The 54,371-nt window shown below is 39.2% G+C and overlaps 1 protein-coding gene across 3 annotated transcripts; it reads right to left on the bottom strand.

Moving 5' to 3' along the window:
• Positions 1-1,422: 1,422 nt before the first annotated feature.
• On the bottom strand, positions 1,423-52,696 carry LOC109036065 (Tudor domain containing 3). 3 transcript variants are annotated; one of them, XM_072296362.1, is made up of 8 exons: positions 52,540-52,696; positions 51,183-51,255; positions 39,308-39,364; positions 33,307-33,467; positions 32,140-32,287; positions 25,249-25,344; positions 19,380-20,879; positions 1,423-4,000 (listed from the first exon to the last, which is right to left on the bottom strand). In XM_072296362.1, the coding sequence occupies exons 1-8, from the start codon at positions 52,557-52,559 to the stop codon at positions 3,851-3,853; spliced, it is 2,205 nt and encodes a 734-aa protein (XP_072152463.1). In that variant the 5' UTR covers positions 52,560-52,696; the 3' UTR covers positions 1,423-3,850. The 3 variants fall into 3 exon arrangements, with proteins under 3 accessions (XP_072152463.1, XP_072152464.1, XP_072152465.1); XM_072296363.1 differs by having other exon boundaries at positions 33,307-33,443; XM_072296364.1 differs by lacking the exons at positions 51,183-51,255; positions 52,540-52,696 and adding an exon at positions 48,764-48,845.
• Between the last annotated feature and the right edge of the window lie 1,675 nt (positions 52,697-54,371).

Here is a 54,371-nt window from a genome sequence, read left to right as displayed (position 1 = left end):
TTCAAATACAAAATTGTGCTCTTTCAGTTTAGTGTGTTTAAAAGAAATTGCTTTTCCTCAAAAACTGAAAAAAAGCACGTAAGTTAAGTTAAAAATGTAGTTTTGGGATTTTGACCTTCAGAATCTTAAAGTATGCAATTTTAGACGATTTTTCGTCCAAAGCGGGCCTCAATATCTTGTTTCGTTTGAAAGATATTGAGGTTCACATGTTTTGACTTCCACCCCCCCCCCCCCAGCGCCCCCTCAAAATTTTTTGGGGGTCTGAAAATTTGGATATAGGAACGCTCCAGTATTAGTAACTGATAGACGAAGTTTGAATAAGTTTTAGTGGGGGGGGGGGGGGGGGGGAGGAAAATGTCGTTTTTGCATACGGCTCTTTGCGGTTATTTGAGCCTCCGGCTTCAAAAACGATCCTACGGCACAGGTGAACATTTTGTTAGAGGAGCCTTTTCATCGTCGGCAACATTCATCATGGCCGGCGCCAATTCTCCAAATTCGCCAATTCGCCAGAACACGTGTGATGGGACGAGATAACACATGAACAGGATTAGACTAGATAACAATCGGCGTGTTTACGTTCATATTTTCCTCGCCCGCCTTGATTGACCTTGATCTCTCCTCGAATTACGCGCGGAACTGCGGGAGCGTCGGCCATGATGAATATTGCCGACGATGGAGCGACTCTTCTAACAAAATGTTCACCTCTGCCGTAATTTAGTTTTTGAAGCGGGAAACTCAAAAAAACGCAAACTTCTTACGCAGATTGTGAAGTTGAGAGTGCATTACAGACTTTGCCGATGCGCCTATCGTGATTTTTGAGGCATTCTCTGTTGGGAACAACTTGTATTTTTACCCCAGCAAAAGTTTGTAACAGGCGCATTTAAAAAACTGATTTTGGTTTAATTAAAAAATTGAGATTTTTATGTGTCTTTTGTTTAAAAGAAATTTTCTAGACTCAAAAACTCTAAGATTAAGCACATTCGTTTACGTGTAAATGTGATTTCGGGATTTTGACCTTTGGAATCTTAAAGCATGCAATTTTAGCCGATTCTTTGTCCAAATCGAGCATCGATGTCTCTCTTCGCTCGAGAGACATCGAGGTTCACAGGTTTTGACTTCCACCCCCCCTCCCCAGCGCCCCCAAAATGGGGGCGTCTAATTGGGTCTGATAAGAAGGTCGGAAAAGAAGCGTTCAAGTATGAGTAATCAATAGACAAAGTTTGGGGAAGTTCCAGGGGTGAGGGGGGGGGGGCGAAAAGAGCCGTTTATGCAGCAAGCTACATGGTTGTTTTTTATCTAAAGTGGGAATGAAAGAGAGGAAAGCTGCTGGGTTTACTTCTATAAAAACGAATATTCGAACCCAACAAACAAGAGCGTATATAATTTGAGAGAAAATGAGGGAATCGGAATTGGAATAGAAAGTTCTTCTTGAGAGAAGGTGAGTTTATTAAAAACGTGAAATGCAAAAACATGTACCACAAATATTTAATTCAATAGTCTATGAATCTTTCATGCACCTCGGGCATCAAATATAGATCACAACTGTGAGAAGGAATAAAAAAGAAAGAAAAAGAAGAGACACTTTGACAGCAAACGGAAAAATGGATTTAATTCTGAGTCTATCTTCCTGATTTAAAGAGAGTGAATGTTAGGCCTTAATTAATTTTCATCATTCTAGAGGAGAAACTCGGAACCCACATGCTTATAAATTTCAGTAAAATATTTCCGGAAAATATTCTTGGCGATATTTAAAAGTTTCACAATGCCAATTTTCTTTACATTAAAAAAAGTGTCATAACGCTGTATTTTGCTGCAAAATAATTAACCACTGGATAATGGATTCAATTCTATGCATATAAGCGCTATGTTTCGGTGTCTTAATATCATGATGAGAAATCATTTAATGAATTATAAATATGATGATGCGTCAAAATACACAAATAGGTATTTGGACAGGATTTGAGTGAGAGTGTCAATTAAATGTTAATTATTACACTAAGACAATTAGACTTATCGATTCTTATCTCCGAAATTACCTGACCAATTTACCTCAGAATTTTTGAAGAGCGTTCTTGAATTGTAGATGAGCCTTTGGACTTAGATTTTTCGATTTTCACATTTGTCGTTACACATCTCGCAGCTCAAATCAATACATTTTCGACTCTGCTGCTCAACATTATTGTCCATCTTCAAACTTGGAAACTAGATGATGGACTTACTTCACATTTGTCATATAGGAAAATTTTGATCTTTATAGGTGTTCTCAGCCTACAGTTTTTGATTGTTTGGAATTAAAGTTGCGCAATTTCTTTTAAATTGATCGAATTTGTTTTAAAATCTATAACTTGAGCTGATTGTCCACTTCTACTCTTAAAAATTAGCCAACTGATTCACTTGAGGGTTATTTTAAAAGAAAGCCCCTAATCTGCGAATGTGCCCAAATTTTTTTTTTTTGTTTTTTTTTTTTTACATTTTGCTACGAATGTTGTAAAATTTTCCTCTTTTTGTACTATGGTATATTCGACTAAACGGCTTGAGATGCTTGTTCTCTTTGGATCTCTCGAGTTTCTCGACCAATTTACTTCAAGCCTACTTTTTGATCCCTAGAAAAGCCAGCACCTTTTGGTTTCCAATATTTTGACAAACATTCCAAAATTTCTCTGATCAAGGATACCAAACCTTAAGCGCCAGATACACCTGCAGGCTAGACGCGCGTATTGCCGCGAAACGTAGGGTTCCATCCTTCTTTGAGCGAGTTACTGGCGGCGAGTTGCAATCTGATTGGTTACGAAGATTGCCAAACACGACCGAAGGCCTACTCGCCGCTCAAGACTAGCTTCTAGCTCGTAGGTGTATCTGGCGCTTTAGAAGTCGCTATGTCAAAGGAAATTGGGAGAAATAACACAACACTGGCTGAAAAAATTGAAGAGAACAAAACTGCAAAAACATACGCAGCTTTCATTAAAACAAGTCCAATGGAAGTGGGAACAGTAGTTTTTAAGATCCCTATCAAACAAGCATCTTAAACTATGGTTTTTAAAACACAATGAATTTGATTCAAAGAGATTTTGGAAAGTTAGTTACAATCAAGAAAAAACCAAAACTGGAAGCACATGAGTAGAAATCAGACAAGAAAGTCAAGCATGAAAGTCAAAATTGCAACGTTCAGCCGCTCGCATGCCTATATCATCGACAGTTTTTGAAATTTAAAATTTAGAGACAAAATTAAGATTAAATTAATGGAAATGAGTGGAATGCTAGAAAATATATTTTAAAGCAAGTAGGTAGGTACATGAAAACTTTAGAAAACTAAAATCAAGGACTTTTCCCAAAGTTGTAGCTAGTGGTAAAATCAAGGACCTTTAGAACTTTTGAGGCCTTCCAGATATTCTTCATTTTTAAGACCTGTTCGAATGCATTAAAAATTAATCCTTCCTCTTCTTAGGCGGAAGCCTTAATTTTCTGCCAGCTATACAACATTTTGGAAGTCGATACCCCAGAAAAAAGAGTCCCTAGTTTCGAACAGCAGTAAATAAAATAACTAAGTTAAGTATGTAGAATACAAGGGCTTTCAACCAAGGATACTGGGGGGGGGGGGGGGCAATCAGGTTTAGTGTAGGACTTGCTAAAGGCTTTACAAATCCCAGCAAGAAACTGATAATTCTGGGCAATCTCCTTGATGACAAAAAAATAACAAAATTTAGGTTTTACTTGCGAATATTCTTGAGAACCCTTTCATGGTTAAATTAAGAAAACATAAGGATGGAGGAATGATTTCAGTCAAAAATTTGAGCAATTAACTCCGACTTGAGAAGAAAGGATGCTCCATGGAGAGCTCGTGTTGGGCAAGTTACCCTGTATTTATGTGAAGTTTAGTATCGAAATACTCAGACAGAACACCAGGCTGTGAAGTAGGACTGGAAAACCGAGGCTGACGGGGATGCGAGAATCCTCGACCGCGGGCTCCTCGCATATTCGGGGCTCTTGGTTGCTGATTTGGCTGAAATCATAAAAATAGGAAAGTAATATTTACAGTAGTAGTATAATAGCAAGCAAAGCTAGTGATAGAAATACATCTCCCCCCCTCCAGCATCTAGTCGAAATTTTTCGGGGTTAGAAGATTTGGGAAAATAAGAGCTTGAGTATGAGTAATCAAAGATGGAAGGAAATCCACGATTAGATTAAAACATGGCCTCTTTGCATCGGAAAAGTAACACAGGGAATCCCTTCAGCCTGATAGTTGAATTTTTGTACTTGTCGGGACGACATAGATTAAATGGCAGAGTGTGATTGGTCGGCTATGTCTTATCGCTGCTTTGTCGTGCCTAAGTCGGGTTGAACTCACGACAAGCTAACTGCACCTCTTAAGTTTCCGACAGTATGTCGTTCGTTCCACCTGACAAAGGCACGACAAAGCAGCGATAAGACGTAGCTGACCAATCACGCTCCGCCTTATAACCTATGTCATCAATGTCGTCCCGCCAAACAAGAAATTTCAACAATCAGGCTGCAGGTGTCTAGGAGGTAAGTAGATTGATTTTCTCAGAGAAAACAGTTACAATGCTTGGGCTTTAACCACTAGCATTAAAAAATGGCGTCCTTGCATCAGAAAGGAAACACAAGAAATCCCTGATGTCCAGGAGGCAAGTAGATTGATTTTTTCTGAGAAGACAGTCGCAATTCTTGGACTTCAACTACTAGCTACTAACAACAAAGGCCAATATATTTTAGAGATCCTGCACTGATCACGCCACTTATTGCTAAGTGGTGATTCATGAGCGATGTTACATTCAATGCCTTAGGCTGTCCAAAAGTTGGTCTGCTCAGCCCAAGAAATTCATAGTTTTTCGAAGACTGAGGAATGTACCTTACTCTCTATCATGCTACAATTTTTCGTCTAAAATGATTGTACCCAAAGCAAGAAACCGGTTTATGAAAGCCGTTGCGGACTTTACAAAAAGCACCTCATTTTTGAGGACCTTCCTTTGACTGCAATTTTTATAGAAAGTATATACTTCATTTGTATTGTGGTTCGCCCTGGTAACGTCTCATTGAGTCGACATTTTAATAAATTATCCATCTCAAATATAGTTTATGAGATTTTATTGAGATAATGACATTTTTATAGTGTTGCGGACTTTACACCCTTAGACCTTTGTACCTAAAATAGGCTGTAACTTTAGTACCTAGTTTATGAAGTAATTGAATTAAAAAGTAAAAGCACTAAGTAGGAAAGCAAACTGTCACAAGTTCACAACGGTACATGAATTTCACCTTAAATTCAATACAAATAGCTGTGAGGAATTTTTCCGCAGTAAGTATCTGAGGTGTGATGGTAGGGCCGAGTTTCTATCTTTAAAATACGACTTAAAAATATATTTCGGCACAAATTATTCGTGAAAATGAACAGAACGGCAGAAGTAAGAGATGTTACATTTATCATGAGTATAAAAATGCACCTTTTTAGAACAATACAGGGTGTCCCGTACCACCCGTATACGACTATTTTTCTGGTTTTAGGTCGAACGATGTCGAAGATGGCAAAAATGAAAGGGGAATGGACCGCCACGGAATATGAATTTCATCCTCCCAAAGCTCCTCCTGCCACCATTATTGAAGTAGGGGTGCCAGTGTCCGTCAAAATCATTTGATGGAAATCATTCCATCTAACTCAGGGGGTACACAAAATTTTAACCTAGACCATCACCAAGAGATCCAAAATTGGCCAAGTGTGCTGCCCAGAAAAGGACCCCGCACACCTTATAGGCAGCTGCACCATGACCGAGTGCCAATTTATTTATGTCATTCGATTCTCCTCAAGATGCTGATTAAAAGTTATAATTGCGCCAACTTTCTACGATGCACCGTTTTCGCAAAAACCAAAGAGAAGATTCAATTATTCGGCGACTATGAATAAAAAAGAACAAAGCATTTGAGAACAGGCCCGATGTGAATGAGGAAAAAACGTAGCGCGTGTCCGTCTTTTTATCTGTACCTGCCGACTCAGGGGCTATCTCCCTCCCGCACTCGCCCGGTAGACGTTCAGACTTTCCTGTTCTTATGCTCCTCAAGAATCTGATTTGGATGGTGGTCGAGCAAAACGGCGTGCGGAATCCGAGATAAGACTACCTCTAGGTGTGGGAGTTCCCATGATTTCCTTGTTGACTCACAGCCGCTTGTCAATCGAGTACTGAAATGAGGAATCTTTCTGGCTTTTTATCGCCGAATAATTGAATCTTCTTGGCGTTTTTTTTGCGAAAACGGTGCATCGTAGAACGTTGGCGCCATTGTAACTTTTGATCAGCATCTTGAGGAGAATCGAATGACATAAATAAATTAGCATTCGGTCATGGTGCAGCTTCCCATAAGAGGTGTGTGGGGTCCTTTTCTCTGAGTTTTTCACTGCACACGAAAATATTTCATGTTACCATGTTGAAAAAATCTCGAGAAAGTGATTTTCGCGGGGATCAACAGACAACAGGAATGTGCGGCATTTCCAATATAGGCCCCTGCATGAGCACTGTAGGGCCGCTGTTACAGCAGGAGCCACAGGATAGTCACAATGACCATGCTGTCTAACACGAGGAGACGTTAAAAGTATAGACTTTTAATAATTAAATTGCATTTAAATGTACATCGCCAGGACTTTATCAAATATTTAAGAAAACAATTAAAAACATTATACCAAAATTAAATTTAAAATTGGACACACTTCGTATGTATATGTAAAAACAAAGTGAAACATAATAGGGCTGCTACAGTGTTGACTTGTCTAGATCTATATAGTGCATCGACCTTAATGATTATGTAGCTTGCCCTCCTGTATGTGCATCTTCAAAATCGTTTTTGTCAGTTGTGTTGATAACCGCCCCAACGGTGGGCCGCTCCTACGTGCGAATAAACGAGTTCGTATATCTATCTTCGGTCGTAATTTGTCTCTTCTTTTTCATCATTATCTAACATGGTAGCAGAGCGTGGTTCTAAAAGTTGGATAGCTAAGTGCTTAACGTGGAAATTTATTTTCGTAATATGTGCGTAACGTGGAAATTCATACACCGCCAAAAACGTGCGTGACGTGAAAATGTATTAATTGTGAAATACAGGGTGTTTCAGACCACCCGTACCAGGCCTTTTTCTCGGTTGTTTCAGGTCGTACGAAGTCGGGGACCGCGGGAATGAATAGAGAATTGACCCCAAGAAATCCGAATTTCGTGGTCCCGAAACCCCCCCCCCCCCATCCCCCCTTGAGAGCTTAAGGGGGGTCACGATGCTAAAAGTCACGGTTCTCGACCGAATTGCGGATAAATCGCATCAGAATTGAAAAGCTCCGAAAATTTCACGTGAAATTGACCCCTAAAAATCCAAAATCGGCCCATCCAAGGCCCGAAAATGACCTCCTAAAGAAGGCGACAGTACCCCCCTCCATAAATTCTCTTTGGTCTCAAAATTGACGTAGATTCTACAGAAAAAGATGGTTTCCCAGGTAATCGACCCCCAGAAATCCAAATTTCATGGTCCCGAAGCTCCTCTAGTCTCCCTTGGGGGGTAAACGGGGGGCCTAATTTTAAAAATCGGGGCTCCTTTCCGAATCGCAAATTGATTGCATCCAAATTGAGGAGCAGAACACATTTACATCTTAAGTGACCTCCAGAAGTTCTAATTGACCCCCCCGAACGGCAGAAAGTAACCCCCTGAGGAGGGGAGCTTCGCCCCCTCCAAAAATTCCTCAAGATTCATCTTTGGTCGCAAAATTGACGTCGATTCTTCAGAAAAAGACGGTTTTCCAGGTAATCGACCCCGAGGACTCTGAATTTCATGGTCCCTGAGCTCCGCTTTCCGCCCTTTTGGGATTACCTGCAGGGAAATCGTCTTTTCTGGAGAATCGACGTCAATTTTGCGACCAAAGAGGAATCTTGAGAAACTTTTGGAGGGGGGCGAAGCCCCTCTCCTCAGGGGGTTACTTTCTGCCGTTCAGGGGGATCAATTAAAACTCTTGGGGGTCACTTAAGATGTAATAGTGTTCTGCTCCTCAATTTGGATGCAATCAATTTGCGATTCGGAAAGGAGCCCCGATTTTTAAAATTAGGCCCCCCGTTTACCCCCCAAGGGGGCCTAGAGGAGCTTCGGGACCATGAAATTTGGATTTCTGGGGGTCGATTACCTGGGAAACCGTCTTTTTCTGTAGAATCTACGTCAATTTTGAGACCAAAGAGAATTTATGGAGGGGGGTACTGTCTCCTTCTTTAGGAGGTCATTTTCGGGCCTTGGATGGGCCGATTTTGGATTTTTAGGGGTCAATTTCACGTGAAATTTTCGGAGCTTTTCAATTCTGATGCGATTTATCCGCAATTCGGTCGAGAACCGTGACTTTTAGCATCGTGACCCCCCCTTAAGCTCTCAAGGGGGGATGGGGGGGGGGTTTCGGGACCACGAAATTCGGATTTCTTGGGGTCAATTCTCTATTCATTCCCGCGGTCCCCGACTTCGTACGACCTGAAACAACCGAGAAAAAGGCCTGGTACGGGTGGTCTGAAACACCCTGTATTTCACAATTAATACATTTTCACGTCACGCACGTTTTTGGCGGTGTATGAATTTCCACGTTACGCACATATTACGAAAATAAATTTCCACGTTAAGCACTTAGCTATCCAACTTTTAGAACCACGCTCTGCTATAGTGTGCGGGTGTTTCAGACACCCTGTATGTGCTGAATTTGAACTCTTTCTAACTGACACAATAAGGCAAATAAAAGTACAAAAATCAAAGTGCCCGTATTTAATGGGAACAATTTTCCAACATGGAAATTTCGCAAGTCATTTTTGCTGGAAATGAACAATCGCAACAAATGTACTTTAAGTGATAAAAAACCGGATGGAATAACGGATCAAAACTGGGCCAGCATGAGACGCAGCGGGGGTCAATGTTGAAAATCAGCAACATTTCCGCAAATTTGTTACTCGAAAACCGAGACGTTTTGAAAAACGCGGTTTAAACGAGCATTCCCAGCGTGACGAGAGCTTTCAGAAAACTTATACCGTCATGGGGTTTAGTCGACTTCAGCTCGACTTATAGCCTCCGAAGCGCCGGAACGTTAAAAGAGGACCTCATTTTTTTTCACGTCTGCGCCGATTTAAAAAAAAGCCAGTTTTTTAAGTTAATGAAAAACTGATATATTGTTCCAGACTCTCTGTAGTCCCTCTAGCTTTTTATCGCATGCTGGGGAAATGTTTTGGTCGCGAGTTATAAGAGCGGAAAGGAGCGAAGGTTGGGAGAATCGGCTGTTTTAAACTGTGCACGCGGCGTTGATCGGAAGGAAAACGTCCTCTCCCACTCAGTTCTGCAAATCACACTCTTTGGCCAAACTCGTATTGTTGCCATGTGTCGACGTGTCGTCTGGTCCGTCGCCGCGCGCAGTTTAAAATAGCCGATTTTCCCGACCTTCGCTCCTTTCCGCTCTTCTAACTCGCGACCAAAACATTTCCTCAGGATACGCTATGAAGCTAGAGGGGTTACAGAGAGTCAGGAACAACATATCAGTTTTATAAAAAAAAATGGCTTTTTTTGAAATCGGCGCGGACGTGAAAAAAAATGGGGTCTTCTTTTAGCGTTCCGCCGCTTTGGGGACGATAACTCGAGCTGAAGTCGACTAAACCCTATGATGTTTTAAATTTTCTGAAAGCTCTCGTCACGCTGGAAACGCTCGTTTAAACCGCGTTCTTCAAAACTTCTCGGTTTTCGAGCAACAAATTCGCGAAAATGTTGCTGATTTTTAACTTTGACCCCCCGCCGCGTCTCCCCAAAATTTTTAGGGGGCTTGAAACTTTGGGAAAAGATGGGGCATTGTCTGGTGAATGAATAGGGCAAGTCGCAAAGGTATCCGCCCCGAGCCCCAAATGGCCCGTTTTGCACGTACCCGAGTGAATTCTAATAAGCGTCTAATCTGGTGTCCCGAGCTGTTTTAATCGTCATAATCTGAGAAACATGGGCAGATCTTTGTTTCTCATTTTCCACACTATTGCTGACTATTACATGCTACTTTCCACTTTATTTGGACTGAAATAAAAATTTAGGAGAACTTAGAATGTGCAAATTGCCTACATTTGTCCCAAATTTGCGTGTCCCCCGTGCCTGGTTCTTGACTTTTAATCAATGTTGCAGCATAACTAGAGTGATTACTTGAGAAAACCTTATCGGAGATGATAGGTAATGCTTTTGAATTTGAGAAAAAAAAAATAGGTCAATTTCTTTTTTGCTCCATCAATAACTTTTTCATGCGGTAGAATCATTGTCCCGAGCAACAGTCAGCAACAGTCAGAAGCCCTAAATGATTGCCGTAACGTTGAGGTTTTTCCAAAAACGACTTTTTTTGTTTAGATTGAATAGTTCACAAATCGCAGATAGCAAAAATTCTGAAATTCGCAAATTTTTGTGGAAGATTAACGCCATTAATGACGCCAAACAAAATGCCATACACGATAACTAACACGGCGTTTAGCATACACACACACACAGACACTAATATCAGCTTGTAAAATACTTTCCAAGTATGCGTTAGGGAAAATTTTTTCTCATTCCGATACTCTAGTATGTGCTACTAAATATTCCGTGAAAAAAACACCAAAATGTCTTTACTGTTAGAGATAAGCTTAAAAAACAGCTTATTTCAATCCTGTCCCGTTCCATTCGGTCCCATATATTTCCATCCTGTCCCAATGTCCCAGTTTAGTAGGACAGAATGGAAAACTGTTACAACTGAGACTTGCTTGTTTAAGCCCTCTAGGCGCTCTTTTCTACCGATTTAAGTGAGCCAGGTATTTTTCAATGGAGAATTCGAATTTTTAGGCGAATTTTCAAAATTCGAAAATCCAAGATGGCGGACGTGGCCTAAAATGCTATCTCAGCACCTAATAAATCGATTTACGTGAAACTCGGTATCTAGGGGTATTATTCAATGGGGAACTCGAATTTTCGATTGAATTTTCAAAATTCGAAAATCCAAGATTGCGGACATCGCCTAAAATGCTGTCTCAGCGCCTAATCAATCGATTTACGTGAAATTCGGTATCCGAAGGTATTTTTCAATGTGGAACTCGAATTTTCAAAATTCGAAAGGCCAAGATGGCGAACGTGGCCTAAAAGATATCTCAGCACCTAATCAATCGATTAAAGTGAAACTTGGTACCCATAGATATTCTTTGACGGGAAACTGAAAATTTTAGTCAAATTTCCAAGATTCGAAAATCTAAGATGGCGGCCGTGGCTTAAAACACTATCTCGGTGACTAATTAATTGATTTTAATGAAACTGGACTGGAAAACCTTGGCATTAGGGAAAGGAAGAAAATTTTAATAGGGGTGCGACAATACATGGTTTCTTATGTATCTTAGGCTTCGAAATCGAAAAGTTCCTAGGTTTTTTCCATCGTGCACAGATTCTCCCGGAAAATTGACTCTGCTGCAAAAGCTAGATTTTTAAGGAAAATTCCGATCTATCCGGAAAAATTCCGAACTTTCCTGGGATAAGTCGCACTGATACAGGTAAATGGAGGTGATCTTCAGAATCAGCGCCGAAAATCTTCACCGAAACCGCTGGCAAATCTTCGGAAAATCAAAAATTAAAAAAAACGTTGACCAGTGTAATTGATATGTTAATGCAATTCCTCAAACTTTTCCTGGCTTTATCTCTACTTCAGTGAGTGCACCCCCACTCCCAATTTTAAAATTTGGTGTTTTTGATCCATTTTGTATTGTAATATTCCAAGAAATAAAAGCTTCTTCTCGTGTTAAAGGAAGACAGTGCGCATTTTTATAAACAGATGGAACTGTCTAAAAGACAAGCAGAATAAGCTTCAGATATCTTTCATGACGGATTAATTTTTTCTCAATTTTTTTAGTTCTGCAAGATATGAAAGAGTTACATGTTTTCAATTATGCTTTAATTTATAGTCTGTTCGAGATGGGAAGAACCGTGGAAAGCCGGAATAATTAGCACTATTTTGCAGGGTGGGGGTGTCTCGACCCTTGTCAACTGTCACTTTTCGATGTTGCGCGCACGCTGCAGCCACCGCACAGGAGGCTATGGGCCTCAGAGCGGCGGTTTTCCCCGGGATACGAACTAGGAGCCGCAAATTCCTGTGCTAAGCGCCGAGCGGCAAGCGAATCATGAGGAGCCAGCCCTCTGTGCGGTACGCCACGGTCCAGGGTTGGTTCGGTGCTTCATCACGGACAATGGCTCGAACACTACCCTTGCTTCTACATAGTGCAATTAATTCCGACTTTCCACGGTTCTTCCCATCTCGAACAGACTATAGTGCTCGACGATGCTTTTATGAAAATTGTGTTCAATTTTCAATTAAAAGTATTAAATGTCACCTCTGAGATGAAAATTTGGGAAATCAGGCAAAATTAGAGCAAATTTTGCACAGTGGGTTTTATTTAAATCTAATTAAGAAAATGAAAGTCCCCATATCTGAAAGCGGAAAAGTACAGCGAAACACATCAGGAATACATCCCCGCTGAAAAGAAAATCATTCGCTGGGCCGTTTTTTTTTGCCCCCCCCCCCCCCCCCAAGCCAAAATGGCGGCCGATATGCGCCGCCGCGGGGTGTAAATGTTACAACTCCCTCACAATGTCAAGTGACACATCGATTCCTATGTAAAGTTGGTCGTAGAATCCGAATATGAGGTCAGAAATCCCTCACGACTAAAAGGAATCGCGCAAGTTCAAGATGGCGGCCAAAAATAGGCCCCGGAGTAAAAATTCTCAATTTCAGCTTTTGGTGACGAGTGAGATGTCTTTTTTTTTGTTTTTTGGGTCATAGGATCCAAATTTGAGGTCAAAAATTCCCTTCTGGTCGACAGGGATCCCTCAAATCCAAAATGGAAGCCATTTTGGGGCTGACATATTATTGCCGAAAGACGCGTATAGTCGAGTGAGGCGTCTTTTTACATGTTTTATTAACGTACAATTTACTAAACATTTAACGTACGTTGGCAGAAAAAAAAAAAAAAAAAAAACATTCCAACATACCACGACCCGTGCGTCCACCGCAATCAGTTTGTGTAAAAAAACATGTTTGCCAAAATTTGGGCCAATTTCAACCATTTTAAATGGTGCCAAAGGTCGGTTTTGTGATAAAATTATGATATTTTGGTTTAGACCTCGATTTCGTACAAAAAACTCGATTTTACGCTGAAATCGTGCGTTTACGAGAAAAATGTCAAAAAACTCGACTTGAAGAGGATGAAATTTTACACTAAGAGGACGTCTTTGTAATCGATAAAAATCAAATTGAACTAGAAAAACTCGCCTCGGTACTTATTTTTTTGGTCCTCAGAATTTCCGAGGTCTTACAAAGTAGAGGTTTAAAAGACTCATTTTTTACGAAAATAAGTCGAAAGAGGGTATAAATGAACTGTAGGCAAGTGTTGAGGATGCAAATGTCATCAGAACTTCCTCAGTTTCAAAAAAAGTTCCAACTATTTTGCACAATCCTCCAAAAAGTGTACGGCTCGAGAAGCAGGATCGTGCTATAATAGTAAGGGGACAGCGCGGTTTGACCGGGAAAAATTGCGTAGGTAACAAACTTTCCCTATGTAATCGTCATCAGTAGGTCCCCCTGAACAACTTCCTAAAAGTTAAAAATGGCCCGACCCCGGAATACTCCTCAAAAAAGTTAAAATTGATAATGGCGGCCGTAATAAGAGGGTCCGGGAAATCGGTATTTTAAAATGCTCATTCTGTCTCATCATGTGAGGTATCATTTCCTATGTAATTTTGGTCGTAAATTTCAAAAATGAATTCCGCAAGGCCCTCCGGCCAATGATGGCGCTCCAAATCAAAGATGGCGGCCAAATGTGAAGGGCAGGAGGTTGCATTTTTTTAAATATTTACCGAAGGAACAAGGAAAGTGAAGTGTCTTTATTTTCATGTATGTATGGCCAAGAAACTTAAATTTGATGTTATAAATGTATTTAATAAAGGAAATTAAAGGAAACATACGACTACCGAGAGAAACGTAAGCTCAGAAGAGGCCTTGAGGAATTCTTTTATGAAATCTACGACCAAAATTACATAGGAAATGATACCTCACATGATGAGACAGAATGAGCATTTTAAAATACCGATTTCCCGGACCCTCTTATTACGGCCGCCATTATCAATTTTAACTTTTTTGAGGAGTATTCCGGGGTCGGGCCATTTTTAACTTTTAGGAAGTTGTTCAGGGGGACCTACTGATGACGATTACATAGGGAAAGTTTGTTACCTACGCAATTTTTCCCGGTCAAACCGCGCTGTCCCCTTACTATTATAGCACGATCCTGCTTCTCGAGCCGTACACTTTTTGGAGGATTGTGCAAAATAGTTGGAACTTTTTTTGAAACTGAGGAAGTTCTGATGACATTTGCATCCTCAACACTTGCCTACAGTTCATTTATACCCTCTTTCGACTTATTTTCGTAAAAAATGAGTCTTTTAAACCTCTACTTTGTAAGACCTCGGAAATTCTGAGGACCAAAAAAATAAGTACCGAGGCGAGTTTTTCTAGTTCAATTTGATTTTTATCGATTACAAAGACGTCTTCTTAGTGTAAAATTTCATCCTCTTCAAGTCGAGTTTTTTGACATTTTTCTCGTAAACGCACGATTTCAGCGTAAAATCGAGTTTTTTGTACGAAATCGAGGTCTAAACCAAAATATCATAATTTTATCACAAAACCGACCTTTGGCACCATTTAAAATGGTTGAAATTGGCCCAAATTTTGGCAAACACGTTTTTTTACCAAACGTCATCGATTGCCGCCTGGGGAGCGGAACATTTCAGACTTTCATTTTTTTTGACGCACCCTACTGCTACCGCTATGCGCGGGAGGATGCGCAGTGGTCGAAGAGGTTGCGCAGTGGATGTGTAGCCTGTGCATCAGCTCTATACTTATCTACACAAGATTCGCACCCCCTCCCTTAAGACGAGCGGTGGCCGAGTCGGCTAAGACGTCGAATGCGTCCACTTTGACTACGATGTGGGTTCGATTCCGGACTTTTGATATATTTAATTATTACCTGATTATCATTGTTCGTTGTTTTACTGCAATACTTCATCAAGCAGTCATTCTAAAACGCTTTCTTTTGACTTCAAAAAATTATTTTTTTCTTTATTCATCAAAACCAAAAATTATTTCATTCTACAAGTAAAGTATACATCATATCGTAATTTTTTAGGGGGAAAATAAACCTAACACTGATAGGAGGGTAAAAATAGGGCCGCGAAGCGGCCCATTGATGGCGCGGAGCGCCTTCAGGGGGTTGGGCCGCGTAGCCCCTGCTAGGCAAAAAGGTCAAACATTATTCGTAAGAATAGGGCATTCTTGGTGTGGTTGGCGCCGTTCTAACAGTGAAATTCTGAGTTTTTATTTAAATAGTTGATAAAAACGTTACAATCAAGGTGCTAAGGGACAAATCTTACCTTCCGGCCCACAGGGACACAGTTTGGATCCCAGTTTCTGATCATGTGGTCCAAAAAACATGTAAAAAGACACCTCACTCGACTATACGCGTCTTTCGGCAATAATATGTCAGCCCCAAAATGGAAGCCATTATGGATTTGAGGGATCCCTGTCGGCCAGAAGGCAATTTTTGACCTCAAATTTGGATCCTATGACCCAAAAAACATAAAAAAAAAACATCTCACTCGTCACCAGAAGCTGGAATGTACCACTAGACAAGGTACGAATTTAAGCCATCTAATACATTTTCTTAACCAGAATTTCACGAAAAACACGATTCACACAACGAATATTACTGAAACCAACTCTTAACAAAGATAGTACCGTTTTTATTACACATTGGTTACGAGGAATTTGAACTACCCGCTCGCAAGAAACTCGAAGCTCTACGTGAGTCGAATCGCGCACTACAACGGTATCGCGGCCCCAGCCAGAGAGAGAAACTCGGAGGACCAGGCCAATCTACCAAAGGGATTGTGGGCGCTCTCAGAGTCGCGATGACGTCATAAGACAGTCGGTGCGGGTTTCATCAGCGAGCGCCCGGGAGAAAAGAGAGAGAGCAAAAAGGGAGTACCTGGCGTACTCAAACGTGCAAGAGAGAGAAAAGAGCATCCACATTTGGCGTGCTCAACAAGAGAGAGAAAGAAAAGAGAGCATCCACATTTGGCGTGCTCGAAAAGAGAGAGAAAGGAAAGGGAGCATCCACATTTGGCGTGCTCAAAAAGAGAGAGAAAGAAAAGGGAGCATCCACATTTGGCGTGCTCAAAAAGAGAGAGAACGAGAGGAGAGCATCCACATTTGGCGTGCTCTAGAGTGAGAGAGAACGAGAGGAGAGCATCCACATTTGGCGTGCTCTAGAGTGAGTCAGAGAGAGAGATGAACATCCACAATTGGCGTGTTCGAGAGAGAGAGAGTGAGAGAGATGAGCATCCAATCAGGCGTGCTCGAGAGAGAGAGAGTGAGAGAGATGAGCATCCAATCAGGCGTGCTCGAGAGAGAGAGAGAGTGTAGCAAAACTGCAGAGAGACAGTAAGTGCTAGCGTGAAGTCTATGAGACAGAGCGTGGCAGAGTGCCGTGTAGTCCAAGGGACTGAGAGTGGCAGAGTGGCGATGACCAACTGATGTGGCCGAGTATATATAAGAGTGGTTGCATAACCGCTGAGATGATGGAAAATTCCATTACATAACGCACTTATGTAACGAAGGTGGCCGACACGTGGAGGCGCACGTGCCGAGAATCGATGGAAAGTTCCGTTGCATAACCGCTTATGCAACTTTCGTGGACCGCACGTGGCCCAACACGTGCCGCATGCGCCGTCCTTGACGCGGTGCGAGAAAAAAATCACACAAGAAAAAATGCTATGAAAACGATACGAAAAATCAGGGTTTTTCAAACCCAAAAGAACTAACTGCTAGTTCACAGAACGAAAAAGGGGCCTCGCCCCGACAAACGGTTTCAGAAAGCTTCTCAGTCCAGCGATGTTCATTTCCCACCATGTATTGTTCAAACTATAAGCAATTTGCTGTAGCTGAACCAAAGCGTTAAAATTGAGGTTGCCAGATTTTTAAATCGCAGATACTGTCATGATAACGTTTAGCGCGCGATGTGAATCACATGGAGCATTGAGTTTTCATGAGCGGATGGTTTGAATTCATGCATCAAGAATCATTGAATATCTTCGTAAGGAGTTGATTTCGGTAATTTTCGTTGTAGGCATCGTGTTCTACGTGAAATTTTGGTTAAGAAACATGTATCAGAATGCTGAAATTCGTACCTTGTCGAGTGGTTCATTGAGAATTTTTACTCCGGGGCCTATTTTTGGCCGCCATCTTGAATTTGCGCAATCCCATTTAGTCGTGAGGGATTTCTGACCTCATATTCGGATTCTACGACCAAAATTACATAGGAATCGATGTGTCACTTGACATTGTGAGGGAGATGTAACATTTGCACCCCGCGGCGGCGCATATCGGCCGCCATTTTGGCTTAGGGGGGCACTAAAAAAAACGGCCCAGCGAATGATTTTCTTTTCAGCGGGGATGTATTCCTGATGTGTTTCGCTGTACTTTTCCGCTTTCAGATATGGGGACTTTCATTTTCTTAATTAGATTTAGTTAAAACCCACTGTGTTTGGGAAGTGATACACTTGACGGTGAAAATTCAGGTTTAAGCCCAACTATTAAGCTCAACGAGCTGTATTTCCTAATTCTACACCTAATGATAGTTAAAATAAAGTTTGATTTGTCCAAAAATTCACAAAAAAAAAAATTTTGAGAGGAAATACGACCTGGAATTGGACCCTTATTTGAATCACTAAATACAAAAAAGGCACGTGTCCAGAAAACCAAATTGTTCAGGAGATACAAAAAACTGTTTATTTCGTGGTAGATATTTTTTGGAAAGTCGTTATGTTTAAAAAAACCGGCGCGGGGCAAAGCAGAGCGATGTTTAAAAAAATATCTACCACAAAATAAACAGTTTTTTGTGTCTCCCGAACAATTTGGTTTTCTGGACATGTGCCCTTTTCGTATTTAGTGATTCATTTTAATTCACCCATCCCTTTGCAAGTCAAAGTAAAATTCTATTTTCTTTTTAATTCACTTATATTAGTAATTTTAGCAAATTTGTATATGCTCGAGAATCTCTCTTTCCTAATTATAATTTGCTGCAGATTTATGATATGATATGCTTGTAAACCTGGCGCCAGGGAGGGTAGTGTAGATAGGTAGCATATAACTAGCATAAATTCATGTAGGATGTACTTTAAATATTTTGTAATGAAATAATTATCTGATTTCTTAGTTCCTAAAAATCAGGGAGGCATGTTGACTCATCTAAATTCATATAGTGCATCGACCTGAATTAATTTGTAACTTGTTTTCCTGTTTGTGAATCTTCAAAGTCGTTTTTGTCAGTTGCGTTGATAACCGCCCCAGTAGTGGTGGGCCGCTCCTATCCCCGAACAAACGAGTTCGTCTATCTATCTTTAGTCGTAATTTGTCTCTTCTTTTTCCCTATTATCTAACATACAGAGTACCTGCATTTATAATAGGAGCCTATCAAACTAGTTAAATGTGAGATTATTTCTTACTAGAGCTGTGTAACGTCCTCTGCATTGCAGACATTACACTTTTTCGACGTTGTGTAACATGAAAACTGAAGTATCTAAATACGTTCTGATACTGCTTGAGTATCGATGAAGAATACGTCCTATCGTTCACCAGGCATGAACTTCTAAACTGGCTCCTGCGTTAAATGGCATCAAGTTTGATAGCTTTTCTGTTGTAGACGTTACATTTTCACAAGATGAGGAAAAATATTGCATGTAATTGAACTTTCCTGCACTTTGAGGGCTGTTACTGATATTTTTGAGGAACTTAACTGTAACTCCATTAGGCTGTAAATCTTTAAGATGCAATGTTTAGTGAATAAAAATCACTCCAAACATAACCTTGAAAATCACTGGTCTGAACATGCCTTCTATGAAAAGTGAACTCATTTCATAAAATTGAAGATTTTTCCTATTTGGTGCACAAAAGTTTATTGTAACGAGTAAAGTTGATTTTTTAACCTCAAAGGTCCCTTTTGGAAACAATTCTCCTTGAGCAGAAAATGGAATAAAATTCGCCTAAAGATGACTGATAAAACGTCGCAGTGAGCACTTAAAACGCACGTGTTTGCTGTTAAAGCAAGGACTGCTAAATCAATCGCTTCCTCAATCATTATTAAATGAATCTGAGCGTTGACTTCCGAAAGTAATTTATACACTATAGGGAAGATAGGTAGCAGTGGAGGGGCTCTAAAATATTTTGTCTCTGTTAGAGCACTTGATAAAAATATGGGAAAGTACAAACATCAATAGAAATTGCTCACCTTGGATAGAGGTCTGATATATTGCCTCTGAGATCCTCTGTGGGCTTCATCATTGTTCTTACGATGAAACGCTCCCTCAGAAAAATGACTTCCTCTGTTGTAGGTGTATGGCTGAGGAACAGTATTATCATCAAATTTTCGAGCTCGATACTGCAACGATTCGTTGCTGTTATTAGTATTAATTTGGTATGAAGGTGCACATTCATTCTGACGTTTCTGTGAATCATTATTTGTACCACAGAAGTTACTCCTGCCATAGACCTGAGTCTGGTTATCATATTCCAACTGAACCGGAGGACTTTGACTGGGTACCACATTATAATTTGTTTTCATATACAGGTACGGCTGGATTTCATTTTCAGTCTCAACATGTGGAATCCAGTTTTGTAAAGATCCATCTACTGTATTGCTTCTATACGTATGAGAATTGAAGGTATTAGGGGGTGGTTCACTGAACTGAGTTCTTCCATATGGTCCTTTCATAGGATTATACGAGCTTGGTATATATCGCGGGATGGAATTCTGCGTCCGTCCATCAGAGAATGAACTGCTGGAGAAGACTAGAGCCTGTGATGGTATGCAATTTTCAGCAAAGTCATTTTTCTTTAAAGTTGGTAAGGGCGGCTGTAAGGATGGCTCAAAGTAGCTGGGGTTTCCATAGTTTTGGATGTGATTTACATCTGAGGCGTACTGACTATTAGGAAATGGTACGACAGATTGACTTGACAAAGGTAAGCTTGTATAGTCAAACTCATTTTTTGCACTTAATGAGACAGAATTCTGAATGTAATAGTCATTTTGATTGAATGACTGATTTGATAAGTTATTAGAAAAACTACTAGCAGTAAATGACTGGCTTGGAATGGGAAAAGTGGCAGAGTCTGTCACAGCATCAAGAGATGTTGTTATATTTGATTGATTCTTTGGATAGCTACTTTTGGAAAATCCTTTTGGATTGGACTGCACAGTTTCCTGATGACAATTGGTGAAATTCGGTGGTGGCTGTAAAAACTGTTCATGAAAACTAGATATAGGAGGCGAAGACTCATGAAAACTAGATTTCATCTGTGCAACCTCTTCCATAGGATCATGCTTGGGTTGCACTGGCTGTTCTTTCTGAGCAATTTTTATTGGTTCTTTGGGTGCGCTATGTTTCGGAGAAATCTTTCGATATTGATAACTGTTATTATTATTACTTTGAGACCGGGAGGGGCAATCATTAGGATCTTTATCAGATGACCTACTATTGACAGTTGTGTGTTTGGATGGGGCAGATTTTCGACCCAGTTGACTAAGTGATCCAGTTTCAGCCTTATTATGATTTTGTCTCTGAAACTGATCTCTGTAGTTTTTTCCGTTCTTTTCTGATTTCATCTTTTCTTCAACATTGGTTTTTTTGGGATGAGACGAGCGTGTTGCGGTTAGAATTGCATCTTTTCGCTGTAAATCAAAGGTGGGGTTCTTCTTTTCATCTTTCACAGGAGCACTTGCTTTAGTTACCTACATAAAAACAATGAAAAAATATTTGCAAATAATATATTACGTATTAGGAAAGGAAAAAAAACTTAGGTTCATGGAGGGAGTGAGAGATTTTACAAGGACATGACATGAAGCCAATATATGTGTTTGATTCAAATACATCCACTACAGATCATGAAATTGGTGTGAGAATACAGGGTGTCCCAAAATTCCGTAACCCCCCCCCCCCCCTGGTAACTTTTGAATGGTTAGAGTTAGAAAAACAGACTTCGGGAATGTTTCTATCTCAAAGGAGACCATCTGCAAGGCAAGTCAAAATTGTTGCCCCTCTCCCAAGGGGAGGGGGGCGGGGGAATTAGAAGATCGGAAAGAACATTAAAAACTAAGAATTTTGGCGCAAAATGCAGATCAATATCTTAATTTTTGACCAAGTTATAATAGGTCAAAGGTCAAATTTGACCTATTTTCAAAAAATCAAAGCTCCGGTTCAAATTGACGTAGAGAAAATAATAAAACGAGAAAATTTAGCAAATTGTAAGCACTTTTAAGTAAAAATCACCTCAAACTAATTTTAAGGGAGGATTCGGACCCCCAAATTCGTCAGTTCAAAGATCAAACGATTCTCCCGCAAAATGAGCAAATTTTCCCTAACTTTGCCTCAACATTATCTCAGCGAGTTCAAAATTAGTTCAACATTACATTTTCAAGGCCTCAAATTTCGAGCAGAAGTTAAAAAAAAAAAAAAAAAAAAAAAAAAAAAAAAAAAAAATTTAGACAGTCAAAGGAGGGGTATCGATAAAGGCCTTTTTTGGCCCCCTCCTAGAATCTGGAAATTTAAACGGATTTTCAAGTTGACTCATTGTGGTTTACGGAAATAATCATGATTTAGCCCACAGGCCACTGGATCCATGTTAAACGGTTGCCAAAACATAGGTCTGCAGGCGTATTTTAGCGAAAATTCGTGTTTTTCTATCACTCCGAGGCTTTTTTGACACTGAGCACATCGTCTAACTAAAACGAGTTTTTCATATGTTATCAAGGAGGCTTTGGGACACATTTTAACCCTGGTTTGGTTAAAATTAGATGATGCGCTCATAGTTAAAAAATTTTTTACAACAATCGACGTTTAAGGGACATTCGCAAAAATCTTAGGAAAGTACGTGGTAAGGGTTTTTTTGGCTACACTTAAAGAAAATCTCCTTTTAAGGGTTTTACAAGGCTCAATAAGTGCCCTCGATAATATACGTAGCGTGCATACAGTTGGAGAGACGTGTTCCCTCAGATTTTTGCGGATGTCCCTTAAACGTCGATTTTTGTAAAAAAATTTTTTAACTATGAGCGCATCATCTAAATAAAACCAAACCAGGGTTAAAATGTGTTCTAAAGCCCCCTTGATAACATATCAAAAGCTCGTTTTAGTTAGACAATGCGCTCGGTGTCAAAAAAGCCTCGGAGTGATAGAAAAACACGAATTTTCGCTAAAATACGCCTGCAGACCTAGGATTAGGCAACCGTTTAACATGGATCCAGTGGCTTATGGGCTAAATCATGATTATTTCCGTAAACTACATTGAGTCAAATTGGAAAACCCGTATAAATTTCCAGATTCTAGGAGGGGGCCAAAAATGGCCCTTATCGATACCCCTCCTTTACTCATCTTCATTATCGTTTTTTTTTTAACTTCCCCTCGAAATTAGGGGCCTTGAAAACGCAATGTTGAACTAATTTTGAACTTACCGAGATACGTTAAGGCAAAGTTGGGGAAAATCGGCTTATTCCGCGAAAAAATCGTCCGACATTTGAACTGACGTATTTGAGGGTCCAAATCCCCCCATAAAATTTGTTTAAGGTGATTTTTATGATTTTCACTTAAAAGTGCTTACAATTAGCTAAATTTTCCCGTTTTATTTTTTTCTCTACGATAATTTCAACCAGAACTACGATATTTTGAAAATAGGTCAAAGTTGACCCTGGACCTATTATAACTCGGTCAAAAATTAAGATATTGATCTGCGGTTTGTGTCAAAATTCTCAGTTTTTAACGTTCTTTCTAATGATGTAAGATAGGGTTTACCTTTTAAATAAAAAAAGTTGGGGACTCCCAGCCGCCCCGCCCCCCTCTGAGGGAGGGGTAAAAATTTTGACCCGCCTTGAAGATGGTCTCCTTGGAGATAGAAACATTCCCTAAGTTTCGTTTTTCTGTCTCTAACCGTTCAAAAGTTACCGGGGGGGGGGGGGGGGGGGGGGTTACAGACTTTTAGGCCACTCTCTATATATTGAAACAAAAAGTACCTACAGTTTCATCAGGAGGCGTGGAGACTTTTTTGAGGGAGGGGGGAGGGGCAGTGTTACATTAATAGGCAGATATGATTAGCATTAAATTTCTAATTTGAAGGTGGTCTGGAAATTCAATTGAGTTAACCAGAAAATATTTTTGTCGAAATGTGAGGATGTCTTATTACAGGTATTTTTATGACCAGTGGACTTCGTTTTAAGGTGGAACCCTACATAAGGCTCTCAAAAAAAATTCTAGGAGATGACACCACAGTCGCTGATCTCAAATCATGCCATTTTTTGTCACTTTTCATTAATTTGTGAAGTCAGGATTTAATATATTAAAATTGTCTTAATGTCACTACAAAGTACATATCCTCAGGATTATGCAGCTGCAATCGATGTTAACCTTAAATGAAAATTAGTACCCGAAAATGTGCACGCCGTAATGAGAAGCTTCTTTTTTGGGCTTATTCAAACGGCCCGCGCGCGCGGACGTGCCACAAATCAAACAAAGATCACAATACTCCATTGAGAAAAGCGGATTTAGACACCGATCGTGACGCATAGTTTCTCCGCAAATGATGATCGCAGAAAGAAACTGATTGTTTATGACTACTGAGCATACTATAATCCTTGTAATAACGTTAAGAAAATTTCGCAAGTCTGGCTTGTGTCTGAACAAATCGCCCAGATGCATCGAAAAACATGGAAAAAACGACAGATTTCGGCGAAGCGCCACGTAATGGCGATTTTCTGAACTACAGTAGTAGGGTTCTACCTTAAAGATTCAAAAATACAAATTGAAACTGTTGCCCACATTGTCTAATTTTCTGAAAATTTAAGGTTTTTGCTAGGTTTGGTCATGGGCAGAGCTAGGAGCTTTTCGTGGAGGAGGGGGGCCTAGAGGGAACCTCATCAAAGGGGGTCGGGGGAGGCACAAAAGGACTCCATGAAGGATTTAGGGGATTTCCCTCGCATCTAAAGGGGGTCTAAGGGTTTCCCCTACAAAAATTTGGAAAAATTGAGGCGTCTCAGGAGCAATTATGATCTGCTCCCACCGAAAAAATGATCCAATTGCAATTTCAAAGATGAAAGATATGTAAAGCACTCACTTAGCAAAATCCCTCACATTTCTTTGGAGGGGCCAAGTAGATTTCTGAGGGACAGTCCCTGTATTTAACTTAGGTGATGAGAGTGAAAGCACTAAGTTTCACTAAAATCTAAAGGGGTCAGGTGAAACTCTTGGCCTGATTGGGCATGGAATGACCATTAAATTGAGAGATAAGCTGGAAAAGTGACTGCAATTCTTTCCGTTCTCAGGAGGTCCGGATTACATCATAAAAATCTTGCCTGTTTATAAACCCAATTTTATGTTTCAGATGGGTTAATCAGTTAGATTTGGGATGATGGATTTAACTCTTGAATAAGTTCTTTGATTAATTGAAATATACTCTAAGACATCTCATTGAGGTCAATTTTTTTACTTTTATCAGTTAGTTTGAAGCTATTGCCAGTAACTGTTTCTATTCTAACTACACGGTGGCAGATATAGTGTTGCGACCAATGAATTTTTTTTAAAAAGTTGCATTAATCGATTCACTTTTTATGCAGATATCTTAAAGCCAACATCTCGTTAGCACATAGTATATATGGAAACTATAACTATTATATTTCTTTGTAAATAAGTGTTTAGGAATTATGTGCTTTAGAACTCGATTAAAATCATTCTTTACTCTCATGATCTTTAGCGCTGTGAGAATTGCTCAAACGATTATAATAGAACGGATACTGTGTCACTACATCTTAATGACTTGGTGAAGTTACATTCATGATCTTCTCACACTAAAGTAAGGGAGCTTTTAGGACTTACTATCTAAGACTCAACCCCTTCCTAGTTGACGTGCAATAACTGGGAGGAACAGACGTTGGTACCTACTTAGAGAATTCCATTTTGAGAGCTCATCTAGCTCAGAGAGCTGTGTGGAACACAGCATCAAATAGTAATAAAATTTAGCTGGCGCCAAAGGTATTCCCAGCATAGTCCTTTCATAACATAATGAGACTGCTACCAAAGGTAAGAGGAAGAGAGAAGGTGAAGAAAAATTAGATATACCTTCAAAGAATCTTTATTTATTTTTTCCCCAAAAGGTGCCCAAGCAGGAGGTCCTCCTTCTCTTGAGGTGTTATCACGGCATCGATTTTCTAAGGACTGAAAAACAAAAAAGTGTTCAAATCCGAAACTATACGACTCCATCATCAATGTTATAATCACAATAAACAGTTAAATTCATTCAAATCTTTATCAGGATGTATAACCTCTATATATATTTTTTTTTTTCACTCATGAGGGGCTAGGGTGATCTAGCCCCTCAAGCAGTTTAAAAAAAAAACGCTTTCCAGCCACAGTCGACAAATCGTTTCTATGAAAACAGTTGCGCCCAATAAGCCTGACTGGTCCAAAATCGCCCCCCTTAAACTTGAGATTTTCAGGATAAAGGGCGGTTTTAGAGGGTAGGTGAATATAGGTTGTTTTGAAGGTCACGACGAAACGAGTGTTTTGAGGTACCACCAACTAAGATCAGACGAGTTCGAAAATTCATCCCCCTTTGGACTTGAGATTTTCTGGATAAGGGGTGGTTTTAGAGGGTAGGTGAATATAGGTTGTATGGAAGGCCACGACGAGACGATTTTTTTGAGGTATAATCGACTAAGATCGGACGAGTTTGAAAAATCATCCCCCAGTGACCTTGAAGTTACCAAGTTACTGAACTAGGGGATGGGCCGATTTTCACCAAAAATGAAACTTGACATAGACCTCATAGCAGTGAAGAACCATGCTTAGTTATATATATATAACAAGGTGGAGAAATGGTGCTGGGTCCACACCATTTCGTGGGGAAATCAAAGCCAAGGAGTTCCAAAAATTAAAATGAGCTTGTTCAGCAATTCGTAATTCTTGCATTTTTGGAAACTAGAGAGTGCACAGAGTTCACAGGAATTTTCCCCGATTTTTTTGAGCAATATTAACCCACGAAATACGAGTCCAAAAGTCCGTATTTTGGGCTCCCATTTAAACGCGCGCCGCTTGGCCCATCTCAAAATGGCGCCCATTATCTCCGTCCGGCGGTGGCCACACTTTTGACCCGGCGTGCCAGCGAGGTACCTCTGCATGCCTCTGCCGTGTGTGGGTCGTGTAAACAAACGAAGATTGATAACACAAATGATCCAAACAACTCGAAATCTCTTAATTTTAATTAATTTAAATCCATTTTCGACTTCAACCAAGCATTTGGCAATAATATTCATCGTATTTTACAACCAGGAGCCACGGCCTATCGGCTCATTTTAACGTGCATTCTGAAAATCAGTCTTACAAGTCCAGTGTCCAAATCCAGACTTTCTTCTTTTACTTTTTTTTGACCATTCTCTTTTCATTTTCGCCTCAAATCAAATGTTTTGCAGTTTCTTTGTCTTAAGTATGTGGTCCTGAATTCATTCAAGAGCTAGAAGTTCACCATTTATTTAGTATTATAAGCCTTTTGACCTCTCAAGCTTTACCGATATGATCTCATGTAGTTCAAGGTTTCTTTGGCCCAAACCAAGTGATTACACATCTGATGTGTGTCTTATGGCTCTTCAAATTCGCAGTTTAGAACTAAATCAGAGACTACAGTTACTTAATCCAGTTCTGCTCTCTTGTTCAATGTTTTTCATAAGTGTTTGTTCGTGTCTGTTCTTTATAAGTGACCACTGTAGTGCATATACACAGTTATGATATCGGTACAGGTATTATTTCTTGTTTTCTTCAGTCAGGACTTTCTCTTAAGCGCAATAATTTACCAAAGAAATTCACCTAGTTGCGTAAATAATTTGGTGTATAGATATTCTGTTACTTAATGTCTCCTTGCGGTGATGCAAAGTTTCTGAGATCTGTCACAAGTGGATTTTGCATTTAGACGGTCACTCTTGCCTGATAAAATTACTGCTCTAGCAGCTTCAAATTTATACTTTGATCTCTGATTCATCACTAAATGACACTCTTGCGGTGTCATTTATCTTTAATCAGTTCAAAGCTATTTCGACAATGAATCATCAAAGGTCCGATCGACGAAGGAATTTTCTGGTGAGTGCTGCGGCTCAACCGACATCACAACTCAACTTTCAATAGCATCAACTTATAAAAATTTATCAGGAAGTGGTAATGGTAAGTGGAAATCATGGTAGTGCTCGCTTCTTTCATAAGCAAATTGTGCGCTTAAAATTTCAAAATCTACTAACCTGCATGTATATTTGAAGAGGAATACGACATGATATATAGCAGGCTACACTTCATCTATTAATAATACGTAAATTTGTCTTCAGAGCATTCTTAGGAAACTTCCACAATTTTTAGTTTTGTTCCTGGGAGAAAATTTTGAGATGACTCTGCTGGTATTCCCAGGGTCTTTTCAGAAATTTTGTACTTCATAGGTATCATCAAATACTTAAGTATCAACAGATATTGTACAAGACAGAAAATTTATTTGAGGATTCCTGCTAGTATGTTGTGTTTCCTGCAGCAACAAGGCTCATCATATTTCATGGAATGAAGTAATCAAAAACTACTTACTAACCTACAGCTTCGTCAGTTTCATGTCTTTCTAGAGTGAAGAAATTATTTTTTTTCTCTCTATTTAAGAATTCAGGGTGAATCAAACCTGTCCATCAAAAATTTTAATAAAATCCCTTTGTTCAGAAACACCTAAGAATCATTTCAATGGTAAAGTTGCCGACTATTCTTGTTAAAAGTCCGAAAGTCGGCTGGTTTACTGAATTTCTCAGGTACAGATGGATGGAAGGATTTTGAAAAGACATAGAATTACATCCTCCCATAAGAATAAGTCAGGAACATGGTTAAGGTTATCTGGGGATGACATTTGTAACATTTCGTTGCATGATTTTATAATCGAAGAGAAACAGAAAGTCTGAAACTTTGTAAATCTACGTAAGTGGTTTTCTAGTTAGGCTATGACATTGATATGCTCGTTTTGTTATCAATTAATCTCCACAAAGGTAAGCATACTTACAAAGACTGTCCCACAAGAGATGCGAATGTAACTTGTGATACCTAAGTGACTTTACAAATCTTACCTGATAAACTACGAGCTGCCCGATTATTGAAACTATGTCAGCCCGACATGAAAAGACATAGCCCTATCATATCCATGCAATATATCCGAATTTGATGTCTTGTCAGGTTGCTCTAAGCCTTCAATAATCGGCCTGCTGATTAGTTGCCAAATATTTTCACTTCCAGACGAATGATCATGTCTTGGTTCATGCTTTTGATAGCAGAGTTGTGATGTCGGTTGAGCCGCAGCACTCGCCAGAAAATTCCTTCTTCGATCGGACCTTTGATGATTCATTGTCGAAATAGCTTTGAACTGACTAAAGATAAATGACACCGCACGAGTGTCATTTAGTGATGAATCAGAAATCAAAGTATAAATTTGAAGCTGCTAGAGCAGTAATTTTATCAGGCAAGAGTGACCGTCTAAATGCAAAATCCACTTGTGACAGATCTCAGAAACTTTGCATCACCGCAAGGAGACATTAAGTAACAGAATATCTATACACCAAATTATTTACGCAACTAGGTGAATTTCTTTGGTAAATTATTGCGCTTAAGAGAAAGTCCTGACTGAAGAAAACAAGAAATAATACCTGTACCGATATCATAACTGTGTATATGCACTACAGTGGTCACTTATAAAGAACAGACACGAACAAACACTTATGAAAAACATTGAACAAGAGAGCAGAACTGGATTAAGTAACTGTAGTCTCTGATTTAGTTCTAAACTGCGAATTTGAAGAGCCATAAGACACACATCAGATGTGTAATCACTTGGTTTGGGCCAAAGAAACCTTGAACTACATGAGATCATATCGGTAAAGCTTGAGAGGTCAAAAGGCTTATAATACTAAATAAATGGTGAACTTCTAGCTCTTGAATGAATTCAGGACCACATACTTAAGACAAAGAAACTGCAAAACATTTGATTTGAGGCGAAAATGAAAAGAGAATGGTCAAAAAAAAGTAAAAGAAGAAAGTCTGGATTTGGACACTGGACTTGTAAGACTGATTTTCAGAATGCACCTTAAAATGAGCCGATAGGCCGTGGCTCCTGGTTGTAAAATACGATGAATATTATTGCCAAATGCTTGGTTGAAGTCGAAAATGGATTTAAATTAATTAAAATTAAGAGATTTCGAGTTGTTTGGATCATTTGTGTTATCAATCTTCGTTTGTTTACACGACCCACACACGGCAGAGGCATGCAGAGGTACCTCGCTGGCACGCCGGGTCAAAAGTGTGGCCACCGCCGGACGGAGATAATGGGCGCCATTTTGAGATGGGCCAAGCGGCGCGCGTTTAAATGGGAGCCCAAAATACGGACTTTTGGACTCGTATTTCGTGGGTTAATATTGCTCAAAAAAATCGGGGAAAATTCCTGTGAACTCTGTGCACTCACTAGTTTCCAAATATGCAAGAATTACGAATTGCTGAACAAGCTCATTAGAGTCAAAATTATTTTTGAGCCCTAATGCGGAACAGTGCGAAAGTGAGGGGGGAGAGTGTTCAGCTCAGGCAGTTTGCAAAGGAATAGTAAGTCGGAGCCACGTCGAGAGATCTATACCGATATATAGATACCGATAATTTTAATTTTTGGTATTTCTTGGCTTTGTTTCCCCGCGAAATGGTGTGGACCCAGCACCATTTCTCCACCTTGTTATACATATACAGTTTTGGGCCACTTTTTAATTAATATATATATATATATATATATATATATATATATATATATATATATATGTGTGTGTGTGTGTGTGTGTGTGTGTGTGTGTACACACATTTTTTAACTCAGGGCTTCAGGATCGATGCTCTTTGAGCGAAAATTCTCGAAAATTACGAGGTCGTACCGTCTGCAATAGGTAGATATTTCTTCAAAATCTACCTAAAAGGTCAGGAACTCCCTTATTATTTATAAGTCCAGGCAAGATGTAAAATTTCAAAGAAAAAATTGCGAGCTAACAAATTTTTGTTTCTTAGGGTTCAGTTAAGTCCCCTGATGTCCCAAAAAAAAGTCCTCACGATTTGGAGATGAGCTTCCCGATTACGGGAGGAGGGCCTCAAATGGTCCCAAAAATCGATTTTCGTGCAATATCTCGAAGAAAACGCAAAATAGGGGAAAATTTCAAGACATCGATTTTCCTCCTAACAAAATTTCCTGCAAAAATCATGCTCAATTTTTTTCATAAAACACCCCCTCTTCCCTCAAAACCCGATTTTTCTGCTAAAAATAACCCTGAAATGCCTTCTCGGCGATTTTTCGTAAATAACTCAATAGCGGCAATATTTTCCAATATGAAACTGTAGTAATGTTATACGATATTGGAGAAACTATTGTTAGTAAAAAGAAGACTTCGAAAAAACAAGAAATTGTAAAAGAATCTGTAAATATAGCCTCCGATATGATGTCAAAAGACGGTACAGGAGTGTCGACCTCACAAGTGGATTAGTTTTAGCCCGTCCATTAATCGCGAACCCCCAGTTAAAATTAGAACCAATCTGGCATAATTGTAAATCAGAGGATTCTGCTAGGTTTCTCTTTGTGAGAGGAGGTGTCCAATAATGTAGCATTCCATATTTATTTATGAATTTTCATTAATTTGCTACTCCCTCACATCTTCTGGGGGGCTAGGACTCAGAGTCGAAAGAGATACAGTATGAGCAAGCTCATTTCGATACCACTCGTAGGGGTTAACACCACACACCCCGAAGAAAAAAAAAAACAAACAAACAAACAAACAAACAAACAAACAAAAAAAGGTTTACCTCGTAAAATTTTGAGGAGGAATAATCATCACCGTTCTTTTTGTGGGACGCCCCGGGACTTTCCAAAAACGCCCGCAAATATGCAGAGTGCGACATGGGCCGTCCCGCCTCTAGGAGGCTCCACGCGGCACGCGGCGGTCGGGCTACTAAGCCTTTACTCTCTGATTGACGCCGCAAAGTGTAGTGGAGGAGATCAGTTGTCTTGTTTTAGTTTCTGATGTTGAATTGCAAGTAAAAAATGCAATAGTGTATTTTCTTCGGAAAATACACTAAAAATTTATCCTTGACCAAGACCAATCTTGCGTTCGTCGACACGTGAGGTGAGCGCTTCACCCTTGCATCACCAGTGCTTGGAGATTCGGGCGCTGGAAGGAGGGGTGCTTATCGTTAAGGACTGCTTTTGGGCCCATCCTATCTGAATTTCCTCAGTTCTACAATGCTTTGCTAATTGAAGGTATATATTTCACGGAATTTTCCATGATTTGGTCATTTCCGGTCTCTTTATAGGTCTCATACTGGCCTTAACATGGGTCGGAACTCTGAGGGCAGATTTTGCCGAGAAATCCGCATTTTCCGGCGTTCTTTTCCAAAATTAGCCCTTAGAGTTCAGATCCGCGTTTAAGCCAATATATTAGACCCGAAAAAAATCGGAAATGACCAAATCACGGTGGATTCTGTAAAATACATACCTTCAATGAGCAAACAATTTCAAAGCTGAAGAATTCAGATAGGATGAGCCCAAGAAACCAACTCTATCGGTGCCCTTTCTTTGTCTTTAATACTCTAGTAGTGAAGCAAGTGGGTATTTCTGAGGAGCTTTGGTAGAGATTATACATATAAGTCCTCGCGTTGAAATAACTGAGGAGAGTTTGTTGTTCAAGTGCATCTTTACCTCACTTCAGTGTTCAACTCACCTCCAAATTGTGGGGACTTTTTTGGGGACATCAGAGGACCTAGCTGGACCCCCCCCCCCCTCCTCAAAAAAGAAATTGACTAGCTCGAAATTTTTTCTTTGCCAGGCACTATTCTGAGCTATGGTGCCTGGACTATACGGTCATTTCAATGCCTGCATCATTATCATCAGGTCGGACTATTATATAAAATAGGCTAACACAGAAAACTTACTTTGGTCATTTCCCATTTAGCATTCAATTCGGATATACCTCCACCAACAACTCGGGCCATTGAAGAGTCAAGATACATGAAACTATTTCCTACGATTTTCAATTTTGGTCCAAAGAGAATTACTTTGGTTCCGGGCCTCGTGTTTAAACTAAAAAATAAAAAATTGGGAGTTATTGGCATGGACTAACAATAACAAAGAGGATTTGCATGATATAACTTAAGGTACCTTTAAGACTGGTAGAGGTTTTTCGCTAGACTCATGAAGCCTAAAAGAAAAAAAATATCTTGATAGCCTTTTCAAAGGGTTTTGATGCTAACACAGGATTTTAGTCTGCAAAATTGAGGCAGATAATAAAAAACAAATCATGACTCTTTCCCAACCCTTTCAAAATGGTATGAATTTTCTTGTGTTTAGCATTGAGCCTTCAATGGAATGTCTTCATCAAAGTCAGCATATTTCACAGTAGCTTTTATTACAATTATCATGAGATAATAAAAAATATTAACATCAGCATTAGTAGCAGTACAAGGGAGCCGATTTGTTATTGAATTTTAATGAAAGCCTAACTACTACTCCTTCGATTTAATTTTAGTGGATTTAAAGTATTTCTATCTACATATTTACATGGAAAACATTTCTCCTAAACATGGAAAATTAGTAACTTTGGAGCTTTTGAAAAAATCCTAAAACTCATTCCTTAAGGTTGAGAATCAAAATGTTGAGCATTCATTGTAGATTCTTTTGGGAGGCAGGGAGAACTTTTGTTACAAAGTTTACGGCTGTCGAGAGAACAAAAATTGCAAGATTATCAAAAATCAGCAAAATTTATAATTGTTTAAGGCTCAAATATACAAGAATACAAAAATACCGTGACAAAACGATGGATTTAAGTACAAAATAAGATTTAGGTTGATCACACTACTCCTACAAGCATTAAATTAAACGCAAACTATTGTGAAATCATCAACATATCCTAAACATCAATGGAAAGTCACTCGACAGTTCAGAGCCATTACATTAAGTCAATGGCTTAACTATAGTTGTAGAATCATCTCCACTTAGCTTGCTTGCTTAAGTTTCCTGAACAAAATCATTAGAAATTTTAAAGCCGGGGAAAAGGGAAGGGGGCGAGCGAGAGTGGTGTCTTATGCACTGAAAAAGTCTACCTTATGCCGGGAATTTCTCCAACCTCCAGTGCCTTGTGAGTAGCATGCCCATCTGAAAGGAGTAGCAGCAAAGATCTGTGATGACTTCCGACACCATTTAGCACCTTATTCGGTCCAATTTCTACGATCTTCTTGATCTGCACCAGATATGTTTTGCTGAACTGCGATCATATTAAGAGGGAAGCACAGGTTGCTTTACAAATAAAAGAAAAACTTCTCGGTTTTGTATCCCAGTAGAACTACGGACACCGCTGGAAAAACTACTCTCAGTGGATGACATGGGTTTCAAGAGAAACACAAGGCGTCTGTTGCAAGCAAGAGATACAGCCAATTGAATACACTTTTTAAGAATGAATTCGCTCGAAAATCTCGTTGGGCTCGTAAAAAAAGTCTGGTGTCCACTCCTTGGCGCGCAACCTGCGTGGTTTGTAACACGCTTTTTCAAATTTACCGCCTATGCGCGCAGCTTTTTTTGGTGGCTGGCAGTCAGGCTTGCCCGAAGAGAAATCTAATCTAAATAAACAAACAATCATGGAAACTGTTATAAACTCTCAGTGTGGGAGATTTCAATTGATTCGAAGCTTTAGTTTTTGCAAAGTCAAGAAAGTCAAGAGAGAAAAAGGAAACAATTGCTCGAAAACAAATGAAATCATACAATAAAAAACGTTAAATAAGTGTTTGTTTACTTTGGGTTGTAATTTCTTACTTTTCTGCCTGTCTAGACCTGGTCGGTGATGACTGAGTAAACTGCCCGCAGACGCAGGAAACTGGAAAAAGCGTGTTACAAACTAAACACATTGCGCTGCAAGGAGCAAATTTCAACCTTTTTTTTTTTTCTTTATGTGCCCAACGTAGTTTTTGAGCGAATCTCCCTTTGGGAGTGTATTCAGAGGGCTGTATCTCTTGCATGCCACAGACGCATTATCTGAGTTTCAATTTTTAAGACATTTCACTATATTTATTCACAGCAGAGAGCTTGCGAAAGCATTTTCATGTCCAAGAAGATACCCTTAAATGAGCCTCCAGTCCTGTGCGGGTGATTGCTTCGAATCGGCCGCGCTACTCAGAGCTCACAGAGTTGCCGCTCTGAGGAAGTTTCCAATTCCATTTGCTCTGAGTTTCCGCTGTCTTGGGGAATTATTCAATATTGAGGCATAATTTAAGGAAAAAACATACGCTTCGCTTACAGCCATTTTGCACTAGTGAGATCATTTAAATTTAATATCTTTTGTAGGCCCTACAGATATTGAAGAAAAATATTCGCACAGCTTCAAAGCACTACACTACTACTACTAAGTGAATTAAAAAGAAAATAGAATTTTACTTTGACTTGCAAAGGGGTGGGTGAATTCAAATGAATCACTAAATACGAAAAGGGCACATGTCCAGAAAACCAAATTGTTCGGGAGACACAAAAAACTGTTTATTTTGTGGTAGATATTTTTTTAAACATCGCTCTGCTTCGCCCCGCGCCGGTTTTTTTAAACATAACGACTTTCCAAAAAATATCTACCACGAAATAAACAGTTTTTTGTATCTCCTGAACAATTTGGTTTTCTGGACACGTGCCTTTTTTGTATTTAGTGATTCAAATAAGGGTCCAATTCCAGGTCGTATTTCCTCTCAAAATTTTTTTTTTGTGAATTTTTGGACAAACCAAACTTTATTTTAACTATCATTAGGTGTAGAATTAGGAAATACAGCTCGTTGAGCTTAATAGTTGGGCTTAAACCTGAATTTTCACCGTCAAGTGTATCACTTCCCAAACACAGTGGGTTTTAACTAAATCTAATTAAGAAAATGAAAGTCCCCATATCTGAAAGCGGAAAAGTACAGCGAAACACATCAGGAATACATCCCCGCTGAAAAGAAAATCATTCGCTGGGCCGTTTTTTTTAGTGCCCCCCTAAGCCAAAATGGCGGCCGATATGCGCCGCCGCGGGGTGCAAATGTTACATCTCCCTCACAATGTCAAGTGACACATCGTTTCCTATGTAATTTTGGTCGTAGAATCCGAATATGAGGTCAGAAATCCCTCACGACTAAATGGGATTGCGCAAATTCAAGATGGCGGCCAAAAATAGGCCCCGGAGTAAAAATTCTCAATGAACCACTCGACAAGGTACGAATTTCAGCATTCTGATACATGTTTCTTAACCAAAATTTCACGTAGAACACGATGCCTACAACGAAAATTACCGAAATCAACTCCTTACGAAGATATTCAATGATTCTTGATGCATGAATTCAAACCATCCGCTCATGAAAACTCAATGCTCCATGTGATTCACATCGCGCGCTAAACGTTATCATGACAGTATCTGCGATTTAAAAATCTGGCAACCTCAATTTTAACGCTTTGGTTCAGCTACAGCAAATTGCTTATAGTTTGAACAATACATGGTGGGAAATGAACATCGCTGGACTGAGAAGCTTTCTGAAACCGTTGTAGTGCGCGATTCGACTCACGTAGAGCTTCGAGTTTCTTGCGAGCGGGTAGTTCAAATTCCTCGTAACCAATGTGTAATAAAAACGGTACTATCTTTGTTAAGAGTTGGTTTCAGTAATATTCGTTGTGTGAATCGTGTTTTTCGTGAAATTCTGGTTAAGAAAATGTATTAGATGGCTTAAATTCGTACCTTGTCTAGTGGTACATTCCAGCTTCTGGTGACGAGTGAGATGTTTTTTTTTTATGTTTTTTGGGTCATAGGATCCAAATTTGAGGTCAAAAATTGCCTTCTGGCCGACAGGGATCCCTCAAATCCATAATGGCTTCCATTTTGGGGCTGACATATTATTGCCGAAAGACGCGTATAGTCAAGTGAGGTGTCTTTTTACATGTTTTTTGGACCACATGATCAGAAACTGGGATCCAAACTGTGTCCCTGTGGGCCGGAAGGTAAGATTTGTCCCTTAGCACCTTGATTGTAACGTTTTTATCAACTATTTAAATAAAAACTCAGAATTTCACTGTTAGAACGGCGCCAACCACACCAAGAATGCCCCATTCTTACGAATAATGTTTGACCTTTTTGCCTAGCAGGGGCTATAGTCCCCTGCTTCACAAAAAAACTAGCGCAAGAGAAATAGGAACAAAACAAAAATAATCTTCTTTTCGAGAAAATATAAATGAATTCAAGAAAAATGCCAGCCGGAGTACAAATTAATTGTATACACAGCTAGTAAATAAAACTAGATTCTTCTGCTGTTAAATTCACATACAGCTTTAAGGAAATTTCTTTCGTAATCTGGATGAGATTTCGGTACTTTATGAAACTCGGTACTCTTCGGTACTTCGGTGTGTGAATTCAACAGCAGAAGAATCTAGTTTTATTTACTAGCTATGTATACAATTAATTTGTACTCCGGCTGTCATTTTTCTTGAATTCATATATATTTTCTTGAAAAGAAGATTATTTTTGTTTTGTTCCTATTTCTCTTGCGCTAGTTTTTTTGTGAAGCAGGGGACTATAGCCCCTGCTAGGCAAAAAGGTCAAACATTATTCGTAAAAATAGGGCATTCTTGGTGTGGTTGGCGCCGTTCTAACAGTGAAATTCTGAGTTTTTATTTAAATAGTTGATAAAAACGTTACAATCAAGGTGCTAAGGGACAAATCTTACCTTCCGGCCCACAGGGACACAGTTTGGATCCCAATTTCTGATCATGTGGTCCAAAAAACATGTAAAAAGACGCCTCACTCGACTATACGCGTCTTTCGGCAATAATATGTCAGCCCCAAAATGGCTTCCATTTTGGATTTGAGGGATCCCTGTCGACCAGAAGGGAATTTTTGACCTTAAATTTGGATCCTATGACCCAAAAAACAAAAAAAAAAGACATCTCACTCGTCACCAAAAGCTGAAATTGAGAATTTTTACTCCGGGGCCTATTTTTGGCCGCCATCTTGAACTTGCGCAATTCCTTTTAGTCGTGAGGGATTTCTGACCTCATATTCGGATTCTACGACCAACTTTACATAAGAATCGATGTGTCACTTGACATTGTGAGGGAGTTGTAACATTTACACCCCGCGGCGGCGCATATCGGCCGCCATTTTGGCTTGGGGGGGGGGGGGGCAAAAAAAAAAACGGCCCAGCGAATGATTTTCTTTTCAGCGGGGATATATTCCTGAGGTGATTCCCTGTACTTTTCCGCTTTCAGATATGGGGACTTTCATTTTCTTATTTAGATTTAGTTAAAACCCACTGTGACTAGACCCTTCCACACATCCACTCTGCAGAATGAATCATGGTCAATGTCAAAGTTGCGGGCCAATGGAGCAAACTGAGACAGGGCAGCTAATTTATTAATTTTAAGAATAAAAAAAAAAAAAAAAAAAAAAAAAACTTTAAGGAGGACGAATGTCCTATCTGTCTCACTCAAGTTGGTGTTGATCTTTCAGACTGTTCAGACGTGTTTTGTAGTGCGCTCGTGAGACAGAAAAACGTTTTGTAGTGCGCTCGTGAGACGGAAAAGCATTTGTTCGGCTCGCGGTCCGCGCATCGCTGCGCACACCGACATGACAGCGCGTTAAAATAAGTTGAGAGCGGTTACGGCTGTAATTTCCATGTCGCTGTTGCCGTACAAGGGTAAACATGACGTCAATTGTTCTGGGATGGACAACCAGTTCATTGGTTGTCAAAAATCTAGGTCGATAGACCTACACGGAGCTCCTGGAAGGGGATTAGCTCGAAGTTGGTCCTGACTTAAAAATTTGAACTGGAATAACAAGAAAAGCACCACTAGATACTAAAAACCACAATTTCGAAATCGGTTAATGGAGCTCCTGGAAAAATAATCGCGATTTTATGGTTTTTTTAAGGCTTTTTTTTCGGAAAATAGGCTCATGTAGGGCAACTAAATTCCCCCTCTGCCCATACACATGTGATACGATACGCTATCAGTTAGTGCAGAATGGACGCTGCCAAAGTGAATGAAAAAAACCAGCATTTGCAGTTCCAGCAAGATGCAGCATTGGTATATTCATGCGGAATAAAAGTAGTAAAACGGCAACACGGCAATCTTCCAGTTTTGAAGGGGCAAATTATTGAAACGTTTCGTAAAATTACTCATAAATAAGAACAATTCTGCAAGGTATCCCACTCAAACGCTATCATTTTATGGTCAAATCCATAATTTTGAAGTTCGAAACTTGGCAACGTCGAAACGAGGGTAAAGAAATTATCAAGTAATGAAAATTTCAGAGAATTTGCTACTTATACGGAAGAATAACATACTAAAAATTCAGATCAATTCATTAAGACATGGGCCCATGCCATCGTTTTACATCCAATCCCAAAATTTTCAAGCTGAAAACTTGGCAACGTTGTAACGAGAGGAAAAAATATTTTCCGGCCATAAAAATTTCAGTAATTTTTTACCTCATATCGGAGGAGAACACACCAAAAATTCAGACCAATCCAAGAAGCAAGGGGCCAGTGTCACACTTTCATTCGGAAAATTCATAATTTTGAAGTTTGAAACTTTGCAACGTTGTAACGGGAGCAAAAAAAATTTTTCGGATCACGAAAATTTCAGGAAAGGCGTACTTCATACCAGAGAATAACATGCTAAAAATTCAGATCAATCCAAGAAGAAATGGGGCAGAGGGGGAATTTAGTTGCCCTACATGAGCCTATTTTCCGAAAAAAAAGCCTTAAAAAAACCATAAAATCGCGATTATTTTTCTAGGAGCTCCATTAACCGATTTCGAAATTGTGGTTTTTAGTATCTAGTGGTGCTTTTCTTGATATTCCAGTTCAAATTTTGAGGGATTTTCACATGAATGAGAAAAATTATGTCGATATTAACAATGGCATCATCTTAGAATTTTATTGACTCTTCAGGAACTCTTGTTTAGAGGACTGAGGACTTGGCAGTGTCATGTTTACACTGATTGGATTTTGACAAACACTGTTAGAGCTGCTTTTGTTTAGTCAAAATAAGCTTTGACATCTTCCACACTTTGACATTAAACTAACGATTTTCAGTTGTACTTACATCACCATTGAGTTTGTCTGGATAGACTCCAGGTATGACAACCTCTTTCAGATCCACCTGTGACCAGATAAAGTTCAGTATTGAAACAAAGTAGTACTTAAACTCCAATCTGATAATAGAACATAAACTGAAGTATTATCATCAATGACAGGCTAAGTGCCAAAAAGTTGATTTCGAGTTATTCATATTTTAACTTCTAAAATCTGCCTCAGAACATGGTACTAATGCTATATTTTGGACGTTCAAAAGCGACAAAAATTTTTTACAGTTCTTGACTTGATGTGATAAGTGTCTCCTTTGTAGCAAAATCCTTAAAAGTCATTGATTGATCAATCATAATAATTTTTTAAAAATAGTTTGTTCACATAAATGTGGTGTGTAATGGTATGAGTCGCCTGGCCTTGTTTTGTAAGATCTCACGAGAAAACGATAAATCAAGTTCCCTTCAGTAGAGGCATTTAAACGCAAAAGGTTTCCATGATTGAATTAATCACCTAACAGGGTGAAAAATGAACTAAATTTTGCGATGAAGACAGCTGTATCGGGCTCAAAGACGATGACACTTATTATCATCAGCGATCTAATAGCATAGATGTTGTACTTTAAATGAGCTAGAAATGGTACTGCATTACTGCAAGATGTATTTCAGATGTAGCCCACAAGGGTATCACAAAAAATAGCTTTTCATTAAAGTTTTATGTAAAAGGCATTGGATACAAAAGACATTTCAGTAATCATCTCTTGAAAGATCAATTAGAAATAATTGTTCACACTGAAATCGGTAGATTCAAGCCACCTGCTTATAAAAGCCAAAATTAACGGACAAAGGTTGAGTTAGACAGACCAAATGAGGGGCTTGGAGGGCACGGTGCTTAATTGCAGTTACGTTGCTATTTCAAGAAATACATTTTTGAAGTTTCAAAAATTGCATGGAGCCTCATGGTGGAGAGAAAGATAAACTCACTTTTATATGCTTGAAAGCTGGATTTTACTTGTGAATTTTTCACAGAACATTCTTTCAAACTAGTTTTAGTTGAGTTCATGAACATCTCAATTTTTTCAAAAACTGCACTTATGCGCCTTGATGCTCAGCCCCTCAAATGTATTGTTCTGCATATACAGGATATAAGCTTCCTTAAGTTTTAGAATTCCCTGACTCTTCTCTAATTTTTCGGAGCTTCATGACTAGAAACTTTCTAATCATTCAAGGATGTTCGGAATAGGACCACAGTTTCCCTGGAAATTTAAGTGCTGGGAACAGGAGAGTTCCCAGGAGTGGGTGGTTTTGTGAAAAAGAGGACATATTTGAGGTTGTCATATTGATCGCGGTCCAAATCATGCGAAAATCGCTGATGTTCGTATTTTGTTACATGCCTCATAACACTGTACAACAAACCAAAATGAAAAAATGTCCCCTGGACGACATAAGGTGATCTTTATGCATTTTGAGACGCTGAATCTGAATATGACCTTCATTTTTTCCATCACCCTCCAATTTTCCGAAAAAGCCGATTTTACTCGAATAATTTTAAGTACTTTTCCAACTGTTACCCCCCCCCCCCCCCCCAGAATGTAGGCAAAATCTTTCTCAGCTACGAGATACAATTTTTCCGATCTATCAAGAGCCACTGAGTCCGAAAATGACTTTTATTTGGATTGCATTTTGCAAAAAGGAACCACTAGCATTGCAATGTTGCTAAGATTGTGCAACTTCTTTTGTCTTGGAGGAAAAACCCGATTATCTATTAATAGTTTCTATTTTACTCGCTAAAAACTGTAAATTTAAGACAACAATTACCATCTAAATTTCATAGTTTTTCACGATTTCCGCAATTTTATTGCAAAATATGAAGTTGCACAATCTAAGCATAATTGCATTGCTAGTGGCTCCTTTTTGCAAAATGCAATCCATTTTTCCCGTTCACCTCTCAGGTTTCCGGTAAAGCGATTATTTCCCGGGGAAATGAGTAAAGGGGTACGTGAAAAACGGGCCATTTGGGGCTCTAGGCAGATACCTTTGCGACTTGCCCTATTCATTCATCAAACAATGCCCCATCTTTTCCCAAAGTTTCAAGCCCCCTAAAAATTTTGGGGAGACGCGGCGGGGGGTCAAAGTTAAAAATCAGCAACATTTTCGCGAATTTGTTGCTCGAAAACCGAGAAGTTTTGAAGAACGCGGTTTAAACGAGCGTTTCCAGCGTGACGAGATCTTTCAGAAAATTTAAAACATCATAGGGTTTAGTCGACTTCAGCTCGAGTTATCATCCCCAAAGCGGCGGAACGCTAAAAGAAGACCCCATTTTTTTTCACGCCCGCGCCGATTTCAAAAAAGCCATTTTTTTTATAAAACTGATATGTTGTTCCTGACTCTCTGTAACCCCTCTAGCTTCTTAGCGTATATCCTGAGGAAATGTTTTGGTCGCGAGTTAGAGGAGCGGAAAGGAGCGAAGGTCGGGAAAATCGGCTATTTTAAACTGCGCGCGGCGACGGACCAGACGACACGTCGACACATGGCAACAATACGAGTTTGGCCGAAGAGTGTGATTTGCAGAACTGAGTGGGAGAGGACGTTTTCCTTCCGATCACCTCCGCACGCACAGTTTAAAATGGCCGATTTTCCCGACCTTCGCTCCTTTCCGCTCTTACAACTCGCGACCAAAACATTTCCCCAGCATACGGTAAAAAGCTTAAGGGGCTACAGAGAGTCAGAAATAATATATCAGTTTTTCATTAAAATAAAAAATTGGGTTTTTTTTTTTTTTTTAAATCGGCGCAGACGTGAAAAAAATGGGGTCTTCTTTCAGCGTTCCGCCGCTTTGGAGGCGATAAATCGATCTGAAGTCGACTAAACATTATGATACTACAAATGTTCTGGAAGCTCTCGTCACGCTGGAAACGCTCGTTTAAACCGCGTCTTTCAAAACTTCTCCCCCGTTTTGTACGTACCCCTTTGACGTATACTTGTCGTGAATGCAATTTATTTTTATATAAATTTGCCTGGACCCGTGGTAGTGTGTTACTATTATGTTTTAAACTGCTGAATCTGAATACGACCTAGGTTTCTTTCTATCACCCTCCAGATTTCCAGTGAAGCCTATTTTTCCGAGCCTAAAATTGTGAAAAACCTTTCCTAAACTTAAAGTGTATTAAAAATACATTTTAAAAATGTCTCCGATGTGTGATAGATACATCGATTCATTTATATTTTGAACTGTTGAATTCAAATATGATCTTAGAATTTTCCTATCACCCATCCTTTTCCCGGAAAAGTCGCTTTCCCTACGAAAACGCTATCCATCGGTATTTTTTGATGATTTTCCTGTTCTAAGGATTTTCAGGAATTTACCGAGATACTCTATTGGTGTCTCCTACTGTATTAAGAGACACTAACCTCGAATTTTACCTTCACTCATTTTTGACAAGCCCCCGTTTTCTAAATGGTCCGATTTTTCCGGGCCAACAGCTTTTCCGAGCTGTTTCCACTTCCAAGGAAATTCATAACATTTTCTCGATGTGTGATACATCGATTCTCGTGTAATTTAAGCTGATAAACCCGAATATAATCTCAGAAATTTGTTAACACCCACCATTTTTAGGGAAAACCCAATTTCCTGGGAAAATAGTCGCAAAAGTACCAAAAAAAACCTCGTTCTCCAAGAAAAATCGTCTTTTCTGGAAAAATCGAGTGCGATGTGAGATATTTAGATAAGGAGCTTAACTCTCTATCTAAATTGCGCTCATTAACTTTTTTGATAAACTTATCGATTTGATCTGTGGGCTTGCAAGGAGCCTCAGCTCAGCGAGAGCGAGGACTCTGGTCGAGAGCCTCGGCTCGACCACAAATCTCTCTCTTGTTTTCTGGACTCTGGACTTTGCTGGACTTACGATTATTGGAACATTGGAAACCCCGGACATCTTTGGTGAATCGTCGAAAGACCTTTCTTTTTTCTTTCTGATATCTTGTCATTTTAGACGATTTCAATATTTTTTTCAAAATTCGTTAATTTCACCTTTTTCAAAATTTTCTTAAAATTTTCTAATTAATAAATTTGTAAAACGCCAATCTTCTTGTATTTTTTTAACTTGAAATAATCCCGATCGTAAAAACCGTAAAAAGCATGAATGTTTGAATTTTTAAATTTTTATTTTTAATCAGTTTTCTGATTCTGCTCTCCCGCTGCATTTCAGCAGGTATAATTGTCCAAATACTTGGATTTTCACTTTAAGGGTGAATTTCAGGGTATTTCGTCAATTATAACTTACAACCGCTCCTCCAGTGATAATACTTGATTCCATGTAAGAGTATAAGTCGTAAAGTTATAAAATTACGCCTTATATGGAATCGGGTTTATCTCTGAAGGAAGGATGACCATCCCAATGAGACTTATTTCTCCATTGTAAATGGTGGTCATCACAGATGATAAAACTAGAAAATATCGTATCTCAACTGCGGTGTTTCAAAATTTTGGCTCTTTTATTATCTCTAGGAATGAGAAAGAGTTGATCCTATTATACTATAAATTTTTCCAGAATATACTTCATGAAATGAAGAAAATCCAGAAAAAGTTAAGAAAAAGACATGGGATAGTATTTCATTTTTTTGAGAGACCAAATCATCTCTAAAGAGAATAAAATTCGGGTTAAAATAAGCGAAATGAAGCAAATACATTTTGGGAACTTGCAAGGATGTATTGTCACACGCATTGTCATAGATTCTGCAGGTTGCCAAACTTATTAGCTTCATAAGGCTAGAAATCCTCAATCGAATTTTGAGGACCTTTATCCAGCTTTACTTTGGGGAAAGTTGCGATAAAGGGTAAAAAAATACGCTACGTCGATTCATATATGGCGTACATACCCTAAGACTTTTATAGAATAATTTTACAGCGACCTTGCCAATTGGTTAGTCACTGAGGCACAGTGGCGTGCGGTGGGTTCAGAGACAGGGCAAGCTCTAGCATTCGTCATCCGGGGGGGGGGGGGGGGGGGTTAACGTAGCCTCTTTCCCTTCCCCCTCCCCCCAACCTCCCTAGAAAATTCTTAAAATTTTACTCTATTTGCTCTATTTTTCGGATGAAATCTAATGGAATGTCTTGAAAAACTGTGGTTTTATTTCTCTCTCTCGTATTTATGATTTCATTTACTCAACTTGTTTCGAATGTTATTGATCATTGAAGGACGGCTCCATACTCTTAACTCCTAATTTTGCCACTTATTTGAGGTATTTTAGTCTTTATTCTACAGCATTTAGAATTTTTTGAGTTACTTAAATTCCCCCCCCCCCCCCCAAAAAAGGGCTTTCTGCATTTAAAACAGGATTGAGAATTATCTAATTCATCACCAATTTGATCCAAGTGAGCGAAATTTTATAGAATATAAAGGCATTTGCTCCGGAGGAGCAATTACAGTCGCGACGGAAAGAGGGAACAAGATAGCGCATCGGAGGCAGAAGCAGCGCGCTGCGGTGACGGGCCAAGAGGTGGCCAAGAGAGGCGAGCTGCGATCGCGCAGCGAAGGGCTCGGACTCGGAACGTACCGCGCTCCCCGCCCGCCTTGATTCCGCCGCCGAGCAGTGGCGCTCCGCTCAGCTGATCGCAAGCGATTCTCCAGCGCATGAGTTGGCCCGTGTTCAGGCCGCGCAGCGCGCTGCGCCACCTCCATCCGCTCTGCCGCTTTCCTACTTCGGTGGCTTAATACGTATTTCTATCTCCCTCTCTTTCTGTTTTTAATGCAATTTACTTACTGAGCACATTTTATAAATTATATTTCCTAAAATGTAAAACACTTAATAGGTGTAATTTTCTTCTTTCTTTTGAAATCTTTGGGCAAGCAGTGCTTGCCTTGCTTATCCGGACCGCACGCCACTGCTGAGGCAAGTAATAACTCCTCCAGCGAGAGAGATGGCGCAGCGTCGAGTTAGGAGTCTATGGAGATGCTTAAAGAGGTCGGTTTTATTTTTTTTATTTATTTGTATTGTTTGTCACTGTAAAGATAAATTTGTATTGTTTGTCACTCTAAAGATATATTTGTATTGTTTGTCACTCTAAAGATATATTTGTATTGCTTGTCACTCTAAAGATACCTTTCTGTTAATTTTTCAAAAAATTCCGTACCTGAAGATATGCGTTTTCGACAATTTAGAACCAACCACGCACTAATCATGCGAAAACCATTAATGTCCAGTTAGTTGCTGGTATTTTCGTGATGAAACTTGCTTTAAGTGCCGTAATTGTCAAGAATTATATTTTTTCAACTTTAGGTGAATGATAATCTATCGCTTCGATATCTGTAGAATGAATTTTGAAAATATTAAACGGCTCCAAAACTCAGAGATTTTCACGAATCATTCGAGGACTGCTAATGTCCAAAGTATCTTTAATTACTCTGCCTCAGACAGAAGAGGAGCTGGATACTGTTGAGGATCCTTTTCTACAATCCACTCTTGAGATAGTTAACTTCTCAGCATTTTTAATCCCGCATTTGAAAGGCCTCTACAGTTTTTTGCAGTTCTCTCAAAATTAGAGAAAATAGACATTAGCGGTCAAAAAATGACCAAGTTACAGGGTTTTGAAAATGACTTGAAGAGGTGACCCCTACAGGATTTTTAGCTTCTTTCCTGGAAAAAAAACAAAGATTTGATTGTTTTTTTTTTTGGACGAACGGTAGCAGATATCAAAATGTGGTTTGTGTAGTCTTAAAGACCGAGCAATTACCAATAAAACAAGACAAATTTGAGCTCTCTGAGTCAAAAAATAACTAAGTTACAGTGTTTTGAAAATGACTTGTAGAAGTGACCCCTACAGGATTTTTAGCTTCTTTCCTGGAAAAAAAACAACGATTTGATTAATCAAAAATTCTACAGAGAAATCATCGCGATCGAATGAGGTTGGCAACATGGTATCAGCCCGGACCTCGCACCCTACGATTTTTGGTTATTCCCTACGTTGAAAAAGGGCTTAAGAGGCAGGAAGGTTAACTCCATCAACGAGATAAAAAAAGCTGTTAAAACTTTCTTAGAGAACATCAGGCAAAAAGAATTCAAAAAAACATATTCGAAGAAGGGGGAAGAACGGTTGCGGCGCTGTGTGGCAAGTGATGGAAGGTATTTTGAGAAGGAAACTAGTGTCCAGTGGTCCAGTGAAGAAGAGTAAATGCTAGTAATCTTGGTAAGATTCTGTAAAATTGATTTAATAAAACCACTTGAATCTTTAATTCTTTGTTTTTTTTTCCAGAAAAAAGTTAAAAATCCTGTAGGGGTCACCTCTACAAGTCATTTTCAAAACCCTGTAACTTGGTCATTTTTTGACTTAAAGAGCTCAAAGAGCGACGCCAAGAATGGCACAATTTGGGCCAGAAGGGATTTTTCTGAAACCGGGCCCAAACGATACCTTATGATACCCTAAAACTCTGGTTAAAATTTTAGCTTGAGTATACGCACAGTTTTTGAGAAATGAGGGGGCAAAGTTGCCAAATCGCCATCATTCTGGACAGCATTTCTACAGCAAAAAGACGGGAAAAATGGACGAAAAAGTTACACCTTTGATGGGTTTCGGCTGTAAATGTTCTTATTGGGCCCCCAAGCATTTAACTGTGTTCAGTTTCAAAAATTTTGATCGCACAGTGGTCCAAAGTGGGGAGAAATCGTCTACAAATCATGATTCTTTGTAAAATTTTTAAAAATAGAAATAAAATTGTCGATCTGCTGCAGTTTTCATGGCTGACAATGTTCTTATCGGTCCTCAATGCATGAAATTGTGTTCAGCTTCACAAATTTACATCGCACAGTGGTCAAAAATGAGGGAATTAGTAGACAAATTAAGATCCTCTGTGAAACTTTTTTTAAATGAAGTGAAACTGTTGGTCCCCAGTAAAGTTTAGATCCCGAAAAAATTAATATATTTTATTTTCTTACTTATTACTGCATGTCAGACCGTATTGTCTATAGAACGTTGTTATAGAATAGACTTTGTAGCATTATCTCAATAAAATATGCTAACTTTCAGAAATTTAAAAAAAAGGAGGAAAAATGGAGAGAAAAAAATAAAAAAATGATTTAAACAGTCCAAAAAATAATTTAAAGAATTTTTCCGGGATCTAAACTCTACTGGGGACCAACAGTTTCACTTTATTTTTAAGAAGTTTCACAGAGGATCTTAATTTGTCCACTAATTCCCTCATTTTTGACCGCTGTGCGATGTAAATTTGTGAAGCTGAACACAATTTCATGCATTGAGGACCGATAAGAACATTGTCAGCCATGAAAACTGCAGCAGATCGACAATTTTATTTCTATTTTAAAAATTTTACAAAGAATCATGATTTGTCGACGATTTCTCCCCACTTTGGACCACTGTGCGATCAAAATTTTTGAAACTGAACACAGTTAAATGCTCGGGGGCCCAATAAGAACATTTACAGCCGAAACCCATCAAAGGTGTAACTTTTTCGTCCATTTTCCCCGTCTTTTTGCTGTAGAAATGCTGTCCAGAATGATGGCGATTTGGCAACTTTGCCCCCTCATTTCTCAAAAACCGTGCGTATACTCAAGCTAAAATTTTAACCAGAGTTTTAGGGTATCATAAGGTATCGTTTGGGCCCGGTTTCAGAAAAATCCCTTCTGGCCCAAATTGTGCCAAAAAACGGTCGTTTTTGGCGTCGCTCTTTGTCTTGTTTTATCGGGAATTGCTCGGTCTTTAAGACTACACAAACCGCATTTTGATATCTGCTACCATTCGTCCAAAAAAAAAAAAAAAAAAAAACGTGCAGTACTTTTGGGACAACCTATGTAGCATCCGGGTCATTCTGCACTATGAGGTCATTTATGGAACACGTTGTCCACATCAGACTATGTCATTCACTAATTTCTTTGCATAAAAGGGCAAGTTATACAATTTCCTTTACAAAAAGGAATGTACTAAGAAATTTCCTTCTCATAAAAAACGCATTTTATGGTTTCCTTCAAAAGTACCTAGTCTTTAAAATTTGAAAAGAGAATTCCTGAATGCTTACTGCCTTCAAATTTTTTTTTTACTTTTTTCAGGTGCCTTCACATTTTATCCCTTTTTCCAGATGCCTCCACATCCCTCCCACAGCTGGTTAGTCCGTTGAACATTTTACGTACCCCTGGTACTGGGTATTTGGAGCGTTCATATATAATTTTTTCTGCCACTCTTACTAACACGAATTATAAATTAAAGGGAAGTCAACGCTGCATCCTTCGGCTTCTTCGGTCTTTAGGAGTCAGCACAATAAGACAATCAATTTTTGATACACCCACTTTTCTTCTTAGTTATGGATTTTGACAATTTTAAAAATAGGAGGGAAACGTAATCTTACACAGTGCTTGGTAGATTCAGCGACTCATTGAATGATGAAAACAATCTTCAATGAAAAATTGCTGTTGTGGCTGTAGGAAGCATTCAATCATGAAAACATTTTGCATGTAAATTCACCTACCTTACGCAACTTGGAAAATACACTCAAATGATTTATGGATGCCCACTAGAATTGGCTCTTGAACCCTTACTAGAAACTGAAAGTATATCACGGCTCCGTTGAAGGGAAGTTATATGAAAAGTGACTGGTCGTCTCCAAACTCTTCGGCATCTTCAAGTAGGGTAAAAATACTATGTTTTTAACCAAAAATCGAAATGTGTTGTTCGAGCTCCTCAAAAATAAATCGACTTTTAGGCTTTTTTCTCAAAAAAATCACAAAATTGAAGAGATTACCATTTTTTTCATGGACAAATCGTATCGCAATCTAAAATCTAATTATACCGTTAAAAAGCCCTTGCTTTCAGCTTTCTAACGGCCTATAGTTTTTGTAATTTGGAGCAACTGACCGTCTATAAACGGAATTTTACTGCAATCATATCAAGGAATTTTCCGCCAACTCGGACGGCCGGTTCCTCTGAATTTATCTCTGCTATTTTTGAAATTAAAAAATAAAACATGCACACCGTTAGAAAGATCACACTCTCAGTTTTATATTGGTATAATAATTTTGGAATTTTGGGCTACTCAACGCGGGCACATTGGAATTTTTCGAAACCATGTCAAAAAAGGAAGAAAAACGGGTGGCTCCGGTCAAAGTCAATTTCTCGCCGCCCATATGCACCAAAATAAAAAACCAACATGTCGTTGGAAAGCTGAAATCGTCAGCTTTCGAATGGTACCGTGGTTTTTTTGGTAGCGTTAAAAATCATGAGTAAAAATAGGAATCTCCGTCGAAGACGAAACCTTGTATTTTGGCTACTCTTTTTTGTAGGGAGACATCTCTTAATTTTTCCCCCGTAATTTTTGGGGGGATTTTGGTCACTCTGAACATTACCTGAGAGTCCTGTGTCCCATTAGACACATTAAGAATCACACCTGACTCAGAGAAAATGCAGGGTTGTCAAATTTGGCCATTTATCATAGCTTTTCCAAATTACCTAGTGTATAAGTATCGTGTTTTTGGCTACAAAAATGGGTCATAATCGGTGCGAGGTCAATCGAAAATAGAAAGCTCGAGTCGTTAAGAACATATGAAAAGGCTGATCATCGAGTTCATATTTTATTATAATATTTACTATCAATTTTTTAATATTTGTGTTATAATTAATAATCTTTTTTTGTTAATTGTCTGTTACTTTATCTAATTGTACTTAATTAACTGAGACTGATTTTTTTGTACGTTGTTCATTCTATTGTGCTATGTTTTGCGACATCCTTTGTTTTATGCAATGAAGTAAACTTTATTTCTGTTAAACAATAGGTTTGCTGTGTTCAAATTAGTTGAATCGTCATCTTTGTTACATTTTTTCTCGCATAAAGTGTTAAAAGTGCCCCCCCCCCTCCCCAAAAAAGAAATCGAAGTACAGGCTTCTTATATGTTCTTAACGACTCGAGCTTTCTATTTTCGATTGACCTCGCACCGATTATGACCCATTTTTGTAGCCAAAAACACGATACTTATACACTAGGTAATTTGGAAAAGCTATGATAAATGGCCAAATTTGACAACCCTGCATTTTCTCTGAGTCAGGTGTGATTCTTAATGTGTCTAATGGGACACAGGACTCTCAGGTAATGTTCAGAGTGACCAAAATCCCCCCAAAAATTACGGGGGAAAAATTAAGAGATGTCTCCCTACAAAAAAGAGTAGCCAAAATACAAGGTTTCGTCTTCGACGGAGATTCCTATTTTTACTCATGATTTTTAACGCTACCAAAAAAACCACGGTACCATTCGAAAGCTGACGATTTCAGCTTTCCAACGACATGTTGGTTTTTTATTTTGGTGCATATGGGCGGCGAGAAATTGACTTTGACCGGAGCCACCCGTTTTTCTTCCTTTTTTGACATGGTTTCGAAAAATTCCAATGTGCCCGCGTTGAGTAGCCCAAAATTCCAAAATTATTATACCAATATAAAACTGAGAGTGTGATCTTTCTAACGGTGTGCATGTTTTATTTTTTAATTTCAAAAATAGCAGAGATAAATTCAGAGGAACCGGCCGTCCGAGTTGGCGGAAAATTCCTTGATATGATTGCAGTAAAATTCCGTTTATAGACGGTCAGTTGCTCCAAATTACAAAAACTATAGGCCGTTAGAAAGCTGAAAGCAAGGGCTTTTTAACGGTATAATTAGATTTTAGATTGCGATACGATTTGTCCATGAAAAAAATGGTAATCTCTTCAATTTTGTGATTTTTTTGAGAAAAAAGCCTATAAGTCGATTTATTTTCGAGGAGCTCGAACAACACATTTCGATTTTTGGCTAAAAACATAGTATTTTTACCCTACTTGAAGATGCCGAAGAGTTCGGAGACGACCAGTCACTTTTCATATAACTTCCCTTCAACGGAGCCGTGATATGTAATGAAGGAAACATACATTCAATGCTTCTTCGGGTGGAGCTTCCAAATTGTCAACAGTGATGTTTGCAGGGAACTGAGATCTTTGATGCCTGAAACAGAGAACAGAACTAAATGAGGTAATCCAAGAAATAAGACATTAAATTGATTTTCAAACTTATCCTGGGGCCCATGGATTTAGCCCAACCATTTCTTCTAAAGTCAACTTTCAAGCTCAAAAAACCTCTCCAAGTAAAAACTAAAATAAACTAGCTACTTAGTTAAAAAAGGGTTTCATGCATGGGCGTACAAAGGGCGAGGGGAGATGGGGGTGGCCTGCCCCCTCTAGAATTGAAAATAGTAACGTCCGCCCTCAACCTGAAATTCTGGATGGCGAGGAAAAAACCTTCGTCCGGGATATTTGGATAAAATAGGATTCTTTAGCTGAGTAATCAAGGGATCGACTTGCTATCACTACCGGCGATATCTAAAGATACAATAATTTGAAAGGGTAGGGAGGTGGAATTACCACCTGTCCGCACATGGGACCTTCTATTCTAACGAAGACAACAAATATTTATAATGCCCTCCAATCGATGTGCGCAGTGCGTTACAGAGGGAAAAGGTGTCAAACTAATTAGTTCTCCATTGAAACTTTTTTTTTTTCATTCAGGTTTCTCATCTCCTCTAAGAATGATGAAAACACAACTAGAACTGGGTTTTAAGAGTTGCAGACACAAGCAGAATGAGGCAAATTTGAGATAAGGTAGACTCAGGCCAGGATACAGTGTCCAAATTTACACAACTGCAGCTTCATTCTAGCTTCCGTCAAATACATTAGCACACTTTCAGGGTGCAACAGAAGATTAATCATCTTGATTCTAGTGATTACTTACAATGCTGAACGGAAGACAGCATATCGACAGTGTAAGTCGGCAATCACATAACTCGATTTGCGACGTCGCAGACTTCCTATCATACTTTATTTTTTAAACGGAAAACTACTTAACGGCTATTCTTTAAAACTGCAGTGATTTTTCTTCTCTATGCGAAGCAAATTCTGCAAAAACTTTGAGGAATCATGTCAATTTGTTCTCCTCTGAAAAAAATAACATTAGAGGCGGAGATTTTCAGACACCGCAAACAAATTATGTGATTGCCGACTTACACCGTCGATATATTCTTCCAAATTCTAAACTGCATAAAATTATTTGGTCTATTCTCAACCAATAGTCAAATCAGTCAAGCCATGGCACCTGATTCACAGTGTGTGCGATTGTGCATTGAGTTTGAGTTGTCACATGAAAGTAAATGGTTCATTTCTCGGAGACTAAGTATGATGATAGGTATGATTACATGGTTAATTCAAGGTAAGCTGATAGCTGAGAGTATTTTACCTGTCCTTAGTATGATTCATTTTTACAATCCGAAGGTAGCCGAAGAAAAGAGAATGAGGGACTTGAAACTTGTGTCAACTCACACCGCAATCACACGCTGAATGTCAAGGCGGATAAAGAATGATGGTCGCATTCAACGTCGCATTTCGATTTTGGCTGCCATCTTGAAGCACTGTGACGTCAGGAGGGTACGGCTTTTGCCATCATATGTAGAGTACATACATAGAGTACATAGAGTCGTAATGTAAATGGGAGAACTGGCGCCATGTTCTGCTCGACGAATTCCGAGCCCGGTGTGCGCCGAAATCGGGTCGCTTTTTCGATACATTTTCGATCCAAAATGGCGGTGTGGAATACGTGGTAAATCCTATTTCCTTTGTTGTTGTTGTTGTTGTTGTCATCGGATGGCCGGGTACCCGTGTTATGGAACGCCGTTAGTGTCAAAACCCTTTGCTTGCGCGCGCGGAATTTTTTTTCGGCGCGCGGAAAGAAAAAACCCGTTTTCGATGAAAATCTCTGAATTTCCGGATTCCGCGCCGGTATTCGATATATTTGCGCCGTTTGTGTCAAAACTATTTTTTCCGGCGCGGCGCTCCAAATCTGTTCCGCGCGCGGACTTTTCGATATATCGATTCCTGCTCGCCGCCGGCGCGGCGCTCCGAAATCTGTTCCGCGCGCAGAATTTTCGATATATCGATTCCTGCTCGCCGACTGTTTTTTCCGGCGCTGCACCAGAAAATAATTCCGCGCGCCACTTTTTCGATATATCGATTTTTCTGCGCGCGGAGAATATTATCTCTCTTTTGAACGATTTCCATTATCGATCCTCTGCGTGCCCCTGCCGTAGTGCCGTATGTGGGTCGTGTAAACAAACGCAGATTGATAACACAAATGATCCAAACAACTCGAAATCTCTTAATTTTAATTAATTTAAATCCATTTTCGACTTCAACCAAGCATTTGGCAATAATATTCATCGTATTTTACAACCTGGAGCCACGGCCTATCGGCTCATTTTAAGGTGCATTCTGAAAATCAGTTTTACAAGTCCAATGTCCAAACCCAGACTTTCTTCTTTCCCTTTTTTTTAACCATTCTCTTTTCACTTTCGCCTCAAATCAAATGTTTTGCAGTTTTTTTGTCTTAAGTAAGTGGTCCTGAATTCATTCAAGAGTTAGAAGTTAACGATTTATTTAGTATGATAGCCTTTTGACCTCTTAAGCTTTATCGATATGATCTCATGTAGTTCGAGGTTTCTTTGGCCCAAACCAAGTGATTACTTACACATCTGATGTGAGTCTTATGGCTCTTCAAATTCGCAGTGTAGAATTAAATCAGAGACTACAGTTACTTAATCCAGTTCTGCTCTCTTGTTCAATGTTTGTCATACGTGTTTGTTCGGTGACCACTGTAGTGCATATACACAGTTATGCTATCGGTACAGGTATTATTTCTTGTTTTCTACAGTCAGGACTTTCTCTTAAGCGCAATAATTTACCAAAGAAATTCACCTAGTTGCGTAAATAATTTGGTGTATAGATATTCTGTTAATGTCTCCTTGCGGTGATGCAAAGTTTCTGAGATCTGTCATAAGTGGATTTTGCATTTGGACGGTCACTCTTGCCTGATAAAATTACTGCTCTAGCAACTTCAAATTTATACTTTGATCTCTGATTCATCACTAAATGACACTCGTGCGGGGTCATTTATCTTTAATCAGTTCAAAGCTATTTCGACAATGAATCATCAAAGGTCCGATTGAAGAAGGAATTTTCTGGTGAGTGCTGCGGCTGAACCGACATCACAACTCTACTATCGAAAGCATCAAGCAA

This window comes from Bemisia tabaci, chromosome 2, assembly GCF_918797505.1.
Source record: "Bemisia tabaci chromosome 2, PGI_BMITA_v3".
In the NCBI taxonomy this organism is placed as follows: Eukaryota; Metazoa; Arthropoda; class Insecta; order Hemiptera; family Aleyrodidae; genus Bemisia; species Bemisia tabaci.
This window is presented reverse-complemented; position numbering and strand designations above follow the sequence as displayed.

What these genes read in the sequence shown, in the direction of transcription:
- LOC109036065 (XM_072296362.1), bottom strand. Translation starts at nt 52,559, where the DNA reads ATGAATCATACTAAGGACAG. An exon ending in CTAAATGGGAAATGACCAAA is followed by an intron (nt 25,345 to 32,139) that starts GTAAGTTTTCTG and finishes TTTGTTTTTCAG; the next exon opens with TCCTTAGAAAATCGATGCCG. An exon ending in ATATCAGACCTCTATCCAAG is followed by an intron (nt 4,001 to 19,379) that starts GTGAGCAATTTC and finishes TTATGATTTCAG; the next exon opens with CCAAATCAGCAACCAAGAGC.